This window comes from Lynx rufus, unplaced genomic scaffold (assembly GCF_022079265.1).
Source record: "Lynx rufus isolate CCGP_SWC_20201006 ecotype Redwood Valley unplaced genomic scaffold, mLynRuf1.p SCAF_18, whole genome shotgun sequence".
Taxonomy (NCBI): domain Eukaryota; kingdom Metazoa; phylum Chordata; class Mammalia; order Carnivora; family Felidae; genus Lynx; species Lynx rufus.
In genome coordinates, this window is record NW_025814832.1 from 6967319 (window position 1) to 7028266 (window position 60948).

The window sequence follows — 60948 nt, forward strand, 5'->3', positions numbered from 1 at the left end:
AACTACTTGTTATGTGCCATATTTTCTTCTGAAATACTCCTGAATTCACAGTGTCAGGAAACATCTAGCCCAGAATAAAACAAGTTCCCCAACTTTATTTGGGAGTTTTATGGTGAACTCATTCTTTCTCTTCATGTTATATTCTGCTTTCCTTCTTCTACTCCAACACTTCAATAAAATTTCAAGATTTCTAAGTAATGAAAAATAGCATCTTTTTTTTTTTTGAGAGAGAGAGAGAGAGGGAGAGAGAGAGAGTAGGGTGGGAGGGGCAGTGGGAGAGGGAGAGAGAAACTTGAGCAGGCTCCATGCTCAGCACGGAGCCCATGCAGGGCTCCATCCCACAACCCGGAGATCATGATCTGGGCCAATTCGAGAGTGGCACGCTTAATCAACTGAGCCACCCAGGCGCCCCTGCAAAGTAGCTTCTAATGAGAAACAAACAAAAACCTCTGCTTTAATCGAGTATATAAGCAACATAATCACAACCATTAAAATATAGTTGCTAATACAATTTTCCGGGAGCCCTTAAAGACAGAAACCCAAAACATGCCTCTTATGATGGGGATTCATGTTTAAGTGAAGAGTAAGCCCCCAGTCTAGAGAGTGAGCTCTGCCAGTGAAAAAGAGACATCACTTTTAAGTAGACCTTCAACTTATTCGCTACCCCCATTGCCTCTTTCCCTCACCAGCATTTGCTGGGAAGAGCTAGGAGCAATGCTGTGTTTCCTATAACTCAAGAATTTGGTTGTCATATATTTCTTCCCTGACATTTCAAGCTTCCTGGGAAAATGAAATTAGTTCTCACTAAAATATGGTAAACGCGTATGTAATTGTATTAACAACAACAACTGGGCCCCCTTGGAATAAGTGCTCAGGAAAGAGAGAGATTGAAAAGAATAGGACTACTCTCATTAACAACAGAGAAACAATGGGCACCTGGGTGGCTCAGTTGGTTTAGCATCCGACTCATGATTTCAGCTCAGGTCATGATTTTCACAGTGCATGAGTTCGAGACCCATGTCAGGCTCCACACTGATTATGTAGAGCCTGCTTGGGATTCTTTCTCTCCCCCTTTGCTGCTCCTCCCCTGCACTCTCACACGTGAGCTCTCTCTCTGTCACAATAAACTTAAAAAAGAAATAACAAAGAAACAAGAAAGGATTAGAGTCAGAGACAGCAGTATGAACTCATGTCTATCAATATAGAGATGGGTAGATACAGAAATAATTATAAATTTGTATGCATATAAGTATTAATTTACATATACATATTTCCTAGTTCTGTCCACTGAGAGCCTAGAAGCAATGACACCCCAGAGGCAATAAACACACTTAACACCCACATCTTGGTTTCTGTATCATTTTATCATAATGAAAGGAACCAGGGCTCCTTGGAGAAATGGCTGATCTAGAACTGGGGTAGGGAATATATAAAATGAGACACGCTTCTCATAGTACAAGAAAGTAAGGAATTGCTAAAGGCAAAAAACACCCACAATGATAGCGTCATGTCAAAGGGACAGAGGAATCAACTAAAAGATTTCCCAATGGCCAAAGAAAGAACATTATGAATAACAAAACAAATAATGTAGTATTAGATACATCAAATATCCAAGAACTCATACTGATACAAATAAATGATTGAATAAATAAAGAAATGAAGGAAAAGAGGAAAATCTCCTTACAAAAGAATTGGAAATAATTTACATAGATACTCCCCAAATAAGAAGGTGGAGCTTAATTCACCACCCAGTCACTATCACCACACTTGAGTGTGGGCTACACTTGGGGACTTGCTTCCAGAATGCAAGGGAGCAAGGGAGACAAAGTAACTTTACAGTGGAAAAGCCTGTCAACTACTAAGTTGGTGGTGATTAAGGTTAACATTATCAATGACAGTCATGTTGATAGGATGTCCCCTGGATATGATATGATGAGAATGGTACTTCACATCTGTCATTTTCCTCCCCCAAACCCATAACCCCACTCTTAGAAGAACACCAGACAAACCCAAACTGAGGAACATTCTACAAAATACCTGGGACCAGAACTCTTTAAAACTGTCAAGGTCATTAAAAACAAGGGAAGTCTGAGAAAGTGTCACAGGTCACAGACCAGAGCGGACTAAGGAGATATGAGGATTAAAAGTAATGTGGGGGGCGCCTGGGTGGCGCAGTCGGTTAAGCGTCCGACCTCAGCCAGGTCACGATCTCGCGGTCCGTGAGTTCGAGCCCCGCGTCGGGCTCTGGGCTGATGGCTCAGAGCCTGGAGCCTGTTTCTGATTCTGTGTCTCCCTCTCTCTCTGCCCCTCCCACGTTCATGCTCTGTCTCTCTCTGTCTCAAAAATAAATAAACGTTGAAAAAAAAAAAAAAAAGTAATGTGGTATCCTGGATGATAGATGGAGAGACATAAACAGTAAACTTTTGCCCAACAGAAAATATGCATATTATTTTACAGCCATGAAACATTGAAAGTAATTGACCGTTTTAGGCCTTGAAAAAAAATTCAGCAAATTCTCAAAAGCAGATATTATACAGCATTTTCCCCCTTACTATACTGCAACACAGAATAAAAGGTTGGTTAAAGAAATTATGGAACATTAAAAAAAAAACAGAGGGGCGCCTGGGTGGCGCAGTCGGTTAAGCGTCCGACTTCAGCCAGGTCATGATCTCGCGGTCCGTGAGTTCGAGCCCCGCGTCAGGCTCTGGGCTGATGGCTCAGAGCCTGGAGCCTGTTTCCGATTCTGTGTCTCCCTCTCTCTCTGCCCCTCCCCCGTTCATGCTCTGTCTCTCTCTGTCCCAAAAATAAATAAACGTTGAAAAAAAAAATTAAAAAAAAAAAAACAGAAAAATAAAAAAAGGCCTAACTTCTTTATTTTGTGATACACCTATCAGAATGCTCCTATCTTTTTGTACTTTCAGTATTTTTCAGGTATTTCTGCCATTTGTGAAAGAGGATTTTGAGATTCTTGCATGATGAGTGTGATACAAACTCTCCCTTTTATTTCCAATTCTAAATGTTGTGCAGTTCACTTTCTTACTGGGCACTCTTCGACATCATTTGACATGTTTTGAGCTGAATTTGTAATCCCCTTCTGTTATGTTAGAGAAAGGATGACACGATTTTCCTTTTGTTTATTGATCATTCAGGAACCAAAAAGGGAATCCAAGCTACATAATTTTATAGAAAAGGGACAATAGTATGAATTTAACTTTGGTATAGCACAATGAAATTTCAGTGACTTTCTTAGAATTAAAGAACTATGATAATTTTAATAATAAGCAACATCATTGTTTCTTGGTTTTTCTCAATGTCTAAATTGATTTTTTAAAAATTCCTATCCCCCACTTCTGAAATTATCTCTTTAGAGCAATGTGTCATACAAACACTGTATATCCTAACATCCAATGATGAAGAATTTTGTTTTCAGTGATTACAGTGAAAAACTACAAATGGACTTTGTTTTTGCTTGCCAAAAATAAAATTATAATGTTAAATATGATTTTCCAAATTACACATGACCCATCCTCAACTTTCAGAGATCATGGCCAAAAATCACTGACCTAAATCAAACCTTAATTTTCTATTTGAGGAAACTAAGATCAGAGAAGTTAAATAACTTTCTCAAACTCACACTGTGAATTAATGATTAAGTCAAGTCTTGATTATAGTACAATACAATGTTCTTTCTCCTAAGATTGTTGCAAAGGGGAACTTGAGGATAAAATAGGTTTTAAAAATAGAAATAGAGCCAGAAGCGTTTCTCTCCTGTTAAGAGAATTCTCTTCAAAGAAAACTCTTCTTTCTTTCTGAAGAAAGCCCGACCAAATAAAAATTCCTTGGCCTCTGTGTGTTAATTTGATCCTTATAAACTGAAAGTTAATTTAGAAACTTAATTTATCTCGATATAAAGTAAAAGTCCTAGAAGTCCTACTCCTCCAACCGTTCCTCCTCTTTGAGTGCCTGTATGATAGAAAGTGGTTACAGAATTCTGAATTCTGTTGTTGAATGCTTTTGTAATCTCAAGGAATTTCTTCCAAGCACATAGAGTACAAACTCTCCTACTAGTGACAACATATAAGCCCTTGTTCTATCAAAAACAGCTGCTAAGTCATTCTGTGGCCTCGTCAGTACATCTCTTATTCAGCTCAGTCATGAAGGTGGCAACCTTCTAAAACTAGTCACATGAGTAAGTTGTCAGAATCTTCCGTGCCAAAAATTATTGCGAGTGCTAATAAGTACAGGCAATGTGGAATGACAATGCCTTTCAATGGATTCACAGCAAATTTCAAATGCTACAGGGTCCTAGGAAAAATCTTCCTGCAGACTGAAATTAAGAGATAGGAAGCCATCAGTATGAAGAAAAAAATAGTAGTTCGACCAGGAATAACAGCAACATTTCACCAGAAACTAGTTCCACTGAGTAGTGTAAGCAGAAGTAAAATCTTGCATAGAGTAAGGTGGGTAAAGGCATTTCTCGTGTGAGGTACGTGAAACATCTCAAAGAACACGGAATTTCTAGGCTAGGAGACAACTCTTCCACAAATAGATTCTCTCTCAACATGTACTTAATCTCTGGTATGATCTTGGCAAATTACTTTAAATTCTGGGATTCCATTTCCTCAGGTGTAGGAAGAGGCTTAAACTAGATACTAAGTTTCCTCTAGCTATAAGTGTGTCTTCATATAACTAAATTTCTAAACAGTAACTGCTAAATAATATCCTTCAAACAAAAATCACATCACGGAAATAAGAACGGTAGTTGCAATAAAAACTAAAAATTAAGTCTCCCTTTTATCTCGTAATTTGTTCTGATTAACAGTAATTAGTAATGATGAAAAGATGAATTTATACTTTCAATGGAAATGCAGACTACAGTAGTATTACGGAAGTGGTTATAATACCTGGTTATACTGACCTGATTTATCAAGGACAGCTACACAGCAATGCTCTTTTTTCCTCAGAAAATAAAGAAAACATTTTGGAAACAATAAGCTCACACACAGATTAAGAGGGAACAGCAAGACTAATTTTTTTTTTTTCCTGAGCAGAGCATGCCTAAGAGATACACAGATTGATTCTTTCATCTATATTTCATGACTATGAAATGAAATAGTCTTCATTATTCTTATCATAGGTGTGTTTTTAGTGCTGTTGATTTTGGAGGTGAGTATAGCCCAGGATATATTATTAGTGCCACTTTAACTCATTGTCTCTCATTACCAGACTTGGGAAGGTAAAAAACACATCGTGTGGTGTTTTCAAAACAAATTTGTTTAGTAACTACAACCACTTATCTTCAAACAAATTTTCAAACAGATAAAATCAGAGTAGCTGCCTGAGGGTGCAGACCCCACCATTTTGCAGCCTTGTCTTTTCCCTGGGGTAGCTTTTGAAACCCTGGGGCTTTCAACATGACAGCCTAGATACCTTTGTTGTACTGGAAAACACGTGGGGTTTTGAGTCTCCTGTAACTGGGCTCAAATCTCAGCTGACCCTCTTACAAGCTGTGGGAGGATGAGTTAATCTCTTTGAGATTGAGTTACGTGTATGTGAGGTCACCGATAGCAACTAAAATTACAGTTTATGATTGTTGTATGGATAGGATGTCCAATAAATATCAGTTCACTTGTGCTTTTGTTTAAAATTAAACATAAAACACTGATCCCACAGTTAAACACACACACACACACACACACACACACACACACACACACACACACACAGGGGTAATAGCTGTCTCCAGATGTAGGCCTCCCAAAAATTCAGGTTTAGATATTTCCAATTTGTCTCAGGTGTTTTTTCATCCCTCAGGTTATTAGTATCAAGTTTCTTCTTGTCCCAGGGGTTCTAACCATGGCCTACTACCATCCTTATTATATCTAGTTAACTCCAGATAAACACACACATTCAAATCAGCGGTTTGTTACAAACACTCCATAGTACGCAGTAAATGTTCCATGGTTCCCCTGTTTTTCTTTTCTAGACAAAAGAAACAAAAGTAACTTTTGACTTTAAATTTCAAATAGAACTGTTAAAATGATTCCTTTACACTCTTATTAGGAAGGCTATTGCTATTCTTTTTTTTTTTTTTTTTTTTTATTTTTGGGACAGAGAGAGACAGAGCATGAACAGGGGAGGGGCAGAGAGAGAGGGAGACACAGAATCAGAAACAGGCTCCAGGCTCTGAGCCATCAGCCCAGAGCCCGACGCGGGGCTCGAACTCACGGACCGCGAGATCGTGACCTGGCTGAAGTCGGATGCGTAACCGACTGCGCCACCCAGGCGCCCCAGGCTATTGCTATTCTTAAGGGGAGGCCATTCCTTTTTTTAAGTCAAATTTGATTATATTTCTCTAAGAACTTATTAGCAAACATAAAGTTTTAGTCTCCTTAAAGCAAGATTAAAACAATTTTTTTTCTGATATAGCATTTATTGGCTTGTTTCAATAGTCTCAGCACTTAGTTAAGGTGATAGGAATGGACTGAGGATAGAAAGACACTGCAATTTAAAAAGGAAAACTGAGGGGTGCCTGGGTAGCTCAGTAAGTTAAGCGTCCAACTTCGGCTCAGATCATGCTCTTGTAATTTGTGAGTTCACGCCCCGCGTCAGGCTCTGTGCTGATAGCTGAGACCCTGGAGCCTGCTTCGGATTCTGTATCTCCCTCTCTCTCTGCCCTTCTTCTGCTCACGCTCTGTGCCTGTCTTTCAAAAATAAGCGTTAAAAAATTTTTTTTAATGGAAAACTGATATCTAGGTTTTGTCGGCAAATGCATTCAATGCTGATGATTATTTATCTCAGTATTTCAGAGGTAATATTTACTGATCTTTCTTGACCTAGAAATGACATGTTCAGCATCTTATATCTCTAAAACTCTCCAGGTTCATGGCATGATGGTCAAGAGTGAGGGCTCTGGAAACTGTCTGGGTTAGAATACTAGCTCCATTACAAATTTTGCTGTTGTTTCCTCATCTATGAAATGGGGATAATAATAATTACCTACCTCAGAAAGTTGGTATAAGGATTGAATGTGTTAAAAATGTTAAAAACTTAAAATACTGGGGTGTCTGGATGGGTCAGGTGGTAGAGCAGGCAACTCTTGATCTCAGGGTTGTGAGTTTGAGACCAATGTTGGGTGTACAGATTACTTAAAAATAAAATCTTTAAAAAAATTAAAAAAATTTTAACTGGAGCGCCTGGCTGGCTCAGTTGGTTAAGTGACCAACTCTTCTTTTTTTTTAATTTTTTTCTTTTGGTTATTTATTTTTGAGCGCGAGTGGGGAAAGGGCAGAGAGAGAAGGAGAGAGAATCCAAAGCAGGTTCCAGGCTGTGAGCTGTCAGCACAGAGACTGACCTGGGGCTCGAACTTACAAACTGTGAGATCATGACCTGAGCTGAAGTCAGCCGTTTAATGGACTGAGCCACCCAGGCACCCCAAGTGACTGAGTTTGATCTCAGCTTAGGACTTGATCTCAGGGTTGTGAATTCAAGCCCCATGTTGGACTTCATGCACTGGGCATGAAGCCCACTTAAAAAACAAACAAACAAACAAACAAACAAAACCTTAAAATACTGCCTGTCACTGGCACCGGTAATCATTATTGTTACTTATACTTGTGCACTGGTATCCATCCTTATTCACCAAAAGTCATTGGATGAGTTCCTATTCTATGCCAGGCATAACGGTAGACATTATCTATCTAAGTTACTAAGACAAATCACCCATCATCCCTGCACCCAAGAGGTTACAGCAAAGTAAAAAGAAAAAGATTTGGCGCTATAACATACGGGTTGCTAATAACTTGAATCAGATTCGAGGAGTCCCTAAATGAAGTGAGCATTTCCTTCAACTACTCATAACAGTGATAAATCACAGTAGTGTTAGCAGTGCCTGTGGCTTTGTTTCCAGAAGAAATTACAGATATTTCTGTATCACATTACGGTTCTTGCAGGTATCTCAAAATATTATTTGCCGTCATCATTACTTTGAAAGTTATCAGATTGAACTGCTACTAGATCTTATTTAATGCCTTCAGAAAGAGGCATGACAAGTTTCCAAAACAGTTGCCACCCCAAACTTAGAAATAACAACACAAAATAAGTAAGCTGGCCGCAGAAACAACCAACCGCGTGATGATTTCTAAATAGTTATGCCTATGGAACAAAATGTGATTATGCAGACTGTAAAAGACAACTCATCAGTTAACTCTACTTTGTCCAAGGTAATACGATTTTTTCAGTGTTCTACATGTATTCTAGACAGAGTACAAAAAGGGAGAATCTGTTACTCTGCCTCTTCTACTGTACATCAAAACCATGCCCATGCCTAGCCAAGAATGTTACCTAACATGGAATTCTTATGGGAAATACCCCTTAAGAACATCCCAGCTCCCTTAGCTCCATTTCTCTGTTCATCAAACACTGACGACAGCCTGTGCCTTGCTCTTTTTCTTTGATCATACCTGTCCCCCACACTCCCCTGCAAAGGAAAAACCCTGTATAAATAATGGATCACTTACGGGTTATGTTTACTGCGAATAAATTGGCATTCTAGTTTTTAACTTGATATTTTGTGATTTGCCTAGTGTGATTTAACTCTCCAAACCCCGACCGAATGATGAAGCCTCATTTTCTAACCGGGAAAAGTTAAAGCCAAGCAGTTTACCAACATCTAAAACCCCAATCTAAAATTGTGGGGTGGCATCAATCAGAAAAGACTTATTTCAGAAATCTAAAAAAAGAAGAAGAAAAAAAAAACCTTCTTTTTGTGGAAGGGGAGAGTTTTTCCAGAGAGCACAGAGCAGTATAAGAAATGAGAGCATTCTGAACTTTTTATCTGACTAAAAATACAGGCTGTACTTATGTATCAGCAACAGGTATATCTTATTTCAGATGCGTTCCTGAACTGCCGTATTTTATATTAAACACACCATTTGTAGAGCTCATTTTCTTAGGTAGCAAATGCTTGGATTAAAATCAGTACTTCAGATGTTTGAATAACTGTTCCAAAGACACTAGTTTTGTAAACAGCTTGAATAACCAACCATTCCAAAGATAGTGTTTGCAGTTGCCTTCTACGAAGGTCCCCAAGCAGCCATGTGAAAGTGTGAAAGTATTGTTATTGGAAGTATGAAATGGTTCTGTGCTTAGAGATTGGGATATTTGAAGATAATGTTTCGTTTTAACGTAATGCAAGATCACAGTATTTGAACTGGAAGAACATCTCAGACACCTTGTCCCAGCTGAAATTCAAATCTTGGAGAAGGTCAGCTCACCTCCAAACCGGTCTGTACGAGCAGACTAAATCGGGCCTATGCATCTGTCTTTTTAGCAGGACCGGCAAAACCACGGATTCCTTCGAGCTTCTGAGCGCAACACAAGCAGGTTCCCAACAAGGGTATACATACTTTTAAGAAATCGTTCAGTTTATCTCTGCCCACTCCGATGATGCCTGGCGGGGCTGAGTGGGGAGAGGGGTGGAGTGGGGGTGGGGGGAGGATGGAGTGGGGGTGGGATCAGGTATCTACGTTTGGCTTCCGACACGTTGAGAAACCACGACTTTCTCAGCAACGATCCTGAAGCTTCAAAGCACCTACCAAAAATAGTTTTCCTCATTTCATAGGTGATTCCTGTTACATAGAAGTCGCTCCCTTTGGTGGACCCGGTCGCGTCCGAGAGCGGCAGCCACAACCCCCTGGTTGCCCTCAGTCCTCTCAAGGGCTTTGCTGGGTGGGACTCGGCCTTGGGTGGCAAGGGGCACGTGGTGGCGAGGGGACAGGAGACGCGCGATCCACGCCCTGGGCGCCCCTCTGACGAGAAACGACCCACCCAACCCCTAGCCAGGCCCCTTCCTGTGAAGTTAGAGACTCGATGATCTGTAATGGATCTCGGTTCGTTTAACAGGCCCCTCGCCCCCAGTTCCTCAGAGGCCCGCCTCTCTTCAGGGGTCTTGTACCCCCCTGGGGGCGGTGACTGACGACGCTCAGAAGGCGAGAAACGGCTCCCTAAGCCGTTCGCTGGGTCCCTCTCTCCCCACAATGCACCGGGGCCAGCAGGAAGGCCGCTCCGACCCCTAATTTTCCCGCGAATTCAGTTCAAAGAGGCGGCCGGGCCCGCGATCGGCAGCGCGCACGGGCCAACCAAGCCGCGCCTCCGCGAGAAGCGCCTCCGCGTGACTGACGGGAGAATCCGCGGGCCAACGGGCTGGGCGGCCGGGCGGCGCGCGCTCCCGCCGGCCAATCGGGGCGCCGGGCGGGGGAAGTGGGCGGAGCGAGGCCAGGCTAGGGTGAGCGGCCTCCCGAGCGGAGCGGGGCTCTCAGGAGGAGACACTTTTTTTTTCCTCCCTCCTTCCCTCCTCTCCTCCTCCCTTCCCTTCCCCTCTCCTCCCCTCTCTCCTCCTTCCCCCCTCGGTCCGCCGGAGCCTGCTGGGGCGAGCGGTTGGTATTGCAGGCGCTTACTCTCCGGGGCCGCCCGGCGGGTAGCTGGCGGGGGGAGGAGGCAGGAACCGCGATGGCGCCTCAGAAGCACGGCGGTGGGGGAGGGGGCGGCTCGGGGCCCAGCGCGGGGTCCGGGGGAGGCGGCTTCGGGGGTTCGGCGGCGGTGGCGGCGGCGACGGCGTCGGGCGGCAAATCCGGCGGCGGGGGCTGTGGAGGCGGCGGCAGTTACTCGGCCTCCTCCTCCTCCGCGGCGGCAGCGGCGGGGGCCGCGGTGTTACCGGTGAAGAAGCCGAAAATGGAGCACGTCCAGGCTGACCACGAGCTTTTCCTCCAGGCCTTTGAGAGTGAGTGTGTTTGAGGCTTTGAGGGCAGGAATACCCCCTCGTCCAGCATTAGGAGGCCGGGACGCTCGTGCTGGGCCCCCCTGCCTCTCTGGGACTCGACTTGATTTGGGAGTGGAGGGAGAAATTTGAGGGGGCTGTTCCCACTTCAGGGATTACGGCCAAGGGGCCCGAAGTCTAGGGCCTTCGGGGGAGGTGGAATAGGGGGTGCCGGTGAGGTTCTTGACTCCCCGAAGATTTACACAAGAGGTTGGGCAGTGTGGCCCCACGTTAAGAGCAGGTTTCTTTTACATGAGGAGGTTACAGTTGGACGGAGGATGCAGTCAGATCCCAAGACTAGTTCTTGCTTTCTTTCATGTCTTTTTTACTCTGGAAGTACAAGGGGTTTGTAGGTTGTAGGTTTTGAGGAGCAAAATGAAGCCTGTGAAGGGATGAGTTGCAGTGAAATCGACCAAATTGTCATTTGTCTGAAATGCTTTCGCACTAACTTGGTGCTGCATGTTAACATGGCACCTTTTGATGCTTTTAACCTTTCAAATCTATCCACCCATTTCATGGGTACATAAACTGAGTCAGGTAGTGTTTTAAGCATCGCATCTTGCGGCGACCTCGGAATGCTGCCGGTCGTACTTGTCTTAATTCCGTAACATTTTCTTATGTCAATTTCTGCTTTTATGGTCTTGTTGAAAGGGCAAGAGCTATGACATGATTTGGGAAGGCAGGCAAGGTTATCTGGAAATAAAACAATAGAATTTATTAAAAACATCATGATTGTAAATAATCTCAATTGTCCTTTAGTGAGTATTACACTCTTTTTCTTTTTTGCTTTTGTGTACATTTTACAATTCGGACGATCGCTAATAGCTAAATAAGAGAAACTTGAATAAACTCGGCTTTACCGCGGAATGTCTTTATTTACAATTTTACCGTGGCATATGTTAAGGCCATGGTATCAGCTGTGCTTGAAAAGACGTATTACATTGTTTAATACCCTTCTTTCATTCTCTCTGATTAGTGCCTCATGAAATTCTAATTGGAATTTAATACAAGGAATTTCAGTTTTTATTGAAACGAATATTGAACCTGCTTGAGGGAGATTCACATTTCTTTTGCTTAATCTGCTTTGAAAATTCTGGAGACGCTTTAAATTGGAAAAATGATAGAGCATTGAAGGGCAGTGATGACAATAAACATACATGTTTGTACTCCTTCTAAAATATCATCTCTCTTTTTCGTTTATTTGCCTCTAAAATTAAACTACCTGAAGATTAAGTGGACATTTAAACACTTCCTTCTAAATGTTAAGAGAAGACAAATCTGCCAAGAAAGTTTTAGCTGTTTTGCTTTCTGATGAGTCTACGTTGGGAGGAGCAAACTGTCATTAAGGGCTAGATTTTGTCACACAACAGCTTGATTCTTCTGTAACGTTGATCTTAATTTCAGAGAGGTTGGAATGCTTTGATGTATTTACTGATATAGTCAGTCATCTTTAGTTTGTTTTGATACTCCTTTATTAAAGGAAGTGTGAAACTAATAGATCATTAATGTAACTGGTATTATTTGTATACAGGTTCTTTTTATCTATAAAGGCAAACTGATTTTAACTAAATAGCATTAAAAAGTCTAGGAATCTCAATTAATTAAATATGTTTTGAGGTGGTATTTACATATTGGGATAATATTTACATTGAACAAAATGGATACAAACTTGAAGTATAGCTAAATATTCATTGGAAATTTCAGCTACAATTTGAGTCATTTTTTTTCATTATTGACAGACTTTCTATCTGTATTAGGACATCTAGGAAACAGTTGTATTCTGTTTTGGTTTACTACAAATTTTCTAAAAGACCAGTTAAAAAATGAAAATTTCATTTTGCTATTTGTTATCAATAAGTTCTTTTGTTGAATCCCAGCTACTTCATTTCAGCTACTTTTAAAAAGTAGCTACCTTAGAAATGCAAGGCTTAAGCACAAGATTGTAGAGAACCTTAAATTTAAAATAAATGTAGAGGGGTACCTGGGTGGCTCAGGCGGTTAAACATCCAAGTCATCATCTCAAGGTTGGTGAGATCTGCGTGGGGCCCTTCATAAACAGCACAGAGTCTGCTTGGAATTCTCTCTCTGCCCCTCCCCCCTCACTCTCTCAAAATAAACATTAAAATAAAATAAAATAAGTGTAGGTGAGTTTTGTGAATATATGCCATAGATTGAATGTCTTTTGGTTTTATTGTGCATACAAATTTTCTTAATGTCAAGATATTTAGTACATGATTTTCGTACAGGTGATTGATTGGTTTACATTGGTTACAACACTGGCTAGATTGGTTATTTTCTTGAGAACTTAAATAATCCTTTTGTTTCCTGTTACCTAGAACCAACACAGATCTATAGATTTCTTCGAACTCGAAATCTTATAGCTGTAAGTAATCAATACAATTAATGAATATTATTTTTTACTAAAAATTTCACCTATTTAATTTTAATATTTTTAAAACTTTTTTTATAGCCAATATTTTTGCACAGGACTCTTACTTACATGTCTCATCGAAACTCCAGAACAAACATAAAAAGGTACATTTTATGAATTTTATTCCGAGTTCATTAAATGATGTTAAAGTTTTGTATTAAAGTACTATTTCTAATTAAAGATTAAATATGAAAACTGAGGTAAAAGAGTGATTGAATTGATTGCCAAGTGATTTTTAATAAGTACATTTTTATAAATCCCAGTTTATTACCAAAGTTTTTCTAATAGAAATGATTTAGTAGTGAAGTATATGAAGTAGTTTTACTGATTCATATTTTTCCTTTGTGCTAAGAGTTTCTTTCAAGTTTGACAGAAGTTGAGGATTTAAATATTAAAGGGCTCAGGGGAACTATCTTCGATACATAAAATTAAGTTAATTTTTAAGTATTTCTTATATGTTCTAACAAAGAATTTGCTTCCATAATGATAGGTTCAGAAAGTCTCATTTTATACCTTTGATGGTGGTCTTTGTAAAAGAGGAAATATTTTTGAAGTCACTACATTGAATGTCCTTAAAAAACAAGAAGTCTTAATTATCTAGTCTTCAGGTAGAGTCTGGAGGTGGTGATCAGAGCTTATTTTTGTTTATAACATGTGATATTTAACTATATGTAATTATGGAATGCTAGTTTCTTATCCTGTGTGCAAGATTATTGAGCACATCAAGTGAACAGTTTTAAGTTTAAAGGAGAGATCTTGTATTAAGCATTTGGTAGTTAGTTGTTAGTCTTGACTCACTAAAACCATTAAGTTATCCCAATAGACTTTGAAACCAAACTCCTTTGGAGGCTCATACTGGTTACTAAGTAAGCATCATGTTTCAATAGCAAGACTTGGTTTATCTTTGTAGATATACCTGTGTGTATTTTGAAGGATGGAAATGTTAAAACTATTTGTCTTCTGGTAATCTTTTCTGAACAGAGAGCGTGGGAGCGATTATGCACTTGTGCGCATTACATTTAATAGGTGAAGCTTGCCAAGAGCCTAAATAACTAGGAAGAAGGTGATGGATTAGGCAACAGAATTAAATTTGTCAGCTTTTTGCCTGTCTATGCAATTATTTGATCTATGACAGAGTTCAGCAGACTTTTTCTATGAAGGACCAGTTAGTAAATGTTTTAGGCTTTGTGGTCCGTGAGGCAGAATTGAGGTTATTAAGTAGAATGTAGGTGGGTACTTACACAAAAAGAGAGGTAACAAATGGCTGCAAATTTTTATTGATGAGATTTAAAATATAATAACTCAGTACAATGTTTTGTAATATGGGCCTACTAGTGAGAAATGTGAGATTCTTTTCTTTTTGTGGCTTGGGAGGAGATAACATTCTCCTTAATTGGGGTTTAGAATTCTCTATCAAATCAGTCGCAAATATTTATCCATAAAAATCATTCTTAGCTCGTGGGCTGTGCATAGACAGATAGTAAGTTGGATTTGGCCTATGGTCCATAGTGTGCTGACTGCTGATTTAGTCTATAAAACTAGGAGAATTTGATTAAGCAGTTAACTTTTACTCTGGTATTTTTAATATGGACAATTAATTGAGTTATCATTTAGGTTGCTGCCTGATTTTAATTTTAAAGTGATTAAGTTTTTTAGGGACACCTGGCTGACTCAGTAGAGCATGTAACTCCTGATCTTGTTGGGGGGGGGTATAAGTTTGAGCCCCACGTTGGGTGTAGAGATTACTAAAAAATAAAATCTTTTAAAGATTTTTTTTCAAAATAAGTGAGTTAATCCATAAATAAATACAAAATATGTTTAAAATCTAACCCCATTTTCTTGTCATATTTGTTAATGGACTATTTGTCTCATCGTGGGATACGTTTCTGTTGTCAGCTAATAGGTGGAGACAGTTTTAAAAGTTTGGTAGTAGAAACTACTTTTCTTAATTTGTTGTACTTTAGGCAACAAATTGTCTTTTGGGGGGGTTCTGCAGCAGTTTACCAGCCAAGAAACATATAAATCCCAGTTTATTTTCATGCAAAAATGCATTAGGAATCACTTAATGCTTTTGTTATATACCTGGCCTGTGAGAGATGTTAAAACTAAGTTTTAACAAATTATATGACCTACATGTTCAAATGAGAGCTGTTCTTTTCAGAGTAATTGGTGACTTTGGAGGGTGGTGAATTTAGCCTAGTGATTGTGGTCTTTGTTAAACATGTTTTAGGGACTCCTTTTACAAAATTGCTTTTAATACTATCCTTTTGTTCAAAATGTTTTTGGAATTCCCTTTTTACTATTGTAACAGCATAATATCCCTTGTTGGAATAAATATATCACTCCCTTTGAAGTCCTACACTCAGTTGTAATATTAATTCTGGTATGTTTGTCAAACTCACCTTGTACTTTAGTCTCCTTTCATAGAGGTATTCAAATGCTTTAGACTAACACAACACTGATACAGGGGAAATACTCGTGAGGAGACAGGCATCTTTTATTAAATTCATTTTACTAGATTTCACATAAGTTGTTTCTGAATCCTCCCAAGACAATTTCCTGGAATTTCTTGAATTTTAAAAATATTCTCCTTTTTGATGATCTTTTGATAACTATTTCCCTTGTTAAATCTGAGCTACTGTTGCAGTACCTTTCTAAAGAACAGAAGTAGAAATACTTGGTGCTTGGAGTGGGGCTGCTTTTGTATGGTTGCTTATGTGGTTTGTTTTTTTTCCTAAGGAAGGCTGGATTGCCTTTATGATCTTACTTATTTCAAATGGTTGTTAATATTCAACTTTCCTATGCACTTGTCCTATGCACATGTCCATAATGTTGGAAGAGATGAACCTTGTGACTTCTAGTCTTAACTTTTCTTCCTACAGACAGGATTTCTTCTTAATCATTACATAAAGATAAACATATTCTTAAAAGTTTCCAGTAACTTTACAACCTTCCTCAGTAGTACGTTTCAGCATTTATACTGAAAAGTTCTTTTGTAAGTAGCCTAAAATAATCCTACATTTTTCTTCTTTCTTCTCTCTTATCTGTGGAGATTGAAAATGTATTGCCATCCTTCCTAAAATACTTCTTAACTGTGCTCATTGGATGAAACTTTAATATTGAAGTTTTCAGTAACTCTAAAGGTAAAGAGAGAAGCTTTTTTTAAAAAAAGATCTTTTGTTAATGGAGGCTATTCACCTGAATTATAGATTGCATCAATTCTCTTCCTGTTGGTGTTTTATTGTAATATATTTACATTAACATTTCTCTACTGATAATTTTACATTATAGTAATTGAGTATGATAGCTATTTTTGAGGAATGAGCACATTAATAATTTCTAATATCTGAATTCAAGCTTTACAAAGTAATTTATTTAGAATACACTAAGCTTTTCATGTTTTAAACTTGAAGAAAATATATGAGTATAAAGAGAAGTATTCATTTCCAGTTAACATATGGGTCTAGATTTTTAGCCTCTGTCTTAGGACAGGTACAATAATAGACCACCTTAAAAACTAAGGTGAAGCTTGTTCTAGAGTCCATTCATTCTCACTTTGCTTGGGAGTGCCTGGGGGTTATTCTTAATCTGAGTTTCTGTTTTGTGGAAAAAATACCTTTTTCTCTTAAACTTGTAGAGTTAAAAGCTAATAATTTTATTATGATTTGATGGGTGTATCCCCTAAACTTCAAAATTTTTTCATGATGGTTGACACCCATCTCTTTAATATGACATATCATTTAACTTGAGCCACTGCTAATAATCTTTAAAACCGTTTTATTAACTCCAGATATATTTTATGTGATAGTGCTAGCATATACTTGTCAAGTTACTTAATAGAAATATGAATATTTCACAGTATACATGATTTGCATTTGTTTGGTTCAGTCCAGCAGATGCTTGAATAACTTCAAAATATAAGGTACCGTGCCAAGCACTATGTGACTTTCCTTGAAGAAAAGCAATCTCTACCCTTCAGGAGCTTATAGTCTAGGAGGAGAAATAAAATATTTATGCAAGTTCACATTTAGGAGACTAAATGTCAAAATAAATATAAACCAAGTGTTGTAGGTGAGGGGAAATCACTCTGGTTTGGGAATAATTACAAAAGGTTTCATGGAAAAGTTAGCATTTGAGATGGGACTTGAAGGCTCGACTGCTGTAATATAACATACACTGTCTCAATATAGTATTCATTGTTACGGCTAACCATCCACAATTTATCTTATTAAAAATAATCAAAATCAGATTTCCAACTTGCCTATTATAGTGACAATAAAGTGTAATCTGTTTTTTTTTCCCCAGTGGAGAAGTGATTATTTTGTTTATCTGTCTCTTCCAGGAAAACATTTAAAGTTGATGATATGTTATCAAAAGTAGAGAAAATGAAAGGAGAGCAAGAATCTCATAGGTAAGATAACCTATCAGTTTACATTAAGTGACATACTTGAGGAAAGAGGAGAAATTATAGTGATCATTTCTCTAGTGATCACCCCAGTATTGTAAGGAGTTAGAAGGAACCTTAGGGGTCAGTTGGTCTAAACTCATGCACAAATCAGGAATTACTAATTCTATAGCATTCGTGACAGAGAACCCTTAAGCCTCATCTTGAATACTTCCAACATTGGGGACTTGCTGTTTTCTAAGGCAGTTGTATTCATTATTGTTTATCTCTGTTACCAGCTTCTTGCATTTTTACTCCAAGTTTCTATAACTTCTGCAGTTGGTATTAGTCCTGCCACCTTATGTAAGGAGGGATAGAAACTCATATTTATGGTGTACTTACTACATACCAGATGCTCTGCCAGGTGCTACACATCACATTTCTTGTCAGTAATTGTCTTCAAATCTGAGAGAGGCTCTCTTTCTATCTTGACCTTCCCCATATTTACATCTTTCAGTCAGAATATTCCTAACTTTATTTTATACTTGAAATATGTTAATCACATTACAGTTTCAGAAACTTGACCCTTAGGATAGAATCTATTGTATGTTTTCAAGTGTAATACCCAGAACTAATCCCTAAATGTTCTGACTAGCCTAATATCTGCCTAAGCTAGATAGTGTGCTTCCATTTACTCTTGATATGTCAAACTAAAGAAATTTGAGTATTATTCTAAAGAGACACAGGAACTTGGGTCGTTTTTATTTATTGACTACTTTCAGGGAGAATACAGAACTAAAAATACTAGATTTTTAAAAAATGAAGCTGGTAAAATTGCCACAGTAGATTTTTTTCTCTTGAAAAAATTTTAAGTCATATTGATGTAGATAGCATGTACACTGACTTAATGATGCTTCATTTATGATTTCTCATCTGTAGTAACTGGTGTAAAATGTCATTTTTGTAGTTGCTTATGTTTTAAGTTTGGCTTTTGAATTAGGTTCTTTTGTTACTTGAATTGTAAAATCACATTTTTTATTTTATATCTTGCATTTTTGTAGGACTGAACTGTAATTTATATTTCCATATCTAGGCAGTCTTGACTTGTGAATAAGCTGTGATAGTCTATTCTAGAAGCTGAGATCCCAACTCTTTACCTAATCTCTTACTGCCCAAGGAGTGCCTTACAACATAGGACTGAGAATATTCTCAGTACATCTACACTTTTTTGCTTGAATTTCTATTCCAGATCCTTGTCTGGTCACCTACCGTAGACAGAGCTCTTGGGATCCTCAGGGTCTTTTTAATTTAAAGTATAAGCTGTAGAGTCAAACCCTGATCTCTGAGCTTCCTGCTTCTTCTGAACATTTTAATAGTTTGCTCTCCAGGTCTTTCAGGGTTTATGTGAGAAAGAATAATAAACCAAAAAGAAAACTTGACCCTTTTCTTCATCTTCCCCATCAAGGTTCCATGTTTATCACTGCTAAACCCTACTACTATCTCATTGTGATACTGGCTTTGATAAATACTACAGAGCTTCCCTTAGAATGTGTGTTGTGAGGGAGATCAGTAATACTGGTCAGTTCTCTCTGAATAATCACCCAATAATTTTGTTCCTTTTGACGCAGTGAGTTCAGTAGCTAGGGCAGTACTGTAACAGGGGTATATTTAACTCACAGAAACATCAGAGCTTGCAAGAATTTCTGTGATTCTGATAAAAACAACTTTTTTAGTCTTTAGTATCCAACTAGGACTAGTGAATTAGCCATCTGAACCCCCCAAGATCCCTCTCCCTCCTCCCCCTCGTCGTCTTTCTCTTTTTAAAAAACTTTTTTTTTATGTTTGTTTATTTTTGAGAGGGAGACAGAGTATGAGTGGGGGAGGGACAGAGACAGAGGGAGACACAATACAAAGCAGACTCCAGCCTCTGGGCTGTCAGCATAGAGCCTAACGCGGGGCTCAAACTCACAAACCATGAGATCATGACCTGAGCTAACGTCAGACGTTTAACCAACTCAGCCACCCAGGTGCCCCTCTTTCTCTCTCTTTTTTAGTTACAGACCTATGTATGTTGGAGCTGACTATGCTTAATACCCAGGAAGGCACTTTAGGCCCTGGAGGTGTTGAGTTACTGTGCTAAGTGCTTCAGCACCCCCCACCCCAGTCTTTATGAATGTCTCAGTGTCACTCACAGAGTCACTAAAATGAACTGGGAGATTGCTTCATTTTAAGTTTATTACCCTAAGGCTCTATATTATTAAATTATTTGAATGTGTTTCTCATCTAAAATTAGGCATAATCCTGGGGTGCCTGGGTGGCTCAGTGGGTTAAGCGTCCGACTCTTGGTTTCAGCTCAGGTCATGATCTCATGGTGTGTGAGTTTGGGCCCTGCATCAGGGTGTCCAAACTTTAAAAAAAATACAATAAAATTAGGCATAATCCTATTGTTCCACTGAACGTAACACATAGGATTGTAAGAAGTTCCTTACACAGCAAAATATGTAATGCCAGCACTGTAAAACTTTGTAAAATTTGGTCAAATTCTCCTACAATACGAATCTTTGTTCTTCCTTGACATTAATTAGTAGAAGTTAAAATCTTAAGTCATACATAAAAACATATCTCTCTTCCATCTATATTTTTTATTCTGTACCATCTCAGACAGATCTTATTCAGTCTCGTTGGACCCTGGATTTGTTCAGTAGTGGTAGTCTGGGAGTCTTTCATTGGAACTCATGTTCTTTCAGCATTTCCCAAGTTACATTTCTACTCCTAAATCCCATGTATTTCATTCTCCAAAGTTCCAGAGGAATATCATGATACGAAAAATATTGTAGTCCCACAGCCCAAAAGTTAGAACAATCAGCTGCCTGACCTATTTATGACATTTGTAATAACTCATAAACCAAACCAAATTCCCAGCATTATCTGTGCAAAATGAAGCTAGTGTTCAAGGATCTTTTATTATTTTGTATTCTAGATCTACAGTTGTCTTACCTAGTTACAGATATTGGCAAAACTTACTAGGGGAAGCAGCTGATAGAAGAAAGAAAAACATGGACACTTTATGGTTTTTCCTTCTTTAACATGCCAGTCAATTCATGGCAATAGACCAGAATTGACATTTATAACCCTAAAACTCAGTAATAAGCCCTACCATCTATGAAGATTGTTTCTTTTCTTGAAGAATGACTTCTGAAAACTCCATACCAAGTAGCAAATTTTAGAAATTCATAGTGGTTGCACCTACAGTCTCAAGTTTTTCCTGCTCTTTCTCCTTGCCTTTTTTTTAGTGTGATAGGGTATATTTAAAGTATGTCTTTTTAGAATGTCTGAAATAATTCCTTATATCCTGTCATCTTCAGCTCTAATTTTGACATTCCAGTATATTATGAGTTTTAATTTATTTTGGGTTTTGACCAAGCATTGTGACTTATTGGAGTAAGTCTCTAGTCTTTCTTTAGTTTTATATCCTGGCACGATTCCAGGAGCCTTTTGTGCTGTTAGTACTACCAGTTTCGGAATTCTGTAGTCATAACTCCTCTGACTTCTAAGTGTATATCCACTGGCTAAATGGTAGCATGAAAAGATTTCCAAATTTGAGTTGCTTCCAAAAGTGTTTCCTGGGGCCAGATGAGAAGCAAAATGTCTTTTCTCTCTTTCCCTTAATCATTATCCCTTCCTGGTCCACTGTTAGTTTTTTAAGAAATCCCCTTAAAAGATACCAGAACTAGGGGCGCCTGGGTGGCTCAGTCAGTTAAGCATCCAGCTCTTGATTTCAGCTCAGGTCATGATCTCATGGTCATGAGATCAAACCATGCTGGGTGTGGAGCCTGCTTAAGATTCTTCTTCTCCCTCTCCCCCTCCCCTGCTTGCACACCATGCTCGCTCTTTCAAAAAAAAAAAAAAAAAAAAAAAAACCAAAACGATTCCAGAACTTGAGCTTTTACTAGGGATATTTTCTTTTTTTTTTTTATTTTTTTATTTTTTAAATTTTTCTTTTTTCAACGTTTTTATTTATTTTTGGGACAGAGAGAGACAGAGCATGAACGGGGGAGGGGCAGAGAGAGAGGGAGATACAGAATCGGAAACAGGCTCCAGGCTCCGAGCCATCAGCCCAGAGCCTGACGCGGGGCTCGAACTCACGGACCGCGAGATCGTGACCTGGCTGAAGTCGGACGCTTAACCGACTGCGCCACCCAGGCGCCCCAACTAGGGATATTTTCAAGCCAGTGTTTTTGTAGATCAATAACATAAATTGCCTTTCATCGCTTTTTATTGTTGTTGTTACAACCTAAGCTTTTGAGTTAGTAATCTTCCTTTTTTGAGCATCTTTTGTATAATGAAGTTTGTATCTATTTTTGTCTGAGATTGTAGTTTTTTGGTGTATCAGGTCCAAAATTCTATACTAGTCCTAGGGGATAGGATGATGAGCAAAACAGATGAAGGCCCTGCCGTTATGGAGAAAAAAGGCATAATTATAATTACAATTAAAAAAATAATTGCTAGGAAAGAAAAAGATAGGGAAACTGGATGGAGCAGGAGAACCAGTTCTTGTTTGAGATGTTGGATTTGGGAATAGTGATGATCAGGGAGGCCTTCCTTTAAAAAATGAGCTGAGATATAAGAAAGGTGAATATAGGAATAAAATGGGGAGAGAGGGTGAAGAGATGGGTGATCCTAAATAAAGAAAATATTATATATATGTCATTTGAGGCCAGAGTAGCTAACTAGAAAGAATAAGGAGCGTGGTATTAGATAAAGCTAGAGCATATGGCCAAGGCCAGATAATGCAGAGGCTTGAAGGCTATTTGAGGATGTTGGTCTTTATCCCAAGAAACCCATAAATTACTTTAAATAGATGTATTGAATTAATGTCATTTCCCCACCCTTCTCCTTTTTAGCTTAGCTGCATTTTTAAACCTTCAGCCTGCTTCTTTAACTCAGTTGTACATCTTTTTCACCATTAATAAGATCTTAGGTGTTTCTCCCCTTTCTGTTTTCTTTAAACAATCTTGTATTGACTATAAATTTTGAAGTTGTTTTCAAATCAGCATGTTTTCATGTTCAAGTTTTAGTTGTTCCTCTTTCAGAACATAAGCCATAGATTTCTTTTTACTTATCTATTCCTAAAGGTGTCTTATCGGTTGCTACTGAGCATATCTGATTCTTAAAATCTAAGTGTTTAAGAACAATTTTAAGGTGTTTCTCCTTTTATAATCTTTGGGTTTACAATAATTCCTTTATGTTTTGTCTACTGTACTTCTGAAAGGAGATTTATTTATTTGTAATGGATTCCCTCACCTCATTCAACTTTATCTTCTCATTACAAAGTGTTCCCATCTGTATCTAAACCTAAGAAGATACGCTAGATTCCAGAATAATGGGCTTGATGTAGTCATCAATTCCTCAATTTTATACATCATAGCATTAAATATATAAGAAATTATACGTTAAATACGTTAAGTGTATACTTCTAACAGAAATAGCTTATCCTGTTTTGAGGTAATATAGCTATAACTCTAGAGTTGAAGCCTTACGTCTACCACTGTCAGATTAATGTGTACAAATTAGAGGCACTAATCTTGGTCTCTTTCCACCATAAAAACTTTGGTCCTTCAGTGAGATCTGGCTATTGGTTTTTTTGAGAGGGCACATTCTTAAAATTTGAGTTTTCTACATGAACGTCATCTCAAAATGTTAATCCCTTATGAATTTAAATTTATTTAACCTCATTCTGTAGACAGCTTTAGAATTGTTAGATGTTTATGCTTGGAATCTTACCTCAGAATTTCAAATTCCTGATATAGTTTGTTGTTGCCCCATAGCTTGCTTCCTCAGAAGATACAGATAGGGAGGGTGCCTGGGTGGCTCAGTTGGTTGAGCATCCGACTTCAGGTTAGGTCATGATCTTGTGGTCCATGAGTTCGAGCCCTGCTTGGGGCTCTGTGCTGACAGCTCAGAGCCTGCTTCAGATTCTGTGTCTCTGTCTCTCTCTGCCCCTTCTCTGCTTGCTCTCGCTCTCTCTCAAAAATAAATGTTAAGGAAAAAAAAAAAAAAAAAAAAAACAGCTAGGGAACACATCACAAAGATGAACCGGTGTCTTGTCTTGATTAAGTTAGGATCATGTGCAGCCTGGAACCAAATAGGCCTGACCAGTCCTACATGTTTCTTTGCTTTCCATTCTTAACTATTAAGATGTGGATATAGTAGCCACAAGAGAGGGAAGAGGGTAGGGGCGCTTGCGTGGCTCAGTCGGTTAAGGGTCTGACTCTTGCTTTCGGCTAAGGTCATGATCTCATGATTAGGGAGTTCGAGCCCCACATTGGGCTCTGCTGACAGCATGGAACCTGCTTGGGATTCTCTCTCTCCCCTTCTCTTTGCCCATCACCCTCTCATGTGTGCGCTCTCAAAATAAATAAACATGAAAAAAATTTAAAAAGGGGGAATAGAGTATCAGGAAGGGAAAGAAAATTGCCCTTTTTCCTTGAATGAAGCCAGCTATGGAAGAGGGCAACTAGGCCTCATTGTTACATTTTATTCCAGGTATATATTAGAGTTTTTACTTTTAGAAGAGGGAGGTACAGGGGAAATTATGCATAGCAAATCACATTCCCAAAGTTATTTTTTAAGTTGGTTAATTGAAACTTGGTGTTCTTTTTCTTTTTTTTAACGTTTGTTTATTTAAAATGTCTATATTTTATTTTTGAGGCGGGGGGGGGGTAGCGAGAGAGAGGGAGAGAGAATCCTAAGCAGGCTCAGTGCTGTTATCGCAAAGCCTAACACATGGTTCAAACCCACAAACTGTTGAGATGATGACCTGAGCCGAAATCAGGAGTCAGGTGCTTAACAGACTGAGCCACCCAGGCACCCCTGGAATTCTTTTTCTTAAAGAAACAATGTTATGGGACACCTGGGTGGCTCAGTCAGTTACCACCAGGCGACTTCAGCTCAGGTCATGATCTCACAGTCTGTGGGTTCAAGCTCTGGGTCAGGCTCTGTGCTGGCAGTTCGGAGCTTGGAGCCTGCTTCTGATTCTGTGTCTCCCTCTCTCTCTGCCCCTCCCCTGCTTGCTCTCTGTCTCTCTCTCTCTCTCAAAAGTAATAAACATTAAAAAAAATTTTTTTTAAGAAACAATGTTAGGCTGATAGCTGAATGTGTGCTTCGTATCTTATTTAACTCACAGTGTACCGTTTGTTATTTTTTATGTTTCGTTAAAAATTTTTGATATTTATTTTTGAGAGAGAGCAAGTGGGGGAGGGGCAGAAAGAGGGAGACATAGAATCCAAATCTGTGAATATAGAGTCCAATGCAGGGTTTGAGCCTATGAACCGCGATATCATCTGAGCCACAGTCGGATGCTGAACTGACTGAGCCACCCAGGTGCCCCTAGGGTGTACCATTTATTTAAAAACAAATTTTTTTTTTTTTTTAGCATTTATTTATTTTTTGAGAGACAGAGAGAGACAGGGCATGAGTGGGAGAGGGGCAGAGAGACAGGGTCACAGATTCTGAGGCAGGCTCCAGGCTTTGAGCTGTCAGCACAGAGCCCGATGTGGAGTTTGAACTCCCTGAGCCGCAAGATCATGGCCTTAGGTAAAGTCGGATCCTTAACTGACTGAGCCACCCAGGCGCCCCCCTAACAATGTACCATTTAAAACTGTCTCAATCTGTCTGTGGTAAGGGACCTTTTTGTTTGTCTTTAATTTTCAGTCTTTCATAGATAGATACCTTTGTAAATACACTTACGGATCACAAGCTTAGATGTTATGGCAATGTTAGATTTCTGTAAAAGTTTTTAAGTTTCCTCTGTTTCTTGTTGTGGAATGGAAACAAGTTTCCCCTGTGACCTCAGTTTGCAGAACACATTTTGAATAACACAAATTTAAAATATTTTCTGGGGTAGATCAATGTCAGATGTTTCTGGCATTTCAGAATTGGAATTTAGAATCACATATTCATAAAACAATGTAAATAATACTATAAGCAGAGCACTGAAGTATAATGGGTCATGATCCCTGGCCTTAAAAATCTGTTACTCTAGGGGCACCTGAGTGGCTCAGTTGGTAGAGCATGCGACTCCTGATCACGGGGTTGTGAGTTCAAGCCTCATGTTTGGCATCGAGTTTTAGTTTTAAAAAAAACCCTATTACTCTAGGAGGACATCGCTATTCTTAATGAAAAGCATTGCTAGGTGGTAGGGACACTGATGTAATAAAAAGATTGTGTGTGAAACAACAATGACAAAAAAGTGGGAAATAAAAGTACTTGGGATTAAGCTCTGATCATTAAGCTCTGGGATGGTTGGGTGTGGGACCATTGTAGAAGAGGATGAGTACTTTGATGGATACTTTATTATTTTATACAAGCCTCACAGTTTTGAGAGAGCTCATTTCCTCATTTTACAGATATTAGGTCACAGCTCATAACTGAGCCAGAATTTAAACTTGGATTTTTCTCTGTTTTACCATTGTATCTAATTTTCCTCTGTAGGGCTTTAGTGGAGATAAAAAGAAATGGGAGCCATATCCTAGACAGCAATTAGACAAAAGATTTGGCAGTTGGGGCTCATTGGAAAATTTGGAGAAAGGAATGATACATACAGAATGGTGTTTTAAGAGAATTAACCTGGCCTTGAGATGTAGGTTTAACTCAAACAACGAAGAATAGGATAGATGGGTTGTAATGGATTATCTTCTAACATGTGGAAATTACAGAATAATCCTCTTTGTCTTTCAGTTATGCTTTGGAGTTTCGGTAATTCTGCTTTGTAAGGTGACATTTATGAAACTGTTTTTTTTTATAGGAAAGTGCTTGTTTTCTTCTAGTAAAATGACATGTAGATTTTGTAGATGGCAGATACACTTTTTTTTTTTTTAATTTTTTTTTTTTTTCAACGTTTATTTATTTTTGGGACAGAGAGAGACAGAGCATGAACGGGGGAGGGGCAGAGAGAGAGGGAGACACAGAATCGGAAACAGGCTCCAGGCTCTGAGCCATCAGCCCAGAGCCTGACGCGGGGCTCGAACTCACAGACCGCGAGATCGTGACCTGGCTGAAGTCGGACGCTTAACTGACTGCGTCACCCAGGCGCCCCACAGATACACTTTTTAAAATCAGCTTTGGATATAACTACCATTCAATAAAATACACCCACCTTAAGAGTATAGAGTTTTGACAAATGTACACACTTGCATAACCATAACCACAACCAGGATAGAACATTTCTATCATCTTGAAAAATCCCTTTGGGCCTCTTTCAAGTTTGTCTCCTTAATGTACTTTTTGGGTGGGGATGTGAGTTATATGTAGTTAGATTCGGTCTTTTTGGTGTATAGTTCTGAGTGTTGACAACTGCATGCAGTCAGGTAGCAACCACCACAATCATGATAAAGATTCCTAAAAATTCCCTCATGACCCTTTTATAGTCAGCCCTCTTCCTCCCCACCCCTTCTTTTAAAATCTGATGCATGTCAGAAAGTGAGTAATATACATTATTTACCTGTTTTCAAGGATCCTGTTCTATCCCATTTATATTTTGTTGATGCTTAAGTTATAGTTGTTATTGTTAGTTTTCCCCTTATATTTATGCTTTCTAACTCTGCTTGGACCCTTACATTTCTACTCTTTCATAATCATTTTGTCCTCTATTGGTATCCTAGCATACTTAGTACTGTTCTAGAAATGCCTTTTGAGACCACTCACCCTGTAGTTTTTTTAGCATACAGTTTCATGGCTTACCTCAGTAAGAAGATAGAGACATTCTCACATTTTCTGTTGAAGGATCACTCTCCTTTTACTTCTCTAAGAAAGAGAGGAATCCTGGGCACAGTTACACAGCTAATCTCTTTATAGTATGACCTCATTTTTAATCATTACTTGCTCCTTAAAACTCTTTTGCCTCAATGTCTTTACATAACTCTTCCCTGATTATAAGAATGACTAGATTGTCACCATCATTAAAAAAAAAAAAACACATACAACCATACCCTTTATTGATCCTTATTGTCTTTTACACTAGTAAATTTTTTGATTAAGGAATCAATATTCCTTCCCTTCCCCAGTATCTGTTCTCTATAATGTGGTATCTGTCAGTATCACACTACAAAAACCGTATTCTAGAAAGTTATGAATGGCTCCTGGTCAACTAATAGATTGCTCTCTCTTTCAGTTTAAAGGTACTACAAAAGCCTATGGATGTTTCTGTTTATTCTGTCTCATCTTCATAGTTTTTCCACGTCAGTTGATGATTCTCAAAACAAAAGGATCAGTATAGTTTATGTTTCCTTTTCCATTGCTTCTAAAACAAACAGTGAAAATGACATGTTGAAACAATAAATTACAAATCTATAACAGATCTGTAATTGTATATTTCACCCCTAATGGAAGAAGAAAATGATGGTTCTGCATCATTTGTTAGGAGATTGAATTTCCCCAGCTTGAAAATATTCAAGCATTTTTGTATGGACTCAGCTACCCTTATCAAAATTTTCTTTTTAAGGCCTGGGAAGGGAAATGTGTTCACATTTTATAGGTAGATGGTACTAAATTACAGTAAAGTATTTGCTGATCTGTTTCTTTTCTGCCTTATTCCTTTCGTATTTTTTTTTTAATTTATTTTTTAATTTACATCCAAATTAGCATATAGTGCAACAATGATTTCAGGAGTAGATTCCTTAATGTCTCCTACTCAATTAGCTCCTTGCCCCTCCAGCAACCCTCTGTTTGTTCTCTGTATTTAAGAGTCTCTTATGTTTTGTCCCCCTCCCTGTTTTTGTATTAATTTTGCTTCCTTTGGTATTTTTGTGTGGTGTATTTTTATGTTTTGTTTTTCATAGGCTTGTGTGAAGTTGTGGGCTTGCATAGAATTAAGAGTAAGAAGGTCAAATATTATTTGTAGATTACCTGAAGTAACTAATTTGATTTCAATCTTAATTTTTAAAGTTTAGGCTATTTTTATTATAGAATGTTAAAGTGATAAATTTTTTTTTTGTTTTTTTAGCTTGTCAGCTCATCTACAGCTTACATTTACTGGTTTCTTCCACAAAAATGGTATGTACTTGAAAGTAAATGTATTGGCATTCTAACATCAAAACACCTTTGTGAATGTAAAAAATTATTTTGCGTGTATATATAAATTTCTAAAATTAGGGGTGCCTGAGTGGGTCAGTCAGTTAAGCATCCGACTTGAGCTCAGGTCATGATCGTACAGTTCATGGTTTCGAGCCCTGCGTTGAGCTCTGTGCTGACAGCTTGGAGCCTCGAGCCTGCTCCGGATTCTGTGTCTCCCTCTCTTTCTGCCCCACCCCCTTCTCTCTCTCCAAAAATAAATAAACACTAAAAAATATTTATAAAATTATATTTAATGGAAAAGATGTCGATTCTGATAATTCAGTTTCTCTTTAGTTGATTTTTCCAACAATTCAGTTACTGCTTTATGTGGTCAATGATGGGATGTGGAAGATATAACTTGTCACTCTTTAAACTTTTAAAGTAGTGGTTCTTAAATTTTAGTGTTTGTAGAAATATTTTGACAGTTTGTTTAAAATATGTATACCTGGACCTACAAAGACTCAGATCTAGTAGGATATAGCTTTGGTATACCAACGTTTGGTAAAACTTAAGAGTCTGCATTTTAATAAAGCACCAGGGTAATTCAGAAGTTGGTTGTCTCAGGAATAAATTTTATGAAACTGGCTTAAGAGCTTTTTTAGGTGGACCTTATACATAAGATCTTGTTCATAGCCTGGTTTCCTTATTGCTTTCCTGCTATTGATTTAAGTTTTAAGTAGATTTTGAAATTGTTAAAATTATTTAATGTTGTGTGTGATCATTCTTGAAGGTCAGTGTTAGCTGCATCTGGCTTATGTAGAAATAGATGGAATTCCACCTCTTCACTCTAAATGGTACTTTTTAGGGCACTAACTATTGCTATAAAAAAAGGCTATATAATATTGTCTTACCCATCTCAGAGCCATCATCTTTCCAGAGATCATAACTAGAAAATGGGAAAATCTTTTCATATAATTAAGTTTCTTAGATTTTGTTATTTCTTACTTCCAATGTATTTTGAACTTTAACTGTCTTAGAATCTGGAATAGGTGAAGCGTCTCCTGAGTAGAACCCTTTCTGCATAAACATTTTTAGTTGATATTATTGCATCCTCAATTTTATTTTTTTTTATTTGTCCTTGAGAAAGAGAGTGCGCATGAGCAGGGGAGGTGCAGAGAGAGAGAGCGTGACAGAGGATCCGAAGTGGGCTGAGCACTGACAGCAGACAGCCCCATGTGGGGCTTGAACTCATGAATTGTGAGATCATGACCTGAACTGAAGTCAGACGCTCAACCAACTGAGCCACCCAGGCACCCCGCATTATAATTTTTAAAAAATACAGTAATAAAACAACAGAAGCAACCACTGCTACCAGTGGAATATATCAATATGTTAGGTGTTTTACAAAGAGAAGTATATTGTCTTTTTTTTTTTTTTTTAATTTTTTTTTTCAACGTTTTTATTTATTTTTGGGACAGAGAGAGACAGAGCATGAACGGGGGAGGGGCAGAGAGAGAGGGAGACACAGAATCGGAAACAGGCTCCAGGCTCCGAGCCATCAGCCCAGAGCCTGACGCGGGGCTCGAACTCCCGGACCGCGAGATCGTGACCTGGCTGAAGTCGGACGCTTAACCGACTGCGCCACCCAGGCGCCCCGAGAAGTATATTGTCTTAAATGTCACTTCATTAAAAGAAATTAAAGTATGCTAGGTAGAGTTTCATTTGGTTTCAAAATGGATAAAATGCCACTTGGCTTATCCATCTTTAATTATCGTGTAATGGAATAAAATCTTTACAAGAAACATGTCAAGTTGGTAATCCTTGGTATTGTTTAATAAGAAACAGTTTAATAATAATATATTAGAACACTTTGAAAACCCTTATCAGGTTTTTTTACGTGAGAAGTTTGAAATCTGGTCAGATCTGTATTAGCAGCTACTGTAACTTTAATTCTAGATTTACCTTAGATCTGGTCCATTTTTTTTATATATAAGTAAACTGAGTAGCATTTTTATGTTTTTTCCTAAATTACTTATAATCATCTTGTAGAGTCCTTTTTTCTACTCATTCATTTTATTGGTTTTCTGTGGTACTTTTAAGGTACTCTGGGGGGCACCTGGATGACGCGGTTGAGCCTCTGACTCTTGATGTCAGCTCAGGTCATGATCCAAGTGTTGTGGGATCAGGCTCCGTATTGGGCTCCACACTGAGCATGGAGCCTGCTTAAGATTCTTTCTCTCCCTCTGTCCATCTCCCCTGCTCACATTCTCTCTAAAATAAAAAATTGAAAAGAAAAGTAGTAATACAGTACATGGATCATAATACTTCAGAAGATTATAGTTTGAATTTTATAGTTTCGTTAGCCCTTTGTTCCCAGGGATGTACATAAAACATGTAAAGTTATTCATAACTGAAATTGGTGATGGATATTAATTGAATATTTACTAATTAAAGTTACTTGATTAATATTTAAGTTGAATTAATTTTACTTAGTTGAAATTAACTGGATAGTAGTCTGATTAAACTTTTTTCCTGTCTACATAACAAAAATATGTAAAGTTCAAAATTGCTCAAACTCAAAGTTTTAATTTTTTCTTGATGTTACTGAAGTAAATAAGAAAGTAAACTCTGTTGATACTTCTGTTTCCAGAAAATAATTTGCCACTTTTTGAAAATTAGTGAAAGTTGGGAAGAAGCAGCTATATTGCCTCTCTTGTCTAATTAAGCTATATTTATACTTTTTTTTTTAAGAAACCAAGATAGAAAAGCAACATTAAGATTCCTAAAATGTGATTATTTTTCCTTTTGTTTTTTATTTTTTATTTATTTTTTCCTTTTGTTTTTAAATGAAGACTTTTGTTAGCTATTACTACTTGAAACTGGTTAGAATGAATATACAAAGATATTAGGGTGCTATTTTCTAAATTTTTTTTTTTTTCCAATGTTTATTTATTTTTGGGACAGAGAGAGACAGAGCATAAACGGGGGAGGGGCAGAGAGAGAGGGAGACACAGAATCGGAAACAGGCTCCAGGCTCTGAGCCATCAGCCCAGAGCCTGACGCGGGGCTCGAACTCACAGACCGCGAGATCGTGACCTGGCTGAAGTCGGACGCTTAACCGACTGCGCCACCCAGGCGCCCCATAGGGTGCTATTTTCATAGTTAGTATTGTTTGGAAAGTGTTTTTTGTTACTGCATTTTAAACATTGGATTTTTTTTTTTCTGCTGTATTAAAGTTTTTTATCCTGGATATAACTTTCAAAGGTACTAATTCAAACGTATTTTATGTACACCCCTACATAAGAAGAATGTTTTCAAGTAAAAAAAAGAGTTATCCAAAATCTCAGAACAAAAATTAAGTTTTTTTATGTCTTGTGGATTCATCTATTATGGTAGTTCTATATATATTATTGAAACAATGATAAATGATTAGTTTGAACTATTAATAATGCCTTTAGGATTGAAGACAAGTATGTTATAGAAAAGTACTCTTAGAACCGCAATTTGCAAAAGCCTTTGTTAATTAATTGATACAGGGAATATATATAAAATACAGGATTTTAAATTAAAATCCTTAAGATTTGTAAAACCAGGTAGTAAATAATATCCTAGTTTTTTGCTATCCTGTGTAGGCTTTAGAGAAATTCTGGGAAAAAGATAAAAAACTAGCTATTTTTCTTGTGAAATTATATTATAGTTGTTTAGGTAACTTTTACACTGTTAAATATTTTAGAAATCCATTATGTTAATCCCTTTGGTCACAAGGCCTGGTCAAATCAAAGAACTTTTCTGGTTTAACATCGCTGTGTATTCAAAATGAACATATATAATAATAACTAGTTCAGTTTAAGTGTATCTTTAAGTAATTTTTGTAATAGATTTTGGGAGAAGGAAAAAACCTTTTAATGTTAATTTTGTGTGTGGTTGTCTCTCCTGAATATTTCATTCGTGTTTTCTGCCATGAAGCTTTAACTGTATTTGTCAAAAAATATTTTTGACTAACAGTGTATTATATTCTCTTATTACTGTAAATGTTAAATCTTTATAGCCAAATAAATTTTACTTATCTTTATAGCCAAATAAGTAAATATTTTTAGTATTAAAGTAATTGAGCATCTTACTTGAATCAAAAGAAAATCACAGTATTGTAGGAAGGTAATTATAATTGTATTGTGAAAGGTTTATTTAAATGACTATGAAGGCTTTGAAAGAGTTTGCTGCAAAGTCGAAAATGATTTTGGGGGGAAAATGAGTAAACTTCTGAGAAGTATTCATTATAGGAAGTCTTTTGTTGGAAATTACTTAGGAAAATGAGTATGATATTTATATTAAAAAAATACATTTTAAAGTATTGATTTTCTGTTTAGATAAGCCATCACAAAACTCAGAAAATGAACAAAATTCTGTTACCCTGGAAGTCCTGCTTGTGAAAGTTTGCCACAAAAAAAGAAAGGTAACATGTAAAATGATACTGGTAGATTATGTGGAATAATTTTTTTAATTGAATATGTTCGTGCATATGTATTGTGCTTTTTAAACCTTGAAAGCTTTTAAATATGTCGATGCTGAATTATAAAACTCATAGCCTCTTTTGCCAACCTTGCAGACTCATGTTTTTTTCTGGACTGGCTGTAGATGTCTGCATAAAACTTTCTTCTATAGGAGTTTGACACTGAAGGAAAGAAACTATCTTTTAGCATCTTAGGACATAAATTCAGTTGCTGCTCTACCACTTCAGTCTCTTAGCTAATTTTTTTTTTTAGCTATTTGAACCAATTGAAATTTAAGTAAGGGCTGAGAGAGTTACCTCTTGTAACACTACTCTCAGGAAAGAAATTTCGTTGCCAGTATTATCAGCCATTGCTGATAATTTTTATTTGTTGCTTCACATTTTTATTTGTAAGATTAAATCATTTCATCATAGAAACACATGTTACGATAGTTAAATTACCTTGGCAACCCACTAAAGCCAACAGTTATACTTCTGGTAGCTTCAAGAGCTAGGGTATTTTAAGAGTAGGAATGACCTGTATAGAGGTTCCTATTGCTGATGTTCTTCCAAAATCATGGTAAGGTGATACAGGGCCTGAACACTACTAGAGCACTTGTATGGAGTGCACTAAGGTGATAGACAGTGCAATCCTGGTATGCATGATAAACAGTGATGTGAAAATTCTTCAAGATATGTTATATTCAGGCAAAAAAAAAAAAGTGAATACAACTATAGTGGCCGTTTTTGTGTTTCAAAAAAATAATAGATGTAAACATTTGCTTAGAAGGATATACACAACCAACTGCTAATGTTAGTTATCTTTGGAGTGTAGGACCTGGGGAAGTGGGGCGGACTTAAATATTTCTCATTTTATACTCTTTTGTAGAGTAGAATTTTTTTTTAGATAATAAGAATATGTTCTATTTTCAAAAAGAAGCTGCTAACTTGCTATAAAGGTCTTCCACATCTTCTCAGTTTTCAATTATTTTTTTTCAGTATAACTCCACTTATATAATTATACACTTGATCTCAGCCAAAAGGCAGAGAAGCGATTCCACTTATATAATTATAGAACATTACTCATAAGATGATTAATATTGCTTTTATTAAGCAGCATTTAAACATACGGATTTACTATTTCATAAAGTTGACAGTGGTGTTATTATAATTTTCTGATTTCTAATGGTCCCATCAATTATTTTGTTAAAGTAGAAGATTTAAGGGAAAAGATTATTAATTTATATGAGCTTAACATTTTAAGCATGGTTTTAATTCCATATTTCTAAGGTAAAAATATTTCAGATGACCACCAGCTAAATATTGGATATACTGTATCATTATCTTTATCACATTGGATTGGAGAAATCCTCAGTTGTGTTAAGATTTGGTATATGGTTATTCCAAATTTTTTTTTTGTTTCATCACAATTTTCAGAACTATGGTTAGAATTTCAGCATGCCATTTGGTAATGATGTTTCCTATATCTGTGATTAGAAGTTTTATTATAACTCGTATAATTGCATATGGATAAATAAGTATAATTTCATAATCTTTGCCTTTGCAGGATGTAAGTTGTCCAATAAGGCAAGTTCCTACAGGTAAAAAGCAGGTGCCTTTGAATCCTGATCTCAATCAAACAAAACCTGGAAATTTCCCGTCCCTTGCAGTTTCCAGTAATGAATTTGAACCTAGTAACAGCCATATGGTGAAGTCTTACTCATTGCTATTTAGAGTGACTCGTCCGGGAAGAAGAGAGTTTAATGGAATGATTAATGGAGAAACCAATGAAAATATTGGTAATTTTTGTTATAATAATTTTAATTTATTTTAAACTTTACTTTTCCAAGAAAGAAGTAGAAGTAAATTGCATGCATTCTAAAGGCATGGCCTTTATCTGCAAATCTTTTACAGTCTGATAAGATCATTAATCTTATGGTAGCTTGCCCTGGATCTTAAACTGTTGGCTATTGTGCTGTACTAGGTATTTAATCTGTAAAGTTCTCATTGTTCCATGACAAAACGTATTTCATGTAGTAAAAAAAATTATATTAAACAGTGGATAGAGAAGACTGGTATCTCAAATTAGTCTCTCAGCAAACAGAATTTCATCCCCCCCCCCCAGAATTTTATTGTGAAAAATTTCATACATACACAGCCATTGAAAGAGTTTATGTAGTGAACATCTAACGACCCACTGCTTAGATTCTGTAATTAAGATTTTACTGTATTTGCTTATCACATATCTATTCCTCTGTCCTCCCAACAGTTCTGAATCCACCTTTGAGGGAATCATTCAACCAAAATATAGGTGTTGAGGATACAAAGATTAAAACATCCAGTTCTGTCTTCCAAAAGGTCACAAAAACTGACCTAAGAGTACAGAGATATAAATAATTGTAGCAAAATGATGAGTGGTATAATATAGGTACATGTGAAGTTTAGTGGAGAAGCACCTTGGGAGAAATAATCTTTGAGTCTTGAAGTATCCTTTGAAGTTCTTGAAAAATAATGATAAATGAGGATTTTTTTTCTCCTTGCCTAGTAAGGACATACACATATGGTAAAACATAAAATTGAAGAGTGTAAATCTGGATATTGTATCACAACTTAATCGTAATTTATACGTAATTTGGGATAAGGGACCATATACCATAAATGTGACATTTTTGTTTGAATATGTGATTCATGAGAAATGTTTGTGAAATACAGATGTCAATGAAGAACTTCCAGCTAGAAGAAAACGAAATCGTGAAGATGGGGAAAAGACATTTGTTGCACAAATGACAGTATTTGATAAAAACAGGTAATGTTGATGGACAAGTGAGGTTCCCATAATGTTCTGGAACGTTTTTATTCTCAAGCATAATATAGTGTGATATTTCTTTGCCAAATTTCTCTTTATTCTTAAAAATGAAAAAATGTGTAAATACTGAATTTTTCTCTTTGTCACATAGAAAGCAATAAACACAGACGAGTTGTTACTGGAATGGCTCAGTTAAGATTGTGTATTAGGCATGTATTTTCTGAGTGTCCCTTCTTTGTCAGACACTGTTCTAGGTTAGTGAAAAGGCAAAAGAAAAAAAAAGAAAGAAAAAATCTCTCCCTTCATGGAGCTTAACTTCTAGTGGAGAAAACAGACACCACTGCCCCCAAAATTCTGTCAACTAATGTCACTTAGTGATGAGTGTTACGTGGTTGTTTTATAGAGAAAGCCTCTAGGAGAAGGTAATATTTGAACAGAAATCTGAATTAAGTGGGCCATGTGCGCATCTTGACACTATGTATTTCCTGTAGAGATAAGGAAGAAATCTGTGTGTCATCATGTAGCTCTATGTGCATTTGGCACAGGGTAGCAAAGACGACCTGGATTTGTCATCATCTCTGCAGTTTTCATTGGGGAGGGAAGCATCTTAGTGCCAGTGAAAGAAGATCTAGGAAACAAAGGCAGCATTTTTTTTTAATGTTTTTATTTTATTTTTATTATTTTGAGAGAGACTGAGCAGGGGCGGGGCAGAGAGAGAGAGAGGGAGACACAGAATCTGAAGCAGGTTCCCAGTTTTGAGCTGTCAGCACAGAGCCCAACAAGGGGCTTGAACTCCCAGACCATGAGATCGTGACCTGAGCCCAAGTCGGACGCTTAACCGACTGAGCCACCAGTAGCATTCTTTTTTGACCAAGTTGGAGAATGGAACCTGTAATGTGCCATGAGTTCTTGTTTCAGGCTGCTTGCTAGTGGTTAACACAGTTCACTAATAGGTATAGGAGAAAGAGCCAAGGACAGCAACTAGTACATTCTCCCTACTCTTTAAAAAGTACTAGATTGGGGCGCCTGGGTGGCGCAGTCGGTTAAGCGTCCGACTTCAGCCAGGTCACGATCTCACGGTCCGTGAGTTCGAGCCCCGCGTCAGGCTCTGGGCTGATGGCTCAGAGCCTGGAGCCTGTTTCCGATTCTGTGTCTCCCTCTCTCTCTGCCCCTCCCCCGTTCATGCTCTGTCTCTCTATGTCCCCAAAATAAATAAACGTTGAAAAAAAAAAAAAATTAAAAAAAATAAAAATAAAAATAAAAAAAATAAAAAGTACTAGATTGTTGCTTTATGTAATCACTTGTTAGCCACCAGGTAAAGAAAGTCACGAGGCCTTTAATAGAAAAGTAAAGATGGTTAGGAAAAATGCCGTAAGTTCTGGTTACTGTATTAGAATAAATCACTTAACATCACTATTAGAATATATCACTTAATATTAAAACAATATAGTGTCTTTGTGAAGTTTAACTTACGAGTTAAAGATTTATTTTTTAATGTTTATTTTTGACAGAGTGCAGGGGAGAGGCAGAGAGAGAGGGAGACAGAGGATCTGAAGCTGGCTCTGCGCTGACAGTAGAGAGCCTGATGTGGGGCTTGAACTCACAAACTATGAGATCACCTGAGCCAAAGTCGGACGTTTAACCCACTGAGCCTGCCTGGCACCCCATGAGTTAGAGATTTAAATGGAAAACAACAGAAACAAATGTTCTAGGAGATAGTAGTTATGTCTGTGGGAGAAGCAAGTAGGATGCAGCACACTGGGCTTTGTTGGTGTTGGTCAGTGTTCTATTTTAGGCAGCACGGGGTGTGTGTGTGTGCGTGCGTGCCTTTTAAAATTCTTTCTACCTTATATATGTATTAACACATTCCTTTTACTTATGAAATACTGCCTTTTTTTTAAAGTTTATTTTTAAGAGAGAGAGTGCACGTGTGAGCAAGTGAAGGGCCGAGAGAGAGGGGGACAGAGTATCAGAAGTGGGCTCTGCGCTGACAGCAGAGCAGAGCCTGATGTGGGGCTCGAATTCACAAACTATAAGATCATGACCTGAGCCAAAGTCAGATGCTCAACCGACTGAGGCACCCCTGAAATACTGCTTTCTGTTTAATAAATAAAAGTACCAAGAAGAAAACACAGAATTTTCCCCCCACTTATATTGGAAATTTTCTTTCTTTCTTTTTTTTTTTTTTGTAATGATTTTATTTTTGAGTAATCTCTACACCCTGGGACTTGAACTCGCGACCTTGAGATCAAGCATTGCATGTTCTTCCCTACTGAGCTAGCCAGGCGCCCCATTATGAAAATTTCTGAACTGTGAAAAAGTTGAACAATAAATATCATTAATACCCACATAACCCTTCACTGTTAACGTCAGTTGTTAACGTTTTACCTTTGCTTTATTTGTGAATGTGTATTTTATTCTTGTGCTTAACCGTTTGAAAGTTAGTTTGTGACACTCTACTTTCATTCCTCACTCCTAAAGTATGTATGCATCTCCTGGAAACAAGGACGATTCCTTCATAACCACAATACACCTGTCATACTCAGGAATTTTAATACTCTTCCCAGCTGACCACAATAATGCCCCCCTCATAGCTATTCCCCCTCTCCCACCCCGCCCCCAGTCAAGGGTTGTGACCTGTGAGCTAGTTGTTAATTGCCATATCTATTCAGTCTCCTTCAGTTTGGGATAGTTCTTCAACCCTTTTTCTTTTTTCTGTTCTTTCTGCCTTTGCTACACTTTCTACTGTTAATTATAATTCGTATTACATTGTTGTACATTGAAGTATAGGTGACACATGATACTCCTTTCGGGGATACAACTAGTAATTCCAACATAGTGATTTGACAATTCCATACATTTTGCAGGGTTTGCAATAAGTGTAGTCACCGTCTGTCACCATAGAAGGTTATTATGGTGTTACTATGTTCCCTATGTCGTACTTCTCATCCCTGTGACTTATTTATTTTATAACTGGAAGTTTGTACCTCCTACTCTCCTTCACTTCTTTTTTTTTTTTTTTTTAAGTTTGTTTATTTATTTATTTTGAGAGAGAGCACACGTGTGTGTGCAAGTGGAAGAAGGGCAGAGAAAAAGAATCCCAGGCAGGCTCAGCACAGAGCCCAATGCAGGGCTCAGTCTCACACGCCATGAGATCTTGACCTGAGCTGAAATCAAGAGTTGGACGCTTAACTGACTGATCCACCCAGGAGTCCTGCTTTCACATATTTTGTTTATCCCCCACACCCCTCCCCTCTGGCAACCACTAGTTTGTTTTCTGTTTATGCATCTGTGTCCTTTCTCTTTTTGTTGTTTATCTGTGATACTTTTTAAAGTACAGGCCTGTAGTTTTGCAAAACGTCTCTCGGTTTGGACTTTTGTGATATGTCCTTATAATTAGATTCAGGTTAAACATTTTGGGCAGGAACATTGAATGGTGATGTGTTCTTTGTGTATATCACAGGCACAGGTAAAATTAGGTTTGGTCACTTGGTTAAGGTGGTGTTCATAGTATTTCTCTAATGTAATAGTACCTTTTCCTTTAATTAATAATAGTAATCTCGGGGCATCTGGGTGGATCAGTCAGTTAAGCGTCTGACTTTGGCTCAGGTCATGATCTCACAGTTTATGAGTTCAAGCCCCACATCGGGCTCTGTGCTGACAGCTCAGAGCCTGGAGCCTGCTTCAGATTCTGTGTCTCCCCCCCCCCCGCCCCTCCCCCACGTGTGTGTGTGTGTGTGTGTGTGTGTGTGTGTGTGCGCGCCTCAAAAAATAAACATTAAAAAAAATTTTAAATAGGTAATTTCTGTGGTAATATGTGAAACTGGGTAAATGTCCATTTTCTCCCCAACAACCTTTTACCCAACAGTTTAGCATCCATTGATGATTCTTCCTTGAAAAAATTATTCTTTAAAAAAGAATTTTTTTTTTCATTTTGCTTGTTGTAGAGAGAGAGCGTGAGCAGGGGAGAAGACAAAGGGAGAGAGAGAGAATCCCAAGCAGGTTCCATGCTCAGAGTGGAGCCCAGTGGCAGGGCTTGATCCTGTGACTCTGGTGTCATGACCCAAGCTGACATTAAGAGTTGATGCTTAACCACCTGAGCCACCCAGGCGTGCCTGAAAAAATTATTCTTAGGACAGTTGCCAACTTTTAACATTCTATTATTTCTTTCATGTTTATTGGCATTTTTTAAATGACATAGAAGAGCATTCTTCCCCTCAACTTATTTTTTTAATCAGTATGTTTTCTTAATCAGTAACAAATACCATTTTTAGTACGTCTGTTTTAATCTAGCCATTGGTCATTCATTTTATTGTCCAAATTGTCCCAAATTTAGTCAGGAGGAGGCCCTCCCAACAGGGTCCTATATGTCTTTTTTACTTTTATTTATTTTTTGTTAGTTTTTCCTTATTTTTTGAATAGTAAGATATTTCAGGCTTACATTTTCCCTCTCTACTTCTGCTCTGGAATTGGCCACTTCAAAGAGTTTTGATCCCTTTTAGTGGAGGAAAAGTACTTTACACACCAAGATGTGAGGAGTTAGATGTATAAAAATTCTTCTTATAATCTCAGAGAAGTTAAAGTCTCCTTAAAGAATGACTACAGTTCAAAAGCCATAGAGAAAAAGTATGAAATAGTGAGCAAAATTAAAACCTTACTCTGAAAACAAAGAGGTTGTCACAAGCTAAGTCAAAAACGACAAGAGGAAAGTAATTTCAACTCATACTATAGAGTATGGCTGTTTCACAGCACAATAGAAGAATGAGCAAAGGATAAAGATGTTTACAAAACAATATATGTGGTTCTTAAACATTTAAAAGATAAGACATCTGAATATAAAAGTACACTGAGATGTCATTTTTTCACTTACCAGTTTGGCAGAGATCAAAAAACTGATAAAGCACTGTTGATGAGGCTGTGGGAAAAAAGGGCCTCCTCATGCATTACAGGTAGGAGAGTAAATTGGATTGTAGCTATCAAATGTGCAACTATAAAATAGGATATTTTGTAGCCATGTAAACGCATGAGGGAAGCTTCGTTTCAGTTTAGAAGTATGTGAATGTATTACCTATTCAAATAAAAATAGTTTTGTAAAATACTAAGTTAAATAGCTTTGCTGATGTACTGTCAAAGAATAAATACAAGGAGCATAGCATAAAGACAAAAACTGTTAAGTCTCAAAATCATTTGGTGTTAAGGTCAGACTTAGACTACCTGGGTTCAATTGCTAGCTCTGTCTACTTCCTGTGTCATCTTAAGGCAAGCTACTTAATCTTTCGGTGCCTCAGTTTCCTCTTCTGAAAAGCAGAGTAATCTACTTTATGGAGTTGGGAAGGTTAAATGAAACGTTAAGTCTTTAAAATAGTGCCTGGCACATAGTAAGCACTCAATAAATGTTAGCTATTATCATCTAACAGAATTTTCCCAAGACTGACGAATAGAAGCCAGATTGTTGCTGTATACAATGAATTATTGAGCATGGTTGAAGAATGGTGTTTAGGGTAGTAGTGTTACCAGTGATTAAGGTATGGAAAAAAAATATATAAACCTTACATACACACACATACATGTACACACACATTAAAACTACACTGTGAATATGGGCATTAATTATTTGTTTCAGTTGGTATTTCATTCATCCATTCATGAAATGTTTATTGAGCACCTATATGTGCCAGGTGCCCCCAGGATCGTGTAGTTATCAGAGTCATAATCATCAAGTTTATTGGTCATGATGAATGAAAGTGAAGAATTCTAGTTCAAATATTTTCAATAGTTAGAAATAACAGAGGCATAATTCTTAGTGGTTCCCTAAGGCAAGTATTGTAACACTGTTGTTATCCTATTTTTTTTAAAAGTATAAAGCTTACACTTATGCTTTATACTTAATGTTTAAAATTTACCAAGTTTTGAGACTTGAGGCATGTATTATACTTTAAATGTTTAAATTTATATCTGAGTAGCTACAATAATGAAACAATTCTCTAGTAATAATAGTTATTAGTGCAAATCATTAAAATTGCTTTTGTCAGGAGTGGAGAGTAGGTATATTTCAAAAGCTTGTTGGGTATGTAAGCTAGTTTATAAATTTAATAAATGCTTTTTAGTATAAATCTAAAGATGTAGATTTGTGTACTTACAGTAATACACAGGTTACTTTAAAGTGTATGTGTTTGTCTAACAGGCGCTTACAGCTTTTAGATGGGGAATATGAAGTAGCCATGCAGGAAATGGAAGAATGTCCAATAAGCAAGAAAAGAGCAACATGGGAGACTATTCTTGATGGGAAGGTATGGAATACTTAGAAGGTGGAGCACGTTATAGTTATGAACTCCCATTTTTTTAATCGATGTGTTCTTTCCCAAATGCAAATTCTTGTTGGAAGTAACAAGTTCTTTGTTTTTATACCTTAAAATACACAAAGTAAAAGTTACCTAGTCAGAGTATTAAAGGAAGGCACTGTCCTTGGAGCCAGACGGCCAGGTTCAAATCTCCATTCCAAACTGTGTGGCGTTCTGGCAAATTATTTAATCTTTTGTGTCTCAGTTCTCTCATCTGTAAAATGAGGCATAGAATTGATATTTAATGAAATAATGAAATATGCTTACCACTGTGCCTGGCATAAAATAAGTGCTCAATAAATGTTAACTATTTTAAATCCCATTCATAGTAACAGCAGGCAACATATGATGACCAATTTATCAAGAACTTAGATGAACCATACTTAAAGTAACTTTTCTAAGAGACTAAAAAGAATGAATAACATTTCTTGGGTAGGCAGACTCAACAAAATAATGATGTCGTTTGTTTTTAAATATGTTAGGTCAGTGTGCTATCATGAGCAAAATCCCAGCAGTTTTTTAAGCCTGAAAATAAGTCTCAAGTTAAAATAAAACAATTTATAATAATACTAAGGAAAACTGTGGAAGTTGTCTGAGAACGTTTACTTAATAAATAGTAGAACATAGTATAAAGGTAAAAAAAAAACCCAAATTGTATGGTATAATAAACAGGAGTAGAAGTGCTGATTACTGAAGCATAGTTTTAAAAGTTTCATGTACATTTGGACTTTAATCTGTGACAAAATTAGTATTAAATCTGTGTGGGAAAGATGGACTGTTCATTAATTGTGACAAAACTGGTCTCTAACCATTTGGAAATAAACATAGACCTAATAAATTCCAGGAGTCTCATAAATGAAATGTAAAAACTAACACTACGTAACTGCAGAAAAAAATGGTAAATATTAATATAATCTTGATAGTGTGAAGAAAGCCATTGTATGTATGATACAAAAGCTAGAAAGCATAAAATAACTAAAGGTGGATCATTTCTAAAACTGCAAAAATCTAAAGTTTAAGACAACGATAGGCTGGGGAAAATGTAATATACAAAAAGCTAGTATTAAGAATGTGTAATTTTATAAATCAACCAGAAAAAAGATAAGCTATCTAATTAGAAAAATGGGTAAAGAACAATCAGGCAATTCTTAGGGCAGCAAATGTAGATGGCTAGCAAGCTTTTAAAAAGATATTCAACCTTATTAGCATTCAGAGACACAAAATCAGAGATCTTATTTTAACTACTGGTTTGACAGTTAAAAAGATTGACAGTTTCTAGTTGGAGGTGTGAGGACACATATTCTCAAATAATGCTTTAATGTAAGAGTAAGTTGGGACACCCTTACTGGAGGGCAGACTGGCAATATGGATGACATTTTAGATTGTGTATGTAGGCATTAGCAATTAAGTCCAGTTACTCAATTTTGTCACAAGGTGTAGTAACTGGTTAACTGATAAGTTGTAGGTAACAGGTCCTGGCAAAATTTTTAAATAATGAGAAATTGGAAGTACCTTAAATCTACAAAGGTAGACATAAAAAGAACAATACTTTGATAGGATTTCCATGGTATTTAATTTTTACTTAATAGTATACATATTCCTATTTTTTCTAAAATTAATAGTGGTTACCTCTAGGTGACGGAATTTTAAATTTTTATTTTTTTATGCTTATCTGCAGTGTTTGAATTTCATGCAAGTGTTCATTATGTTTTAAGTTTCTTGTTTAAAGTTTTTATTCACAAGAAAATAAGAATTATATATATATGAGTTGATGGTTTTTCCCAAGAAATTAAAGCAATATGAAATGAGCATCCTTCTAAAATTGGAACATTTAGATTTGGTTCTAACTTTTAAAAGTGTTGTGGTATTCTTTTAAATAAATGTCCCATAATTTACTACACCGATGCTATTTTAATGGGTAATTCAGTTATCTTAAATTTTTTTTACATTTTCACAAATGTTGTGGTAAATATACTAGTACATGTATCTTTATGCGTTGTAAGTATATTTACAAGATAAATACCTAGATACAGACTTAACTGTTTTAAAACTAGTTTATAAAAGCACACTTACTTCATTCCTGTCTAAAATTACAGTTTTAAGAGGACTGTTTGTAATAAAGATGTAGGAGGTTAGGCTTGTATGGCAGTAAAATATACAGGAGCCCACTGAAGGTTTCTATGGAATAAAATGAAAGTAGTCTTTCAGAAGATTATTTGGTCTCCTACATATGAATTGAGAGGTAAAAAGTAGAAGCAGGAGAGCAGGTGAGATACTGTAGTAAAAAGGTAATAAGGATCTATACTTGGTGATTATGTAAGAGAAACAAAAAGAAAAATATGGTCAAATGTAATTCTAAAGTTTTTAGCTTAGGATCACTAGTAGAATAACAATGCTGGGAACAAAAATAATTATGCCTGGGAAGGAGAGAAAATAGATTCACATCTAAACATATTTTTGGTTCAAGGTGACATTGATGTCATCCAAGCAGTAGCGTCTCTGCAGTTGGAGATATATGGGGTTAGACCTCAAGCACAAAGAATTGAGGATCAGTTTGGGATCATCAGCATAACAGGCAAATCCTTGATGATAGGTGAGAGATTAGGGCAGATGGCTAAATGTTAGCTGGGAATTAAGGGAGACCAGAAGGGTCGTTTTATAAATGATTTGAGGTTGGGGAGGAAGGCTGATAGTTCCGGGTCCCAAAACCCAAACAGGAGAAACAAGGACAGCTATCATTGAAGCTGAAGAAGTCCAGGAAAATTTACAAATTGCCATAATCGTTCAGTTTACAAAAAGAAAGTAGTTGGTCATCTAACAGAGGTTGCAAACTGGCAGGCTTTGGTTACCACGGTTTTTTTTGTTGCCTTTAAAGCCATATTCCATTGATTGCCAACATGTAAAAATAGGAAGATTTCCCACGCAAACTTGGATTTCTGACTTTTGAAAAAAATCTGAAAATGTGATGGTACTGGGCTTCTGTTTGCACATCGCAACAGTTCATCTGTTGCTGTTAAGTGGCTCTTTGTACACAACCCGAGCACTCCAGTACTACAGTCTGTACAGCGCCACGGATTTGCTTTATCTGCCTGGCCATCTCTGTAGGCATTTAGATGTTTTCAAATCCACGTTAATTTATCATAATAAATATTGGGAGGCTTTTTTTCTCCCCTATGATTTCTTTCATTATATGGAATCTTCACTCTTCTCCTATGCTTTGTTTTTTAGAGGCTGCCTCCATTTGAAACATTTTCTCAGGGACCTACATTGCAGTTCACTCTTCGTTGGACAGGAGAGACCAATGATAAATCTACAGCTCCTATTGCCAAGCCTCTTGCCACTAGAAATTCAGAGAGTCTTCATCAAGAAAACAAGCCTGGTTCAGTTAAACCTACTCAGACTATAGGTAAGAAAACATTGCTGTCAAAATAACACTTTGCATAGGTGCCTGGCTGGCTCAGTCAGAAGAGCATGCAACTCTGGATTGTGAATTTGAGCCCCAAGTTGGATGTAGAGATTACCAAAAATAAATAAACTGTAAAAAATTACAAAATAATGCTTTACAGAGTTAGGACTTGGCTTCGGATTAATTTGTTTGCCTTTTGTGCTAATAATTATTCTTTTAGAAATCTCAGCAGTTCTTTATGTTTTCTGCCAGATATGTCTGAGAATTTTGTGGCTCTTGTTTTTAACGTTAAAAGTCTGATGGAACATATAGTATATATATATGCCATGTGTTACGGAATGCCTCCAGATGAGGTCTAGAGATAGCCTCATGTCTATTTAGAACACGTTTTTCCAGTAAATACATTTCTCAGAAGCTCATGAGAAAAACAATTAGTTTTTCTAACTTTTTAGATTTTGGAACTGCAGCTATATTAAGGGTTTTGGAACTGTATGCTTTTTATAATTCATGTAAAGATTTGTATATGTTATAGAACTGAATTCAGTATTTCAGAGTGTTTTCACAGTTCTAGGTGTGGATCATCATAACTTGAATTTTATCAGGTTAAATTTATTTATTTATTTATTTATTTATTTGTAATGTTTATTTATTTTTGAGAGAGCACAAGCAGGGAAGGGGCAGAGAGAGAGAGAGAGAGAGAGGGAGAACACAGAATCTGAAGCAGGCTCCAGGCTCTTGAGCTGTCAGCACAGAGCCTGACGTGGGGCTCAACCTCTTGAACGGTGAGATCATGACCTGAGCTGAAGTCAGAGGCTTATTAACTGAATGAACCACTCAAGGTGCCCCTTTACTAGGTTAAATTTTGCAGTCAATTTTTAGAGGAAAAACACTTCTTTTTTTTTTTTTTTTTAAATTTTTTTTTTTCAACGTTTATTTATTTTTGGGACAGAGAGAGACAGAGCATGAACGGGGGAGGGGCAGAGAGAGAGGGAGACACAGAATCGGAAACAGGCTCCAGGCTCCGAGCCATCAGCCCAGAGCCCGACGCGGGGCTCGAACTCACGGACCGCGAGATCGTGACCTGGCCGAAGTCGGACGCTTAACCGACTGCGCCACCCAGGCGCCCCAGAGGAAAAACACTTCTAAATGAAGTTAATTCTGCTGAGTTAAGGCCCAGGTGCAGTGTTCTGTCATCTTGTACCTGCCTGATAGGAACACTGTCCTTGATTGAGAGCATCTATGTGTTTTTGTCTAAGTCTGTTTAAAGAAGACAGAAGGTGTAGGACAGTTGTCTTTGACATTGACCCCTCATGTCCATTTATGGTGTGCAGGTTACTGTTAGAGTCCAAGAGATGTAAGAAGTGGCCTGTGTCAGGGCAAAGATTTCCCAAGTAAATTGTGGTCTGGGTACTTCTGAAAATACTCTGTGGCCATTCTGCTAGGTAAAGAGTTTCAAAGAGACTGAGAAAAAAAGTTTCATACAAAATTGTACATATGAAATTGTTCTGTCAGGGAAAGTAAAAACATTTTAAGTCTATAAAGAAATAGAACAAAATTATTGATGGCCATTATCTTTTGGATTTGCAATGAAATTAATACAATCATTTTTAATTTAATTTTTGTTAAACTAACACTTAGTGGAAGTCTGCTCACTGCTGTGCATTGAAAATACAAAGACCAGTCAGAACCATACTCTGACCTTCAGAGTGCTTAAAATACTGTAGTGACTACATATAATTATTTGGGGTACTTTTATAATGGTTTAGAATATAAGAGGTGGTTTTTAAAGGGGAAAAAATGGCTCCTGCCAGTAAAGACCTTAACTGATTAGGGGTGCTGGTTAAGGAGATTGTTCTTATAATCATCACATGAGGATGAGAACAAAAAGCGTTTTAAGTACCATAAGTAAAATTCTTTGAAACATTTCATGTTTAATTATTTTCACAAGATGCATTATTTCACTTTTTATAAGCAGGTATTTGCATTAAATATAAAAGTATGTATTTTCAGCTGTTAAAGAATCATTGAATACGGACCTACAAACAAGAAAAGAAAAAGATACTTCAAACGAAAACCGACAAAAATTAAGAATATTTTATCAGGTAAACATCTGGCCCTTCATTTTTAAGTAATCATGAAACACCTTTGTTTTGCACATCACGTCTGAAATATTTTGCATATTTAAATGAAAGAATGTCTCTAATTTGATTTTCTTTTTAAGTCGTTTTAACTATTTTTAAAGGGGATGATGAAACAATATCTTGAGATGTTTAAGTTGGAGATTTGCTGTTTTTTGTTATTTTCAAGTTCCTTTATAACAACAACACGAGACAACAAACCGAAGCAAGAGACGACCTACATTGCCCATGGTGTACTCTGAATTGCCGCAAACTTTATAGCTTACTCAAGCATCTTAAACTCTGCCACAGCAGATTTATCTTCAATTATGTTGTAAGTAACTTTTTTAATGTTTGTTTATTTTTGAGAGTGAGGGTGAGCAAGGGAGGGGCGGAGAGAGAGGAGGCCGAGGATCCGAAATGGGCTCTGTGCTGACAGCAGAGAGCCAGATGTAGGGCTCGAACTCAGCGAAGCGTGAGGTCATGACCTGAGCTGAAGTCGGACGCCTAACTAACTGACCGAGCCACCTAGGCACCCCCTTTTTTTTTCCTACCAGTAATATATAAGACAGTCTGACTTTCAAAAATTGTGCTTTTTTTAGGAGTACACTTAGCATGTTGAGCACCAAGTAATGTATAGAATTGTTGAATCACTTTTGTACACCTGAAACTAATATAACACTGTACGTTAATTATATTGAAATTAAAACATGATAAAATAAATTTCCCTTCTGCAAAAAATACCAAAATCTTTGCATTTGATGGATTGCTTAATGCATGAATTACAGTGATTCGGTTTGTATATATTTGCATATTGCACCTATATTGACACACATAATCCTCACACCAGCTCTTTGAATTAAGTGGTAATTTCTTTATTCTTGCTCAAACAAGAAATAATTTGTACAAAATTACCAAGCCAGTGAATGTCACAGCCAGGATTTTAACACAGATCTTCTTGAGTCCAGATCTTCTCACTTCCCTTTCACCATGCTGGTATGTGTAGTTTATTTTAGTTTCCAAAACATTAAGAACCCACTAGTACTTTTTAAAATAAATTGGCATGTTAGGTGTTCAGGGTAGGGATAATTAATATTTCCTTATTATAAGCATCTTGCCATTTTTCTTACAGTATCATCCAAAAGGTGCTAGGATAGATGTTTCTATCAACGAGTGTTATGATGGCTCCTATGCAGGAAATCCTCAGGATATTCATCGCCAACCTGGATTTGCTTTTAGCCGAAATGGACCAGTAAAAAGAACGCCTATCACACACATTCTTGTGTGCAGGTAGGTAAAAAGGTCATACAACAAAAGTTTATCCTCTGACTTTTATTGATGATGGTGGAAGAACAAAGGAGAGCCAGACAAAGCTACTATTTAGGTGGGAGTCATTATTTCAGATTGTTAGCTAAGTCTCTGGGGTGGTATACTGCTTTATAACCCTCCCCAGCTCCCACAGTGATTTTCTTACTTCCTCCTTAGAACTTTTTCCTGTGTTTTAAATGTTAATATCACGACTGCTCTAGTGGTTCGAGAGATTAAGGAATTTTTCCAGTGGAAGTTAGTATGTGCATACCTAGATAGGAAACAAGGAACATACTCTATTTGAGAGATGTGAAATAGAAAGAATCCCTGTCACTCAGTGTTCCATCAACATCTCTTTCCATTAGACCAAAACGAACAAAAGCAAGCATGTCTGAATTTCTTGAATCTGAAGATGGAGAAGTGGAACAGCAGCGAACGTACAGTAGTGGACACAACCGTCTGTATTTCCATAGTGATACTTGTTTACCTCTCCGTCCACAAGAAATGGAAGTAGACAGTGAAGATGAAAAGGATCCTGAATGGCTAAGAGAAAAAACCATTACAGTAAGTATTACTAGTATCACTATTGACTGTGACTTTAGAATCTTACGGATTTGTGTTTAAAAACTATTGTTTAATATGATTTAAAATCTTGACTTAATGTACAGGAGCTCTTTCTAAATGAAGGAATTTGATGGGGCGCCTGGGTGGCTCAGTCGGTTAAGCGGCTGACTTTGGCTCAGGTCATGATCTCGCGGTCCGTGAGTTCGAGCCCCGCGTCGGGCTCTGTGCTGACAGCTCAGAGCCTGGATCCTGTTTCAGATTCTGTGTCTCTCTCTCTCTGACGCTCCCCCATTCATACTCTCTCTCTCTCTGTCTAAAAAATAAATAAACGTTAAAAAAAAAATTAATAAAAAAATAAGTAAATAAATGAAGGAATTTTGGAATCTGCAATTTTTTTATTATTATATTTTATTTAAATAATTTTTTTTAATATTTGTTTTTGAAATAAACGTTGGAAAAAAAAAATATTTGTTTTTGAGAGAGGGAGAGGGAGGGAGACTGTGAATGGGGGAGGAGCAGAGAGAGAGGGAGACACAGAATCGGAAGCAGTCTCCAGGTATGAGCTGTCAGCACAGAGCCCAATGTGGGACTCAACCTCTTGAACCATGAGATCATGACCTGAGCCACTCAGGTGCCCCCACAGGTGTTTTTTTGTTTTTTTTTTTTTTTTTAAGATTTTCTTTTCTTTTTTTATTTTAGAGAGCACGTATGAGTGGGGGAGAGGGGCAGAGAATCTTACACAGGCTCCACACTCAGCACGGAGTGAGACATGGGGCTTCATTCCACAACCCTGGGATCATGACCCGAGTCAAAATCAAGAGTTGGATGTTCAACCAACCGAGCCATCCAGGCACCCCTAAAGATTTGATTGGATTTGATATTATTTACTGGAAGTTTATTTATTTATTTATAGAGAGAGAGTGTGAGTAGGAGAAGGGCAGAGAGAGAGACAGAGAGAGAATCCTAAACAGGCTCCACAGTGTCAGCACAGAGCCCAATGGGGCTCAATCTCACGAACTGTAAGCTGAAATCAAGAGTTGAATGCTTAACCAACTGAGCCACCCAAGCACCCCAAAGATTTTATTTTTAAGTAATCTCTACACCTGACTTGGGGCTCGAACTCACAACCCTGAGATCAAGAGTCTCATGTTCCACCGACAGAGCCAGCCGGGTGCCCCTCCACAATTTTTGTAATTGTGTTATTTAAACAGTTATCAACTGGGGCGCCTGGGTGACTCAGTTGGTTAAGCGTCCCACTCAGTTTCAGCTCAGGTCATGATCTCACAGTTCATGAGTTCGAACCCTATGTCAGGCTTCACACAGCATGCTTGGGATTCTCTTTTTTTTCTCTTTCTCTCTCTCAAAATAAATCAACTTTAAAATAAAAAAAAAATATGGGGCGCCTGGGTGGCGCAGTCGGTTAAGCGTCCGAGTTCAGCCAGGTCACGATCTCACGGTCCGTGAGTTCGAGCCCCGCGTCGGGCTCTGGGCTGATGGCTCAGAGCCTGGAGCCTGTTTCCGATTCTGTGTCTCCCTCTCTCTGCCCCTCCCCCGTTCATGCTCTGTCTCTCTCTGTCCCAAAAATAAATAAACGTTGAAAAAAAAAAAATTAAAAAAAAAAATATTTTTCCCGTTTTTTTGTTGTTTTTTTTTTTTTAATTTTTTTAAATTTACATCCAAATTAGCATATAGTGCAACAATGATTTCAGGAGTAGATTCCTTAATGCCCCTTACCCATTTAGCCCATTCCCCCTCCCACAACCCGTCCAGCAACCCTCTGTTTGTTCTCTATATTTACGAGTCTCTTCTGTTTTGTTCCCCTCCCTGTTTTTATATTATTTTTACCTCCCTTGTGTTCATCTGTTCTGTGTCGTAAAGTCCTCATATGAGTGAAGTCATATGATTTTTGTCTTTCTCTAATTTCGCTTAGCATAATACCCTCTAGTTCCATCCACATAGTTGCGAGTGACATAAAAAAGTCTTTCATAAATAAAAATGAAACAGTTACTAACTAAAGAAAATACAGGTTTTCTTGTGATTTTGTATTGTGTTTTCATTTTTTAATAGGTAACACTTTCGTAACTTAGGGTTTCCCTTTTAAAATTACTACTTAAAATAAAAGCTGTTTGATGTTCCCACTTTGCTGTGTAAGTAAATTGTGGTATTAGTTACAAAAGTTCAGTTTTTTACATTCTCACAATTTTTTCTTAGAAATACCAATTCTGTTTATTGTGCACTTAATAGATATTTTTTCTTTCCTTTTAGCAAATTGAGGAATTTTCTGATGTTAATGAAGGAGAGAAGGAGGTGATGAAACTATGGAATCTCCATGTCATGAAACATGGGTAGGGTATTCCTAAATTTAAATATTCCATTTCCTTTTTGCTCTTCTTGCTACTTCACATTCTATAAATCTGTGTTTGAATCTTATTTAAAATTCCGTTAGCTTTGACATAATGTGCCCTAATCTTACTCTAATCCAAACTATTATAACTGCATAAGGAAAAAGGGATTTATGTAAGGAAGGTGTAACCTCTAACGGCATTTTTTATCTTTAATATGTCTTTTTAATGACCCAATTTTCATTTCTTTTATTGCCAAGGATTAAAAAGATAACGTCCTGTGCTGTATGTGTGGAAATCCTGAAAATTACTTATCACAGTTATTACCATAATTTTTAAAATTGCTTAATTATGAAGAATAAGATAGAAGTAGCTTTTCTGATTTCTTACTACCGTTCCATAGAAGTCAGGGTAGAACAGTACTTCTTGTGCCTTTATGGCTAAAAGCGTGTTCCACGACATTGCTTTTCCTACAGTTCTGTCTCCTTCCCTGTGGGAACTGTTTGCCCATCAATACACGTTTTTTTTCTCCTCTGACTCCATTATTAGATCCTCATTTAAGGCTTTCTTCTATAGTACAAGCAGCCAAGGTTTTTTCATTTGTAATGAAATAAATGGGAAGGAGCACTTTTGTTTCTTTACTCCTGGGAGTGAAGAGGAATTGGTGCAGAAGTTCTGTCTAGCCCAGATGTCTAGGGTGCATGAGCCATAGCCTTTTTTTGTATATGGTCTTGAGCTAAGAATAGTCTTCACGTTTTAAGTGGGTTGAAAGAAAAAAAAGAGGAAGACAGCGGATCGCAAAGCCTAAAATGTTTCTCTGTCCTTTCATAGAAGATGTTTGCCTGGTCCGTGGTCTAGTCATTAAAACTCCATTGTGAGTAAAGTATGTATGTGGAAGCTTAGTGTCTATTTTTTCTTTTGTCCTGATATGCCAGTTTCAAGATAGAATTTTAGTCGTATTACTATATTGAGTTCCATTTTCATTCCTTGATCCAAATCTGCTAGAATAACAACTATTGGGGTTCATGATTTACCAACATTATAAAGTGGCAGGTAGCTGGGTAAACTTTGGATTTTACGATATCTGCAGGCAGACTTTACAGACCTTGTTGAACTCACAGTTTCAGTGGGTAACTGAGCAGCCATTCTCCTGTTTGGTTTAATTTTATTTTTTCAAATTCTATTCATTGTGGGTGCACCCTGCATGCTTTCTACTAACACAACCACACTGTACCACGTTTGTTGTGACATCTTCGAATCTTTTTTTTTTTTTTTTTAAATGTTTGTTTATTTTTGAGAGAGAGACTGAGACAGAGTGCTTCCTGGGGAGGGGCAGAGAGAGAGGGAGGGAGGCACAAAATCCAAAGCAGGCTCTAGGCTCTGAGCTGTCAGCACACAGCCCGACGCAGGGCTTGAACCCATGAACCGCGAGATCATAACCTGAGCCAAAGTCGGACGCCGAACCCAGGCGCCCCTCAAATCTTTTTTTAACGTGGCTTTTTTTTCTGTTGTATTGAGAAATAATTGACATATATCACTTTATAAGGCGTATCATATGATGGTTTGATTTACATATATTGTGAAGTGATTACAATAGTTTAGCTAAAATCCCTGTTCTCATACAGATATAATAAAAAGAATAAAGAAAAAAATTTTCTCCTTGTGTTGAGAACTCTTAGTACTCTTTTGACAACTTTCCTATATATCATACAACAGTGTTAGCTATTGTTATCATGTTGTGCATTATATCCCTAGTTCTTATGTATCTTACAACTGAAGGTTTGTACCTTTTGAATACCTTCCTCCAATCCCCCCTTCCCCCCACCTTCTGCCTTTGGTGCCTGTAAGTTTGATCTTTTTTTTTTTTTTTTTTCTTTAACATTTTTATTTTTGGGACAGAGAGAGACAGAGCATGAACGGGGGAGGGGCAGAGAGACAGGGAGACACAGAATCAGAAACAGGCTCCAGGCTCCGAGCCATCAGCCCAGAGCCCGACGCGGGGCTCGAACTCACGGACCGCGAGATCGTGACCTGGCTGAAGTCGGACGCTTAACCGACTGCGCCACCTAGGCGCCCCTGATCTTTTTTTAAAATGAGTTTTGTTTTTATTTTTTTTAAGTACTCTCTCCCAGCATGGTGCTCAAACTCACAACCCCGAGATCAAGAGTCGTATGCTCTACCAACAGAGCCAGCCAGATGCCCCTGTTTTTTTTGGATTCCACATATAAATGAGATCATACAGTATTTGTCCTTCTTTCTGACTTCTTTTACTTAGCAGAATGCTTACAAGGTCCATCCATATTGTCACAAATGTGACATCTTTGTTTCCTTAAAGGTTTTCCGTGAACTGAAAATGCAGAGAAATGCTGCTTCTGAAATAGCAAAGTGTGTCAAGGTCAAGGGAGAGAATAAAGGGGATAGCTAACTTGTTTGTAGAGAGTTCATGAAGGTGGTGCTGGCAAGAGAAAATGCTTTATATACTCTTAATACTGTTGTGTGCAATTTCATTAGGACAGACAGAAATGATTTCTATTTAAGCTCTGGTTAAATTAAATCTCTTAAAAATTTTAAAACCGTAAGCCCATTCAGGTCACTGAATCTCAGCTTCATTGTAGTTTTACTGCTTGTTAAATCATCACTTACTGGAGTATCGTCATAGTTATGTTGCATTTGACAAAAATGCTTTGTATTACTATTGATGTTTGTGTTATTTTTATTAAATAGGTTTATTGCTGACAATCAAATGAATCATGCCTGTATGCTGTTTGTAGAAAACTATGGACAGAAAATAATTAAGAAGAATTTATGTCGAAACTTCATGCTTCATCTAGTCAGCATGCATGACTTTAATCTTATTAGCATAATGTCAATAGATAAAGCTGTTACCAAGCTCCGTGAAATGCAGCAAAAATTAGAAAAAGGAGAATCTGCTTCCCCTGCAAATGAAGAAATCACTGAAGAACAAAATGGGACAGCAAATGGATTTAGTGAAATTAACTCAAAAGAGAAAGCTTTGGAAGCAGATGGTGTCTCAGGGGTTTCAAAACAGAGCAAAAAACAAAAACTCTGAAAAGAAAAGGCCTAACCCCATGTTACGGACAAACACTGAAATTGTCATTCTAGGGAATTCAGCCTCTAGGAAGGGTTTTGTTTTTGTTTGTAATCATAGGTTTCAAACAGGCACTGTTAGATGAAGTAAATGATTTCAACAAGGGTATTTGTATCAGGGTTCTACTTCACTTCATTATGCAGCATTACATGTATATCAGTTTTATTGATGTCATTAAAACACTCTCTAGTTTGAGCATGAAAAGCAATACTTCAAAGAAAGTATTTTTAACTTTAACAATTGTCTTATGAAATATATTGAATTGATAAGCTAGAAATTATTTCCTATATTTAAATTACAATGTTTTTTGCATTTGTGACTGGCTGTTTTTCTACTTTGTAATTGTGAAACCTTTTCTTGGGGAGGGAAAATTGGAGTGTGATTCCCTTTTTTAAAAATTGGAGATTTCTTGAAATTATGTTGCATTATTATTTGCAATCAAACCTTGATCCTTGATTTTGAAATCATTTATCAATTTGGAATGAGATTACAATGAGATATTTTATCTAAGTTCATTTTACAATTTTAAAATAGCACTTCTTCATCTTATGCCTGTTTGAGGAAATGTTAATTTTTCATATAGTTGACAGTGAAATGTCATATTGGCTTACAAGGTTACTGACCATTTGTTTTTATGTGGATAATTTTATTGCATTGCTCACCCAGTATATTTTTTTAAACTTGAACATTTGCTGTTTGGTTTTTTGGTTTTTTTTTTCCCAACATGGTAATCACATTGAAAATTCAGCTGTCCGCATCTTTTCATTATAAACTAAGGGAAGAATGAGTTTGGGATTTTTAAGATGCCACTTTTGAGGAAGGAAATGTTCTATAAAAATGAACCAGAAGATGTTATAACTTGTTTTTTTCTTTGCAAGGATGTCTTTGTAATGTATTTCATGATTAGAATATCCAATACAGATAAGCTGACTTGAATTGTGAGCAGTTTTGCCCTGTGAGATATGTGTTTTATGCACATATTTGCAGTTGGATTTTCTCCAACAGAAAGTGGTTTCACTACTGGCACATTAACAAGCACCAATAGATTTTTATTCCAACTCCAAGCACTGTGGTTGAGTAACATCACCTCAATTTTTTATTATCCTTAAAGATAATTGCATTTTCATATTCTTTATTTATAAAGGATCAATGCTGCTGTAAATACAGGTATTTTTAATTTTTTAATTTCATTCCACCACCATCAGATGCAGTTCCCTATTTTGTTTAATGAAGGGATATATAAGCTTTCTAATGGTGTCTTCAGAAATTTATAAAATGTAAATACTGATTTGATTGGTCTTTTAAGATGTGTTTAACTGTGAGGCTATTTAACTAATAGTGTGGATGTGATTTGTCATCCAGTATTAAGTTCTTAGTCATTGATTTTTGTGTTAAAAAAATAGGAAAGAGGGAAACTGCAGCTTTCATTACAGACTCCTTGATTGGTAAGCTCTCTACATGAGGAGTTACAGTCAACTCTGATCATGCCTCTGGATAGTGAATCTCGAGCATTTCTCTCGGGCTTTAATTTGCTAAAGCTGTGCACATATGTAAAAAAAAAATAGATTATTTTAGGGGAGATGTAGGTGTAGAATTATTGCTTATGTCATTTCTTAAGCAGTTATGCTCTTAATGCTTAAAAGAAGGCTAGCATTGTTTGCACAAAAAGTCGGTGATTCCCTCCCCCAAATAGTAATGAAATTACTTCTGTTGAGTAAACTTTTTATGTCATCTTATAATAAAAGCTGAAAAAATCCCTTTGTTTCTATTTATAAAAAAATGCTTTTCTATATGTACCCTTGATAAGAGATTTTGAAGAAATCATGTAAGATGATAAAGCATTTGAATGGTACAGTAGATGTAAAAAAAAAAATTCAGTTTAAAAGAACGTTTGTTTTTACATTAAATGTTTATTTGAAATCAAATGATTTTGTACATAAAGTTCAATAATATAAAAGCTGTATTCTGTTTTGGTTTTGGTTTTGGTTTTATTATGCATTGTTAATGCGTATACTGAAATATTCTTTTGGCTATGATAGTAAGGATCCAGAAAAAGTACACCCACTGGTCAGAACTAGAAATTACGAAAAAAAATTAATGTAAAATCCTGCTTTCAGTTCCAGTGACGTCAAATGCAACTAGTATGTTACTTATGGTAATTTTGGTAATAGTCTAAAAATATTTTTACAGTTCAATGGCAATGTTAACCTAATAGCTTATCCATCTCTGTGGTTTTTTCTTTCTTTTTAATGAAAAAGAATTTATCTTGGCCTTCAAAAAGCTCATAGAGGGGGTACAAATGAGAATTATAAAGTAAAATGAGGGGTGCCTGGGTGACTCAGCTAAGTGTCCGACTCTTGGTTTCGGCCCAGGTCATGATCTCGTGGTTTGTGAGATCAAGCCCTGCTTGGGGCTCTGCATTCACAGTGCAGAGGCTGCCTGGGATTCTCTCTCGCGCTCTTTCTCTGCCCCTCCCCCGCTTGCTGTCTCTCAAAAAAATAAACTTTAAAAGGATACGCCGTATAATAAAGTTATATACTACATTCTGTGAGGTTAGTTGTTGAAGTTAACTCTGGACAGATAGGGGAAGCTTTACAGAAGAGTTGACAGTTTGGCTGCTCTTGATTGGTAATAGCCTGTGGCCTGTATGCAGGTTGCTGTGTCGTCTTTGAGCTGCGTGCCCCTGTGCTTCCAAAGCTTACTGTATGTAGTATCTTCTAAGCAGTTGCTTCGCCTTTCATTACGTTGCAAGGCCCATCTCACTGGCCTTAGTACTGCCTCACGGTTTTAGTTGGTGCTCAGATATTTGGTGACACGAGCTCAGGGCTTTATAAGGGTTTGGATTTCAGCCAGTAGGAGTATTTGGAGATTACCGCACAGATAGGACACAAACCAGCCTGTGTTTTTGGTGAGCCGTGACGGTAAGAATCTGGGAGGGAAGAGGCTCTGCACAGGAAGAATCAATCACTAGGATGCTACTGTAATAGCCCAGGTGAGATATGCAACAGCCCGTCCTGAGAAGCCCTCATTCAGCGGTGTTGTGGGATGAAGGAGTGATGAGGTGAAGAAGAGTACTGCAGAAAGGAAGCAGTAGTCCTGTAGTGTAGAGAAGGAGTAAGAGCCACTTGAAGGGAGTGAAGTGCTTGGAAACAGTGTTGATGCGTTGAATGCATGGGAAAGGAGTTAGGCTTATGAAGAGTGTGTGGAAAATGGGGCTCTACCAAGACAGGCAAAGAATTTGGGGGAGAATGGATGGGAGGCTTAAGCATGAATGCAGACTAAGACGAGACAGAAGCCAAAGATAAAAGTTACCAGAAAGGGAAAGAATAAGAGCAAGAACACAGATGGACTCAGCTTGCTAAAGGAGGAAGTTTTGCTAATACAGTCATTAGAAAGTCACTACCGGCACATCACCAAGCACTCAAGACATTTCCAGTGGGAAAATAAGTTGGTACGAAGTCTAGAGAGAGCAATCTGGTATGTTCTATTAAAATCATGCATTTTGTCTTGCCCTAACAATTCCATCTTTAGGTAGTTATCCTACAGATAAACTAGAACATGTGTAAAATGACAAATTGCTACCACTGTTGAAAACAGGTTAGACAGAAGTCACTAGGGAACCAGTTAAATGATACACTCCATATGTGGAATACTATGCAGCAATGAAAAAGGATCAAGGTTTTTTGCAACGATAAAGGGTACAGAACAGTTTCTAGCATGCTTCAAATTTAATTGAAAAACGAATATACCCCATTTGGTTATAGAATATGTCTGAAGAATACATAGAAATAGCTGCTTTGGGGGAAGATAGCTGGAGTAGAGAACAGATGAGTCTTTTCACATTGCCATTTTTGAAACCTCTCAATTTATGTATTTTTTATAGTTCATGTTTATTTTTGAGAGAAACAGCGCGCCAGTGGGGTAAGGGCAGAGAGAGGGAGACACAGAATCTGAAGCAGGCTCCAGACTCTGAGCTGTCAGTACAGAGCCCGACATGGGGCTCAAACTCACAAACCATGAGATGGCCTGAGCCAAAGTCAGCCGCTTAACTGACATAGCCACAAAGGAGCCCCAAGTTCTTACATGTTTTTTTAAATGTTTTATTTATTTGGGGTTTGGGGAGCAGAGAGAGGAAGATAGAGAATCCCAACCAGACTCCACACTGTCAGCGCAGGGCCTGACACAGGGCTTGATCCCATGACCCTGAGATCATGACCTAAGCGGAAATGAAGAGTTGGACGCTTAAATGACTGAGCTATCCAGGTGTCCTCCAGTTTTTTTTAATCTTTATTTTCGAGAGAGAGACAGAGTGCGAGCAGGGGAGGAACAGAGAGAGAGAGGGAGACACAGAATCCCAAGCAGTCTCCAGGCTCCAAGCTGTCAGCACAGAGCCTGACGCGAGGCTGGAACTCCGGAACCGTGAGATCATGACCAGAGCCAACGTCGGCTGCTCAACCGACTAAGCCACCCAGGCGCCCCTTCCTATAGTTCTTATATTTAAAAAATCTTTAAAAAATTAAGTCCGGACAATAGAAAAGGTAATTGAAGAAGGATGGTGTTCTCACTAGGAAAAAGGCAAAATGGGTAAGTGTGTAGCACAGAGCTCTGAGCACAGTAAATTTCTATGAAGTAAAAATAGTCATTGTCAAAAATAGTTTCTAAAAATTCAATTTGGGGGCACCTGGTTGGCTCAGTCGGTTGTGTCCAACTCTTTGGCCCCCAGGTCGTGATCTCAGGGTCATGGGATCGAGCTCAGCATGGAACCTGCTTGGGATTCATTCATATTCATTCTCTCTCTCTCTCTCTCCCCCCTGCCCCCGCTCATGCTCTAAACTTAAAAAAATTAAAATTCCATTTTATTAAGTATAAATAGTATGCCGCTCCTAGAAAGGTGGAAATATGCGAGGTTCTGTTAATTACACCAAGTACCACATTAAAGGAGAGATCTCATTAATGGTTCCTGGTTGTTGTCAGAATGAAATTCATACTCTTCCTGACCTGACTTTATTTATCTTTCCAGTCTTACCTCATGTATGCAGTCTCCCCTCCAACCAAGTGGAGTACCAGGACATGGCAGAAGTTAAATACACACCATGCACTCTGTTGTTCTCAGGATATAGTCTATGATCCAATTCCTGGAGTATCTTGGGTTCCTATGTACTGCTTCCTATGAGGGTAAGGTTGATTTTTATAAAAGGCTAAAAACTCACTAAGTACATTCTTAGACAAGCCTAAGATTGTTACTTAAATGTCACATGGGATGAATCACTTTATAAAGCTGGTTCTAGAAAACAGGGTTGATACTGGACTATTGTATTTATCTTTTCCCATTTTTAAAAAAATATTTATTTTGAGAGACAGAGAAACCATGAGCAGGGGTGGGGCAGAGAGAGAGGGAGAAAGAATCTATGCTGAGCGTGGAGCCTGATGTGGGACTCGACCCCATGAGCTGCGAGATCATGACCTGGGTGGAAACCAAGAGTCAGAGGCTTAACCAACTGAGTCACCCAGGCGCCTCGAGATTAAAAGCTTTTATGAGAGATTAGTTTTATTTTAGCAAATACAGCTTTTGTCTTTTAAGAAGAAAAGTACTAGGTCTTCATTTAAAAGTATTTCTCAGGTGTGCCTGGGTGGCTCAGTTGGTTAAGCCCACTTCGGCTCAGGTCATGATCCCACGGTCTGTGAGTTCGAGCCCCACGGTCTGTGAGTTCGAGCCCCACGTCGGGCTCTGTGCTGACAGCTCAGAGCCTGGAGCCCATTTCAGAGTCTGTGTCTCCCTCTCT

General features: G+C 37.5%; 1 protein-coding gene and 2 long non-coding RNA genes across 4 annotated transcripts; 1 reads left to right on the forward strand and 2 right to left on the reverse strand.

Annotated features, from left to right (window-relative positions):
• The first annotated feature begins 10271 nt into the window (after positions 1-10271).
• SUZ12 (SUZ12 polycomb repressive complex 2 subunit) lies at positions 10272-57384 on the forward strand. Of its 2 annotated transcripts, XM_047080770.1 has the most exons (16): positions 10272-10780; positions 13153-13199; positions 13287-13351; positions 17590-17658; positions 28634-28683; positions 33051-33136; positions 34740-34971; positions 35885-35978; positions 42163-42268; positions 45548-45725; positions 47736-47827; positions 48033-48176; positions 48975-49132; positions 49516-49714; positions 51980-52059; positions 54781-57384. In XM_047080770.1, exons 1-16 carry the CDS (start codon positions 10510-10512, stop codon positions 55124-55126), a joined length of 2217 nt encoding a protein of 738 aa, XP_046936726.1. In that variant the 5' UTR covers positions 10272-10509; the 3' UTR covers positions 55127-57384. The 2 variants fall into 2 exon arrangements, with proteins under 2 accessions (XP_046936726.1, XP_046936727.1); XM_047080771.1 differs by lacking the exon at positions 17590-17658.
• LOC124513058 (uncharacterized) lies at positions 11121-23549 on the reverse strand. Its single transcript, XR_006962291.1, has 2 exons — positions 23416-23549; positions 11121-11509 (listed from the first exon to the last, which is right to left on the reverse strand). It is a non-coding gene; the product is annotated as an uncharacterized LOC124513058 (long non-coding RNA).
• On the reverse strand, positions 42297-60552 carry LOC124513057 (uncharacterized). The gene is made up of 2 exons (XR_006962290.1): positions 60192-60552; positions 42297-42533 (listed from the first exon to the last, which is right to left on the reverse strand). It is a non-coding gene; the product is annotated as an uncharacterized LOC124513057 (long non-coding RNA).
• Positions 60553-60948: the final 396 nt, after the last annotated feature.

Coding starts and splice junctions, on each gene's coding strand:
- SUZ12 (XM_047080770.1), top strand. CDS start 10,510: ATGGCGCCTCAGAAGCACGGCGGTGGGGGAGGGGGCGGCTCGGGGCCC. Junction 34,972..35,884: donor AGAAACCAATGAAAATATTG/GTAATTTTTGTT, acceptor TGTGAAATACAG/ATGTCAATGAAGAACTTCCA. Junction 49,715..51,979: donor TAAGAGAAAAAACCATTACA/GTAAGTATTACT, acceptor CTTTCCTTTTAG/CAAATTGAGGAATTTTCTGA.